Source organism: Castor canadensis, chromosome 5 (assembly GCF_047511655.1).
Source record: "Castor canadensis chromosome 5, mCasCan1.hap1v2, whole genome shotgun sequence".
Lineage (NCBI taxonomy): Eukaryota > Metazoa > Chordata > Mammalia > Rodentia > Castoridae > Castor > Castor canadensis.
This window is the reverse complement of record NC_133390.1, coordinates 151,227,769-151,299,857: the sequence shown is the minus strand read 5'-3', so window position 1 is coordinate 151,299,857 and position 72,089 is coordinate 151,227,769.

The following is a 72,089-nucleotide window of genomic DNA, read 5'->3' as shown; positions in this document are numbered from 1 at the left end:
CCTAAAGCTACAAGTGATGAAGTGGTTCCCATGTTGGACAATGCATGTCTAGAGTAAGACTGCACTAACTATGTCTGTTAGGACAAGACGGTAAATATTTTAGGCTTTGTTGGTCATATGGTTTCTGTCAAAGCTATCCATCCCAGCCAAAACAGCAACAAACAATGTGTTGTGAATGTGTGTATCTGGGTTCAATAAAACTTTATTTACAATAGACATTGAGGCAGATTTGGTCCTCTGACTATAGTTTGCCAACTCCTACTGTAGAGAAACCTTTGTTTCCTTATGTGGAAAATGGAATTTCTGATTAAAGTTTACTAAATTTATTTTTTATTTAAAAATATTTAATTGACAAACAAAATTGTGTTTATTCATGGCATACAATGTGATGATCTGATATATGTATCCCTTACATAATAATTACTATGATCAAATTAATTAGCCCATCCATCATCAATCAGGCTGTACATTAGATCCCCAGAATTTACTAATAACTGAAAAGTTATGCCTTTTCACCAACCTCTCCTCACTTCTCCCACCCCCAAGTCTCTGCCAACCACCATCCTATTCTCTATGCAAGGAGAAACTGTCAGGGAGATTTTACATATGAGGGTGTTTGTCTTTCTGTGACTGACTTATTTCACTTGGCATGATGGAGACCATGTTGTTACAAATGGCAGAATTTCCTTCTCTTTTTTTGGTGGGACTGGGGTTTGAACTTAGGGCTTTGTGCTTACAAGGCAGGTGCTCTACCACTTGAGCCATGCCTCCAACCCTTTCTGCTCTGGTTATTTTGGAGACAAAGTCTCACTTTTTGCCTGGACCATGAGACTCCTATTTGTGCTTTACACTATACCTGGGATGACAGACATGCAATACCACACTCAATGTTTTTCTATTGAGATGGGATCTCACAAACTTTCTTGTACAGGCTGGTGTGGAACCTCAATCTTCCTCATCTCAGCCTCCCACAGGCATAAGCCAGCAGTGCTCAGCTGATTTCCTTCTTATTTTTATGGGTAAATAATGTTCATCTAAATGTACACACATGCATATGTTACATTTTCTTTATACATTCATCTGCTAATAGGCACTGGTCTAGAAATATAGGCAAAATATATTGTAGGAAAAAAAAGAATTCACTGTATTTAAACTTTCCTTCTAACTTCCTCGTAGAAAATAAAGCATGCTACTATTTCTAATGTCAGGGACTCTGAGTCTTGAAAGGTAAAAGTTCCGGGGATTGAACCCAGGGCCTTGCACATGCTAGGCAAGTGTTGTACCCCAAGATCTATTGTTTTTGAGACTGGGTCTCACTGCTATTTTGCCTGGCAAACCTTGAACTTGTAATCTTCCTGCCTTGGCTTCCCAAGTAGCTGGGATTACAGGAATGTACCACCATGCCTGGCTCTCCAACTCATGCTCTTAATGGCTGTGTTGTCTAAATGTGGCATCTCAGGGCAAACCCACCATCTTCTTTCTCTCTTCTTTAATGAATTTTGGTGTGACCCCAGATTCCCTCCACCTCACACCCACACCTCTACTACAGGCTCCCTGTGTTCCTGTGTTCCAACCACTAAAGTCCAAATACATTGGCACTGGTCACCCCTGATTTACCACCATCCCAGGCCCTAGAACCTCCTCACCCTTCTCTACCTGCAGAACCTTGCTTATTTTCAAAGTTGCAACTCCAGACATTTCTCTTCTGAGGAGACTTCGGGTCTTCCAACAACCAAGCCAGAATTCATTTCTCTTTCTCTATTTCTCCACAGTATTTTAGTGGCTCTTCTAGCACTAATTAATTTTTACCTTCTTTCAAAATTCCACGTGGACCAGTCACCCCATCAGAGCTCCCAAGACAGCAGCATCAAGGTATTGCTCATCTCGTACCCCAGGCTTGTTACGGGGGAGGAAGTGCTTATGAATCAGAGCAAAATGATGATGATGGTTTGTCTTGAGTTGAGTGCTGTTCCCAGAAGCAGACTCTGGGAGGAGGATCACATGTGAGTGATTAATTAAGGACGTTCTTCTGCAGAAGCCAGAAAGAAGCAGAGGACGCTGGACGGGGAAGTGGAAAACACCAAGTAAGAGTGGAATTCAAGCCAAGCCTCAGTCTCAGCCTGATCCCCTGAGCCCTAGAGAGCATATTACACCCATAGTTGTCCCATCCCCAGGACAAAGGAGTTGGGCCCTCATACTTTGGACTCCTGTCAGTCACTGGCTGGTAGTAACTTCAGGAGTTCATACTCCAGGCACTCTCAGCTCTCTAGAGGCAAAGTGGCTCTGGTGGCTTGGGGGGTAAGTCTGCTGAAGAAGTGACACAGGTGCGTGCAATTGGAGGTAAAGGGATGCTGAAGCCAGGGGAGGGGCACTCAGAAATGGAAGGGATTTCAGGAGATGTCTGGATCGCACACCAACAGTTTTCAGCCTGGGGCACCTATCACGATCGGTCACAGAGCTGAATGGAGTTGGATGGGGAACACTTGGCTAGAAACCTGTCCTGGCTTTCTAACCACCATCCTGCTTTCTAAACTGTTTCCTGATGGCCATTGATGGTTACTGTGCCCATCTACTCTCCAAGGATCCAGTGCCCACAGGGTGGCTCAGCACCAATATGGTAAATTTAACTGAAGATGTACTCTGGGATGCTCTCCTGCTGTTACCCTCTGGTCTAGGGGTTAGAACCATCTTTGGACAGCCTGGCTTTGGAGGGTTGCTTTTGTGGTAGGACACTGTGAGCACAGGGATGGGGAGGGGGGAGACTTGACTGCTTTGCCTCAAGCTGGCATTTGATTTGGCTTTTTCATTATGATTTTGATCTGCCAGTTGCCCATGAATGTCATAGGCAAAGACATCTTCCCACGACAGGAAGATATGAGAGTCTGAGTTCTCAACATGGCATCCAACACTAGGAAATATGCCCACCTCGGTGGGAACTAGGCAGGCTTCAAATGGGGAGAGGCTCTCTAAAAGAGAAAGAAAAGAATCTCGTGTGCATCCACTTGGTATTTGTGAGAGATCTTCTGCTTCCTCCCCCACCCCTGCATTGGTGCAGTTCACTCTCCCAGAATCCTACACGCTGAGGAAGCTGTCTGAGGTCCTGATCATATCTGGGTGCCCTGAACCCACAATCAAGCTGCACCTGCTGCATCTATGAGACCTGAACAGCCAAGAGGCCAATACGAGCCCAGATCTCTCACTGTGGTATGTGTTCAACCCCAAGGCCTCCTGAGAGCAGTGCCTTTCCCACATCACAGAGCCAGAACTTTCTTCTAGATGCTCTGAGTCACTTATCAGCCAGGTGAGACTTGTGGAGGGAAGATGGAGAGCAGACCACTGCACACACCAATGATGTGTTGTGGCCCCTGCTGCCACCGAAGGGATGTGTGTGTATACATTGTGGTTGTCCTTAAGCCTCAGTTCAAATTCTGAGCTCATTTTTCAGCCAGAGCATGATGTTTGGCAAATTGTCTCAATTCCAGAGAGCATGGACCCTGCCAGTGTGGAAGTGAGGACATTAGCTGGAGGATGAGCTGCTGAGAGCTGCTTTGTCTGAGACTACTTGTATGTTGCTCATCTGCTCTGTGCAAGGGTTGCCAGGAACCCAGCACGCTGGGGAGATTCACCAGGCGGTGGAGAGTCATTAACAGAATGTGGGAAGAGATGAGACTCAGGGCCTGGGGACAGCGTGAGACAGACAGGAGCCTGCAGCCCTTGGAACTTCCACTCCAGCCTGCAGGGTGGTAAACAGTCTGATCCCTGCACACTGGACTCACATGTGTATAAAGGGAGACTGGGGGGCCACAGCTGAGCCCTCAAGGGACATTGTAGGAGAGCAGACAGGCCTCTTGGGAGGCCCCCCAGAACACTGGCCTCCTCTGGAGGCAGAACCTGAGGCTTCCAGACATCAGAACTGTGTACAGTTGCCTGGACAGTAGTGGGCCTCCACCTGGCCTACCCTGTCCCAGCATGCTCAGCTATTGGGAGCAGGTGTTCTTTTTTTTTTTTTCATTTTTCTTTTATTATTCATATGTGCATACAAGGCTTGGTTCATTTCTCCCCCCTGCCCCCACCCCCTCCCTTACCACCCACTCCACCCCCTCCCGCTCCCCCCCTCAATACCCAGCAGAAACTATTTTGCCCTTATTTCTAATTTTGTTGTAGAGAGAGTATAAGCAATAATAGGAAGGAACAAGGGGTTTTGCTGGTTGAGATAAGGATAGCTATACAGGGCATTGACTCACATTGATTTCTGTGCGTGGGTGTTACCTTCTAGGTTAATTCTTTTTGATCTAACCTTTTCTCTAGTTCCTGGTCCCCTTTTCCTATTGGCCTCAGTTGCTTTAAGGTATCTGCTTTAGTTTCTCTGCATTAAGGGCAACAAATGCTAGCTAGTTTTTTAGGTGTCTTACCTATCTTCACCCCTCCCTTGTGTGCTCTCGCTTTTATCATGTGCTCATAGTCCAATCCCCTTGTTGTGTTTGCCCTTGATCTAATGTCCACATATGAGGGAGAACATACGATTTTTGGTCTTTTGGGCCAGGCTAACCTCACTCAGAATGATGTTCTCCAATTCCATCCATTTACCAGCGAATGATAACATTTCGTTCTTCTTCATGGCTGCATAAAATTCCATTGTGTATAGATACCACATTTTCTTAATCCATTCGTCAGTGCTGGGGCATCTTGGCTGTTTCCATAACTTGGCTATTGTGAATAGTGCCGCAATAAACATGGATGTGCAGGTGCCTCTGGAGTAACAGTCTTTTGGGTATATCCCCAAGAGTGGTATTGCTGGATCAAATGGTAGATCGATGTCCAGCTTTTTAAGTAGCCTCCAAATTTTTTTCCAGAGTGGTTGTACTAGTCTACATTCCCACCAGCAGTGTAAGAGGGTTCCTTTTTCCCCGCATCCTCGCCAACACCTGTTGTTGGTGGTGTTGCTGATGATGGCTATTCTAACAGGGGTGAGGTGGAATCTTAGTGTGGTTTTAATTTGCATTTCCTTTATTGCTAGAGATGGTGAGCATTTTTTCATGTGTTTTCTGGCCATTTGAATTTCTTCTTTTGAGAAAGTTCTGTTTAGTTCACATGCCCATTTCTTTATTGGTTCATTAGTTTTGGGAGAATTTAGTTTTTTAAGTTCCCTGTATATTCTGGTTATCAGTCCTTTGTCTGATGTATAATTGGCAAATATTTTCTCCCACTCTGTGGGTGTTCTCTTCAGTTTAGAGACCATTTCTTTTGATGTACAGAAGCTTTTTAGTTTTATGAGGTCCCATTTATCTATGCTATCTCTTAGTTGCTGTGCTGCTGGGGTTTCATTGAGAAAGTTCTTACCTATACCTACTAACTCCAGAGTATTTCCTACTCTTTCTTGTATCAACTTAAGAGTTTGGGGTCTGATATTAAGATCCTTGATCCATTTTGAGTTAATCTTGGTATAGGGTGATATACATGGATCTAGTTTTAGTTTTTTGCAGACTGCTAACCAGTTTTCCCAGCAGTTTTTGTTGAAGAGGCTGCTATTTCTCCATCGTATATTTTTAGCTCCTTTGTCAAAGATAAGTTGCTCATAGTTGTGTGGCTTCATATCTGGATCCTCTATTCTGTTCCACTGGTCTTCATGTCTGTTTTTGTGCCAGTACCATGCTGTTTTTATTGTTATTGCTTTGTAATATAGTTTGAAGTCAGGTATTGTGATACCTCCTGCATTGTTCTTTTGACTGAGTATTGTCTTGGCTATTCGTGGCCTCTTGTGTTTCCATATAAATTTAACAGTAGATTTTTCAATCTCTTTAATGAATGTCATTGGAATTTTGATAGGAATTGCATTAAACATGTAGATTACTTTGGGGAGTATCGACATTTTTACTATGTTGAGTCTACCAATCCATGAGCATGGGAGATCTCTCCACTTTCTATAGTCTTCCTCAATCTCTTTCTTCAGAAGTGTATAGTTTTCCTTGTAGAGGTCTTTCACATCTTTTGTTAGGTTTACACCTAGGTATTTGATTTTGTTTGAGGCTATTGTAAATGGAATTGTTTTCATACATTCTTTTTCTGTTTGCTCATTGTTAGTGTATAGAAATGCTAATGATTTTTCTATGTTGATTTTATATCCGGGAGCAGGTGTTCTTTACCTGCCAAGTCTGTCTGGGGGAAAAACAAGTGAAGCAAGAAGGCAGAGGGTTTTAGCTGGCATGATGTCCTGGACGTTTAGGAGAAGGCATTACTTTGCATTATTTTGTTGTACTGAGTAGCAGTTGCTACAGATTTCAAACTCAGCTTCAGGCTCACTGAATTTAACTCTACTTACAGGAAAAGCCATAAAAAGTATATATAACCTACCCTTAACATTTAAACATTTCCTTGCTTAAAAATGAAGGCATATTTTATATGCAGCAAAAATCCACCCTTTCTGCATATAGTTACTGTCATTGTAACCATCACCACAGTTCAGACATAAAATGAATCCATAACCCCTTGAAATTTCCCAGAACTGTTCCTTTGTCGGCAGGGCTGGCTCCATTTTGCTCTTTGCTAAATGCAGGGGAAAAGGCCATGAAAGGTATTGAAGTATAAAGCTTTTTTATTTCTTCAGCGATTTTTTTCTGACTTGTGGTGTTTTTATTTGACATTTAATGTTTGAAGTAAAAAAGAAATTTAAATTTTACATCAGCATAAATTTTACCATTTATCTTTATATTGTGCAAAGTCTCTTTTGAATGCGGATATAAGAGCATTTAACTGGTACGTAGAATTGTGACTCAGTTTGTATTTTATGGCTGGCATATGCACGCATAGTTCATTCTTACTGGAACAATGCTAAGCTCCAAAAAACTACCTTAGTTTTATTTCACTTTCTGATCCATGTACTTTTTCTTTTTTCTTTTTTTTTTTTTTGTGATACTAGGGTTTGAGCTCAGGGCTCTGTGTTTGCTAGGCAGTCACTCTACCACTTGAGTCCACCTACAACCTTTTTTGCTTCAGTATTTTTCAGGCAGGGTCTCACTTGTTTCCAGGGCAACCCTCCTACATATGGTCTTCTGCATAGCTAGGATCAAGGGTGCATGCCATCACATCTAGCTTATTAACTGAGATGGGGTCTTGTTAACTTTTTCCCCTGGCTGGCCTTGAGCTACTATCCTCCTGGTCTCTGCCTTCTGAATAGCTGTGATTACAGGTGTATGTACTTTCTACCCTAACAACACTTTACAGAGCCAGTGGGTTTTGTCATGCTCTCCTTGTATTTGCTTGAGTTCTCTCTGTAACCCCAGACATCATGGGTCCAGAATTCTGTGAACAACTCCACATGAGTGGGCAGCAAGGCACGGTGGTGGGTAAGACTTGTGTGTGCAACTTCTGTGTTTGTGTGCATACTCTAGTGACTCATTGCTCTTGGCTTACAAAACACAGGTTTAAAGATAAAATTATTAGAAGTTTCAAGACAGAAACAACAGCATTAATCTGAGTGCACAGGGTCCAGGACTCTCACTCATTAAGTCTATAGCCAACTCCCTCCTTTCCTTTACCTATAGTCTCTGAGAACCATTGATCTTTTGTCTGCCTTTCTGTCCTTCTTTCCTCTTTCTCTCTCCCTCCTTCTCTTCCTTCCTTCCTTCTTTTTGGAACTGTGGGATCTGAACTCAGGGCCTCTTGCTTGCTAGGTAGGAGCTCTACTACTTGAGCCACACCCCCAGTCCTTTTTTTAACTTTAGTTGTTTTTCAAGTATCACCTCGTGCTTTCACCCAGGGCCAGCCTCAGACCTCAATCTTCCTAGCTGTGCTTCCCATAGCTGGGATCAGAGCCACATGCTACCATGCCCAGCTTGTTGGTTGAGATGTGTCTCAGTAACTTTTTCCTGGGGCTGGTCTGAAATTGCCATCCTTCTGATCTCTGCCTGCTAAATAGCTAGGACTATAGGTATGTACCAATGTGCCCGGTTCCTCCCTCCCTCCCTTTCTTCTTCCTTTCCTTCTTTCTTTTTCTTTTTTTAAAGACAGGGTCTTGCTAAGTAGCCCAGGCTGTCTTTGAACTTACGATCTTCCTGCTTCAACCTCCTCGGTGGTGGGATTACAGGTATGCTCATCCAGCTGTTTTCTGCTTTTTCAAGAACATAATATTAATGGAACCACACACCATCCTTCCACATATTCTAATGCATTTCAAATTCATCTTTGTTTGTGCTCAGTACCGGAGTGTGTAGATGTACCACAACTTACTAAGGACTCCTTTATCTTAAAACCAAGGGGCATTTCTGTTCTTTGAATTTTCAGGTTAACCAGGTTTTTTTTTTTTTGGGGGCGGGGAACAGATCTTGATCACAATTTTCTTCTACCCCCTTTCAGTTTCTTTGGGCATAAGCCCTCTCTCTCCCCCTTTATGCAGTGAGAATGGTGAGAAGGAAAATAACAACAAATGAAGTAAACAGTGACCTGCAACCTGAGGAAGGTCTGGGAAGGAACTGAGAAAATCATGTGACCAATAGGAATAAGGTGTCATGTGTGAGAGGGTTACCTTGGGCTGCAAGCCTCAGGGAACACTGACTTCTTTCATAATTAATTGAGTTTATTTTCTGAGACTAAATCCATAGATCTGAAACCACTCTTCAGGGATTATTCCACTCCAGCCCTGTGCTTTTACAAAAACTCTGAATATTGGACCCAGACCTGTCACTGCCCTGATGCCAGGAGGCAGGGTTCAGAAGTTCTAATCATCTCCTTCAAGACTGGCTCTCAGACTGGAGACGTGGCTCAAGTGGTAGAGCACCTGCCTAGCAAGTGAAAGCTCCTGAGTTCAAACCCCAGCTCCACCAAAAAAAAAAAAAAAAGACTGGCTCTCCCTGCCTTGCCATCACCTGAAGGGTGACCCACTCAGAGCAGGGAACAGAAGGGGACTCAGCAGCTCATTGAATAAGACTCAGTGGTTGATGATGCACAATGGTAAGGCCGCCATGCTGGCCTTTGGGATTTAAAGATGTAGCTGAGTCTGTCGGGGCCCGGTGCCTGACCCCAGTCCATTAACACTCACCTCTGCCTCTGTCCACGGTCTTCCTCTCGAAGGTTCCTGTGAGTCTCCTTCTGGTAGAGTGTGCTTGACTCATGGGCGGGACTGGTCACATGCTAGGAATGGTGGACATCTCTGGTGTGGCTGGGGCAATCTCCCAGATTCCTAGCTAGACTGAGCTTGTATGCCCAGAGTGGTGACCTTCGCGCCCCTGGGACTAGCTCTCGTCCTTCTGCTTCACTTCCCCTCCCCTACCAGCACTTCCTGGGATTGCCCTGCAAACAAACTGTTTGTCCTAGGATGCTTTATCTCAGGGGGAGCCCAGGGTAGCAGAAGTGGTGAAGCCCCATGTGTTGTTCGAGGTGTTGTGGCATTCAGAGTTTTCTATGTCTAACTGCCTCTGCTCGGGTAGCATCTCAGATACTTCTCCTTTGGGACTTACCTCACAGAAGACACACTGAACTCTTAGGAATTTTAGGACATGCCTAAAAAGTTTGGTTTATTGGTATTTTCCTGCCCTGGGTAGAGGATGGGTGGAGTTTTGAGTGTGGGTGTCTACCTAAGCACTCTCTAGGTCTTTTAATCTTTGTGGTTGTATTTATTTAATTACTTTTTCGGTAGTACTGGGATTTGAACTCAAGGACTCATACTTGCTAGGCAGGTGCTCTACCACTTGAGTCACTCCACCAGCCCTTTTTTGTGATGTTTTTTTGAGATAGGGCCTCATGAACTGTTTGCCTGGGCTGGTTTTGAACCGAAATCCTTCTGATCTCTGCCTCCTGAGTAGCTAGGATAACAGGCGTGAGCCACCAGTGCCCAGCTAATCTATGTGGTTTTAAATTTCATTTTACTAAAAGTCAACTTGGGGAAGGGAAGAAAAGCTGTAGTAAGAGGAGGCCCCAGTGTGGTTCCCATCTCTATACATCTCCCTGCAGTTCACTCATGATCTGTTAATTATCTGCTTCATGATGGCAAAGCACATTTTTGTCTTTGGCTCCTCTTCTGTCTGCTGACTGGCCCCTGTGGTACCCACATTCTTTGTGACATCCTCCTTATTCTTGTGCTGGCAGCTTCACTTCTCCTATGCCAGTGATGTACTCGGGTTCCTGGGCTGAAACTTAATTTTTCAGAGAACAAGCTGTAAACAATGAGCTAAGGAGAGCTGCTTCACTGTACGGAACTCTGCCCATGCAACAGTGTGAGGGGACTTCCTCTCCCCCTGCCACCCCATTCTGAATAACACTATGCTCAGGGGCAAGCGTGACTCATGGTAAGGTCTCCTGGGTTCCAATCCTAGGGTACCATCTTTAGCTATGTAACCATGTCTGTTTCCCACTCTATAAAAGGGGTAAAAAAATTAGCATCTATTGGAATTTTTAATTCTTTTGAATAACATAATTAAATACATATATTATACAGTGGAGAAGACACAGTGGCTCACACCTGTAATCCTAGCTACTTGGGAAGCTGAGATCAAGAGGACTGTGGTTTGAGGTCAGCCTGGGAAAATAGTTCAAGAGATCCCTATCTCCAAAACAACCAGAGAAAAATGGACTGGAGGTGTGGCTCAAGTTGTAGAGTGCTTGCTTTGCAAGCATGAAGCCCTGAGTTCAAATTCAAGTCCCATCAAAAAAATAAGTGCACAATGAACAAATTTTCAGAAGCTGAATGTGCCCTGGTAACAGCATTAAGGTCTAGAATCAGAGCATTCCTCAGACTCTTCATCCCCCACCCCTGCCACAGTAGGGTTGCTGTGAGGATAAATGCGCTAATATTTGTGAAAAAAAAAAAGACCCTTAGAACAGTGCCTGGCATACAGTAATCATTTTATCACAATCTGTTTCAAAAATAAATTAATTAGGAGAGAGCTGTCGGCTTCACGAAGCTCAGCCGTGGCCTCGTGAGAGTAAAAGTACAACTCTCAAGCAAGTTAGGGTCCTCTCTTTCCATTGTCTGCAGCCAACAGGATGAGTGAAGAGGCTTCAAAGTAATCAATTATTTCCTGGTGTCTGAGGACCAGGTGGTGCATTGTACAGCAAATAGTTTGCATGGAATGTCAATGATTTTGTTTAGATGGAAAAAGAAATAAGCAATCAAGACTGTCACCACTTAGCAAAGGACCAGATGTGGCATGCCTGGCAGCCAGGGCCGTCCATGAGGCACTGCGGCACAGGCCTGGTCCTGGGGTTCTGGGGCCACGGGGGAGAGAGGTCCTGGATGTGACTCCCTGTTTGGGCTGAGGAACATTCACTTCAGCCAAAGTGAACCGAAGCCAGACTGGAAGAATGAATAACTGGTTAACCTCAACAATGTTTTACAACTTATGAAACAGGAAATGGCTATGTCATTGATGGTGACTTAGTGCACTTTTATTCAACCTCAGAATACATCTCTGCTCCTTCTCACAGTACTGAGGTTCAAACTCAAGGCGTCAGGACTTGCTAAGCAGGCACTCTACCTCTTCATCCATGGCTCTAGTCCTTTTTGTTTTAGTCACTTTTTTTTCAGATAGGATCTCAAGTTTTTGTGCAAGCTGGCCTCAGCCCATGATCCTCCTATCTATACCTCTAATGTAACTGGAATCATAGGTGCATACCACCATGCTTTGTTTATATGTCGAAATGGGGTCTTGCTAACTTTTTGCCTGGGGTGGTCTCAAACCCCAATCCTCCCAATCTCTACCCCCAGAATAGCTGGAATTATAAGTGTGAGCCACTTCTCTTGTTTTTGTGATACAAAGGACAGAGACACAAGGAGAAAGACATTAGACAATCAAATTTAAGAATTTAGAAGGAGAAAAATGATAATTGTCAAAATAACTTTTGGAACACATTAAATTCTGAAAAAATGGTAATGGTAGGTATTCTGTCCTATCACTGTTCGGAAACATCAATTAGTATGGAAAACAAAAGATGGAAGTAAGAAGATGAATGAGGGTGAAGCCATGACCTGATGAGGTGGACTGGGGACATAGGCAGCTCCTAGAGTTGTTGGCACATCACATTTTGCTGGAAGACACTCCACTGTCATATCTTGGAGGGAAAAGTCCTATCTAGCAATGGCGACAAGCAAGAGCGTAATGAAACTCACCAAACACTGTTTGGAAAAGGGGGAGGCGGGAAAGGAGGAATGAGAACATAATGGAGTGTACTTGCTCAAAGTACACTAAGCATGGGTGGAATTACCATAAGGAAACCCCTCTTATTATTAATGTATGCTAATTTAAAAACATAAAACTCAGAAATAATTTCATGAAAATTAGGGCAGTTACCTTACACGGCCCTTGAGACATTCTGGTTTCAGATCTTAGGCAAAGGAACAGTGGCTACTGTGGGCAGGAGAGAGGTTTAGTGAAGTCCTTATTGATTTGAAGAAGAAAATTCCCAGGCTGTTTCTTCTATAGCTACATTCTTAGTTTCTAAGTTAGAAAAAAAACATTAAAACATTTGGTTGATAAACTTGCAAAATTCCACAATATGAACTCTTTGTAGAGTCCACTGATTTTCCCAGGTTTCTGCTATAATGTATTCAGTTTGGGTTAGAGTGAGTTTTTTTGTTTTTGTGATTTTACATTTTAGGTTTCCCCTAAAAGATAAATAGGTCAAAATATTGTGTACTAAAATATGAAAACAGTGGATGAACACAACCAAAATGACAGGTTGATGAACATGGATCACATCCTATCTACAGTCATGTCACCATCCAGTGTTCTGTCGGTGTTCTGTCACAGTGAACGTGGCACTGTATTGGTGAAGCACACTGACAAGTCGCTTAAATGCACCTGGGCCTTCCTCTAGAAAGAGCTACACAGCCATGTGCAGGTTACCAAAGTGGTGGACTAAAGATGACAGTAATTCAATTCTCTTCCCATTGAGAGGTGGCTGCCCTTCATTCTGAGTGGGTCAAAAAGAACGCAATGAAGTTCTGTTCTGGCACTACGAAGACTAAGTAATAAGAAAACATGTGGCTGGTGAAGTGACTCAAGTGATAGAGTACCTGCCTAGCAAGTGCAAGACCCTGAATTCAAACCCAGTACCACCAAGAAGAAAAAGCTTATATCTTCTACCCAGCATTCTTTTTTTTTCTTTTATTATTCATATGTGCATACAAGGCTTGGTTCATTTCTCCCCCCTGCCCCCACCCCCTCCCTTACCACCCACTCCGCCCCTCCCTCTCCCCACCTCAATACCCAGCAGAAACTATTTTGCCCCCATTTCTAATTTTGTTGTAGAGAGAGTATAAGCAATAATAGGAAGGAACAAGGGGTTTTGCTGGTTGAGATAAGGATAGCTATACAGGGCATTGACTCACATTGATTTCCTGTGCGTGGGTGTTACCTTCTAGGTTAATTCTTTTTGATCTAACCTTTTCTCTAGTACCTGTTCCCCTTTTCCTATTGGCCTCAGTTGCTTTAAGGTATCTGCTTTAGTTTCTCTGCGTTAAGGGCAACAAATGCTAACTAATTTTTTAGGTGTCTTACCTATCTTCACCCCTCCCTTGTGTGCTCTCGCTTTTATCATGTGCTCAAAGTCCAATCCCCTTGTTGTGTTTGCCCTTGATCTAATGTCCACATATGAGGGAGAACATACGATTTTTGGTCTTTTGGGCCAGGCTAACCTCACTCAGAATGATGTTCTCCAATTCCATCCATTTACCAGCGAATGATAACATTTCGTTCTTCTTCATGGCTGCATAAAATTCCATTGTGTATAGATACCACATTTTCTTAATCCATTCGTCAGTGCTGGGGCATCTTGGCTGTTTCCATAACTTGGCTATTGTGAATAGTGCCGCAATAAACATGGATGTGCAGGTGCCTCTGGAGTAACAGTCTTTTGGGTAAATCCCCAAGAGTGGTATTGCTGGATCAAATGGTAGATCGATGTCCAGCTTTTTAAGTAACCTCCAAATTTTTTTCCAGAGTGGTTGTACTAGTCTACATTCCTACCAACAGTGTAAGAGGGTTCCAATTTCCCCGCATCCTCGCCAACACCTGTTGTTGGTGGTGTTGCTGATGATGGCTATTCTAACAGGGATGAGGTGGAATCTTAGTGTGGTTTTAATTTGCATTTCCTTTATTGCTAGAGATGGTGAGCATTTTTTCATGTGTTTTCTGGCCATTTGAATTTCTTCTTTTGAGAAAGTTCTGTTTAGTTCATGTGCCCATTTCTTTATTGGTTCATTAGTTTTGGGAGAATTTAGTTTTTTAAGTTCCCTGTATATTGTGGTTATCAGCACTTTGTCTGATGTATAGTTGGCAAATATTTTCTCCCACTCTGTGGGTGTTCTCTTCAGTTTAGAGACCATTTCTTTTGATGAACAGAAGCTTTTTAGTTTTATGAGGTCCCATTTATCTATGCTATCTCTTAGTTGCTGTGCTGCTGGGGTTTCATTGAGAAAGTTCTTACCTATACCTACTAACTCCAGAGTATTTCCTACTCTTTCTTGTATCAACTTAAGAGTTTGGGGTCTGATATTAAGATCCTTGATCCATTTTGAGTTAATCTTGGTATAGGGTGATATACATGGATCTAGTTTTAGTTTTTTGCAGACTGCTAACCAGTTTTCCCAGCAGTTTTTGTTGAAGAGGCTGCTATTTCTCCATCGTATATTTTTAGCTCCTTTGTCAAAGATAAGTTGCTCATAGTTGTGTGGCTTCATATCTGGATCCTCTATTCTGTTCCACTGGTCTTCATGTCTGTTTTTGTGCCAGTACCATGCTGTTTTTATTGTTATTGCTTTGTAATATAGTTTGAAGTCAGGTATTGTGATACCTCCTGCATTGTTCTTTTGACTGAGTATTGTCTTGGCTATTCGTGGCCTCTTGTGTTTCCATATAAATTTAACAGTAGATTTTTCAATCTCTTTAATGAATGTCATTGGAATTTTGATGGGAATTGCATTAAACATGTAGATTACTTTGGGGAGTATCGACATTTTTACTATGTTGAGTCTACCAATCCATGAGCATGGGAGATCTCTCCACTTTCTATAGTCTTCCTCAATCTCTTTCTTCAGAAGTGTATAGTTTTCCTTGTAGAGGTCTTTCACATCTTTTGTTAGGTTTACACCTAGGTATTTGATTTTGTTTGAGGCTATTGTAAATGGAATTGTTTTCATACATTCTTTTTCCGTTTGCTCATTGTTAGTGTATAGAAATGCTAATGATTTTTCTATTGATTTTATATCCTGCTACCTTGCTATAGCTATTGATGATGTCTAGAAGCTTCTGAGTAGAGTTTTTTGGGTCTTTAAGGTATAGGATCATGTCGTCTGCAAATAGGGATATTTTGACAGTTTCTTTACCTATTTGTATTCCTTTTATTCCTTCTTCTTGCCTAATTGCTCTGGCTAGGAATTCCAGTACTATGTTGAATAGGAGTGGAGATAGTGGGCATCCTTGTCTGGTTCCTGATTTTAGAGGGAATGGTTTCAGATTTTCTCTGTTAAGTATAATGCTGGCTGTAGGTTTGTCATATATAGCTTTTATAATGTTGAGGAACTTTCCTTCTATTCCTAGTTTTCTTAGAGCTTTTATCATGAAATGATGTTGGATCGTATCAAATTCTTTTTCTGCATCTATTGAGATTATCACGTGGTTTTTGTCTTTGCTTCTGTTAATGTGGTTTATTACGTTTATTGATTTTCATATGTTGAACCACCCCTGCATCCCTGGGATGAAGCCTACTTGGTCGTGGTGAATGATCTTTTTGATGTGTTGCTGAATTCGGTTTGACATTATTTTGTTGAGGATTTTTGCATCAATGTTCATTAAGGAGATTGGCCTATAGTTCTCGTTTTTGGAGGTGTCTTTGCCTGGTTTTGGGATAAGTGTAATACTGGCTTCATAAAATGTGTTAGGCAGTTTTCCTTCCCTTTCTATTTCGTGGAACAGTTTAAGGAGGGTTGGTATCAGTTCTTCTTTAAAGGTCTGATAGAATTCAGCAGAGAATCCATCAGGTCCTGGACTTTTCTTTTTGGGGAGACTCTTGATTGCTGCTTCAATTTCATTTTGTGTTATAGGTCTATTCAGGTGATTAATTTCCTCTTGGTTCAGTTTTGGATGATCATATGTACCTAGAAATCTGTCCATTTCTTTTAGATTTTCAAATTTATTGGAATATAGGTTCTCAAAGTAGTCTCTGATGTTTTCCTGGACTTCCATGGTGTTTGTTGTTATCTCCCCATTTGCATTCTTAATTCTACTAATTTGGGTTTTTTCTCTCCTCATTTTAGTCAGGTTTGCCAGGGGTCTATCGATCTTGTTTATTGTTTCAAAGAACCAACTTTTTGTTTCATTAATTCTTTGTGTGGTTTTTTTTGTTTCTATTTCGTTGATTTCAGCTCTTATTTTTATTATTTCTCTCCTTCTATTTGTTTTGGGATTTGCTTGTTCTTGTTTTTCTAGGAGTTTGAGATGTATCATTAGGTCATTGATTTGGGATCTTTCAGTCTTTTTAATATATGCACTCATGGCTATAAACTTTCCTCTCAAGACTGCCTTAGCTGTGTCCCATAGGTTCCGGTAGGTTGTGTTTTCATTTTCATTGACTTCCAGGAACTTTTTAATTTCCTCTTTTATTGCATTGATGATCCTCTCTTCATTAAGTAATGAGTTATTTAGTTTCCAGCTGTTTGCATGTTTTTTGACTTTACTTTTGTTGTTGAGTTCTACTTTTACTGCATTGTGATCAGATAGTATGCACGGTATTATTTCTGTTTTCTTATATTTGCTGAGGCTTGCTTTGTGCCCTAGGATATGATCTATTTTGGAGAAGGTTCCATGGGCTGCTGAGAAGAATGTATATTGTGTAGAGGTTGGATGAAATGTTCTGTAGACATCTACTAGGTCCACTTGATCTATTGCATATTTTAGATCTTGGATTTCTTTATTGAGTTTTTGTTTGGATGACCTATCTATTGATGATAATGGAGTGTTAAAGTCTCCCACAACCACTGTGTTGGCGTTTATATATGCTTTTAGGTCTTTCAGGGTATGTTTGATGAAATTGGGTGCATTGACATTGGGTGCATACAGATTGATGATTATTATTTCCTTTTGGTCTATTTCCACTTTTATTAGTATGGAATGTCCTTCTTTATCTCGTTTGATCAATGTAGGTTTGAAGTCTACTTTGTCAGAGATAAGTATTGCTACTCCTGCTTGTTTTCGGGGGCCATTGGCTTGGTAAATCTTCTTCCAGCCTTTCATCCTAAGCATATGCTTATTTCTGTCAGTGAGATGAGTCTCCTGTAAGCAACAAATTGTTGGATCTTCTTTTTTAATCCATTTTGTCAAACGGTGTCTTTTGATGGGTGAATTAAGTCCATTAACATTAAGCATTAGTACTGATAGGTATGTGGTGATTCCTGCCATTTAGTTGTCTTAGTTGTTTGAAGGTTTGATTGTGTGTACCTAACTTGATGTTACTCTCTACTGTCTTGCTTTTTCTTATCCTGTGGTTTGGTGTTGCCTGCCTTTTCATGGTTAAGTTGGGTGTCACTTTCTGTGTGCAGGATCCCTTGCAGAATCTTTTGTAATGGTGGCTTTGTGGTCACATATTGTCTACCCAGCATTCTTGAACCACTCATTCTTAGATCCAGTTGCCATGTAGTGATAAAGCTCAAAGACACGTGTAGAAAAGCCCATGTGGAAAGGACCCGAAGCCCCAAGACACCGAGTCTGAGCTTCCAGCTGACATGAATACCAACTTGCCAACTATTCGAGTGAGCCATCTTGAAAGTGGTTTCAGCTCCAGCTGATAGCACATTAAGCAGAGAGAAGCGGTGCCCTCCCAGTGCTGTTCAAATTGCAGGTTCACAAGCAAAGTGACTGTTACTGTTTTAAACCACTAGATTTTTGTTTGTTTCATTTCTAAATATAGCAACAGATAACTAGAACATCACCCAACAAGGTCTGGCCCACATGTATTGGAATTCAGTTGTCATGACTGGCCTTTGACTGGACTGGGGCGAGGGAGTGCCTCTGGCTTAGCCTTCATTTACATGGAACTCAATAGCTGTTTAGGTCTGTTTAATTCTGTGGAAACAGGTCCGTTTTATTAAGCAGCTGAGACAAGCTGGAGGTAAGTAGGTGATTAGGCTGAACAGCATCTCCATCTTTTGGATCAGAAGGAAGAGGGCTCTCTCTATTTGCCTCTGTGTCTGAGTTAGCTTTGTCAAGGATTATATAGGTGACGAGCAGTGTGTGTGTGTGTGTGTGTGTGTAGGGGTCCTCACTGAAGTTTCTTAACAGCTTTGTCTCTATTCTCTGGACAGGGAAAGCTGCTCATCCAGATCCTTATGGTTGCCAGGAGCACTTAGTGTTTTCGAGTGAGGTAAAGGGCTGATGGCAGCCATTACTATTTTCATTGCTGAATCCTGGGAAGTCTGAAGGTATATCTTGGAAGTTCTGTAGATAAGTGAATTGCTTAGGACAGAATCCATCTCCTATGTTTGCATTCATAGAGTTACCCCTAAAGATATCGTCATCATTACTAAATTTAATTGTGACTTTTTCTGTCCCACCTGGGTCTGAGTTCTGTACTGTGCAGAGTGGAACCTTACTGCATTGGGACCAAGCAGGGAGATGCTGGCTTTGGGGTGGGATAGCAACTTCTGTGGTGCTGTCTGTGTGTGGAAAAGCTGCCTTTGGAGTTGCTCATTCCCCCAACTGTCAATGACAATTCCTCCATTCTGGGGAGGCAGGGGTTCATCACTGAGCTCATGATTGTCTTCAACCTGTTTCTTTCAAATGGAAGAAATCTGTTGGACTCTTTAAAGGAGCACAGGACTGTGAAGAGCAGAGGGATAGTTTCTGAGGTGCTAGAACTGGTTAAAGTCTTGGTCTGGGAAGTAGTTACACAAGTGTAACTTGTAAAGAAACTGTACCTCAATAAAACAGTTAACAAGAGACATAGTACTTGAGGAAACTCGTGTACATAAATAGTTCAACACAGATATTGAGTAATACCTTCTAGACACACATCCCAACAATCCGAAACTATTTTGCTTCATTCTGGAAGGTAAATATGTCTTCCTTTGCTTAAGTCCTCCTGCTCTAAAGGGACTGGTGCTTTTCAGGTTAAAAGCACATAAACATGAATATTGGACTAGTGCCTAGGTGCTTGGAGGAAGCAAACTGAAAATGCAGCCCTGCTAAGTAACACACATTTGGAACAAATACAGAACCGTTTAAGTCATATTACCTATAATTACAACCTAGGGTGGGTGGGCAGGTTAATACATAGCAATTTCATTAGGGGCTGAACATTCTAAGCAGGTGTCAGGGTATCAAGCATACCTCACCTGAAAAGCCTCTGATAGTTTAAAAAACTCCCTTCTCCTGGCCACCCAGCCCATTGTAGCTCTTGGAGCTGCTTCTCACTCAGACTGAACTCATTTTAGAGAAACTCCAGGGCATGATCTCTTATTCAGAAAGCATTGTTAACCTTCTAATACCAGCTTGTTGCACATTTCAGCTTAGTACCTATTTGTGGTGTTAATCTTTCTCTGCTTTCTTGAAATTAGGGTAATTTTCTCCCCATGTCATCATCAATCTCCTTTATATATATATACATATAAAAATATATATATACATATAAAAAATGTATATATTAGGAACTTATTTTCAATGTCAATCTTCACCAAGTGCCAGTAAGATAACAAAAGCAACAGTCATGAACAAAAATCTAATAGTGAGAAATTGCCAGAACTTTGGACCAACTGTGGCTTTTTTTGCATATGGACATAGCTTTATTTTATTTTCTTTCACACTTTATTATAGCCATAAATAATAGGCTATAATAAATGATTCAGCCCATCATGGTGGCTGTTCTTTTCCCTGTACAATGGGTGCTTAGGGGGAATGTTCTCAGTAAAGAGGTTGAAAAGAGGAAAACAATGGAACAATATCTGCAGCCACGCATCCCATAATTCACTGTGGTCTTAACAAAACAGCTCTCAAGGTACCTACCATAACTTCATTGATTTTAGGGTATTTTACTATCTATTGGTTTAGCACTCAGTTTGGTACTGGTGGTTAACCAACTATGCTAATAAGATGAAAATCACACTGTGTTTTTCAAGCTGAGCTAGTTCATATGCAAACTGATGCAGCAGCAGAAGCATGGGTTCTAGATAGATCTGGGTTTGAACTCCAGGCCCTGCTACTGACTGTGATCTAGGATTGGCTAATTAATTTCTGTCATGTTATGAATCCTAAAATATGAATGATATTACCTGGTTCTTAGGTTTGTTGAAGGACATCAAATGAGATGGTGTATATACATGCCTGCATTATGATACTACCTGGGAGTCTGGGTATCTCTGTTGCTGAAATATTGTCCGTCGAAACCAAGCGACACTCAGAGAAGTAGGAGAACTTGGACTTTATTTGACGCAGGCAGTCCCAGATGAGCTCACACTCAAAATTCTGGGTCCCGAGCAGGGAAATTACTGGGTTCCTATAGAGCAGTGCAGGGAATTGGGTTACAGTGAATGTGCTGGTTGCTAATAGGTGGGCTCACATTGGGGGTTAGGTATCTGGGCTGTTTAGGAGGGAGCAGTGGGAGACCTGTGTCAGGAAGTCTGTTTACAGAAGGAGAGAAAGAAAGGCAGGAATGGTGGTTATCTCCATGTGGGGCCTTTTATCTTGGCCCTGGACCTATTTTATGGCTTAACTAGCAACTTCTCATGTCCTTATAACCTGCTTTAGGGTGATCTTCCTGTTCACCTCCTAAGTGTGAGGAATCCAGACTCTTGGCCAGTTGAGCAAAGAATCAGACAAAATGTACCAAAGTAGCAAGTAAAGTGTAAATTTATTGAAATCAGAAATACACTCCCATAGATGGGATAGGACCTAAGCGAATAATCTCAAAACCCCATCCCTTGTTTGTAATTTATGGTTGAAGCTGAAGGGAGGGTCTTTTTTAGGATTGACAGTTTTGATTGACAGAAGGATTTATATAACATGTTTTTGATGGCACATGTCCATACCCATAATGTCCTCTCCTATAATTATATGCATGAGATGTAGTAATACGTATGAAGCTTTAAGTAGGGGAATGCCTCATCTGAAGACGTGTTCCCCAGCCTTCTGCATGTGCTAGTTCTGGGACTTTTCCCTCTGTGCAAACATCCTTCTTTTTGATGCAACAGCCACTGAGCTGACCACAAAAAGGGGGTTCCAGAGATGTTCCCAACCAGATGCTTCCTGAAGGGGACATGGGGGCACGTCCTAAGGCAGAATTCGGATTAGCATTCATTTACCTCTTCTTGGTCAATGTATACTTCCCTGTCCTGCTGACTCAATAGATATGCTTTGGCTTTCTAAAAAATTGTTTACAAAAACTTCAAACAGCATTTTGCCTACTTCTGGCCAGTTGTCTTAACCAAATTGAATCCCTAGCACCCATCTAGTTAATTCCAAACAGATTACCTAGAGGGTAAAAAATCAGCAAGAATATAGAAGACCTATGCACTATAATAGTTAAGTAGATCTTGTAAATATCTAACTCAGTGCTAATAACGGAGAATACACATTTTCCATTGTACATGGAATGTTCATGAAGATTGACTATATCTCAGGCCACAAGAAAACTTTGATAAATTTTAAGAATTAAATTATGATCGAGAGGCTATAAATGTATTACAAGATCAGGAAATACAAAAGACCTACTTGGAAATATAAAAACTCAATTTTAAACAAACTGCTGGGTAAAGGAAGAAATACTAAATGAAATTGTAGAGTTTCTTGAAAATTACAAGCAGTAAACAGAAGAAAAAGTATACCTAAATGATCATATCAATAAAAATTAAAGACCCAGTGCCAGTGGCTCACACCAGCTACTGGTAATCCCAGCTACTCATGTAAGAAAAATGATCTTTTCTATCAAAGTATTTGTTACCCTCTTAGATTACTTAAAAATTCCTCAGGTTGCCGTTTTAAGTGACTTGCATGTTTAAAGGGTCCTTGCTTCCTCTTCCGGATTCCTGTACAACTTCATTGCCCACCAAACTGCATGCCCTAACCCATCCCCCAGGCCTTTTAGCCAATCAGGAAAGACTGTGAACCTTTGACCTGGACAAATCCCAGGTGAGGGACAGGTACAACTGTGTCAGGGATATAAGGAGGAGCTATAGTCAGCCATTTTGTGCCTGTGTGCTTGCTTAGCAGGAGTGAGTACATGCTTGTACCCTCTTGATCAAGAGAAATTGCTTTGTCAAGATTTTCTGTCACTTGTGTGTCTGTTTTTAGCACCGGAGGGTTATCAATTCCAACACACAGGAGATAGAAATCAAGAAGCTCTAAGTTCAAAGCTAGGCCAGGCAAATAGTTTGTGAGACCCTATCTAAAAAATACCCAACATCAAAAAAAAAAGGACTGGCAAAGTGGCTCAAGTGGTAAGAGTGCCTGCCTAGACAAATTGAAAATAAATGAATTTAATAACAAAGTTTAGAAACAAAAAGAGAACAATAAAAAAGCCAGAAAAAAATCAGAATGAAGAAGTTATTATGGATGAAAGCAGAAATGAATAAGAAAAACTGGTTCTCTGGGGAAAATTTGATAGAATAGACCAATTGCTAGATAACCTGATCAGTTAAAAAAATGCACCAAATTAGAAATGTAAAAGGGAAAATACCGACACAGAGGAACTTTAAAAAAAATCATCAGAGATGTGCAGACACATTTGACAATCTTGATGAAATGAATACATTTCTAGAAAAATACAATTCACCAATTGGCTCGAATTACAAAATCATACAATTTTTGTAATAGGAAGTTACATAGAAAAAGTTATTGAAATAAATTGCAGAGATTCCCTGGACACCTGAGGAAAAAAAATCTTCCCCTGAAGCATTATCCATAAGGACTGAGAAAATGCTATCATAGCAAATTAAACAAGAAAAACTGAGGATACTGCATTTAAAATCCAAGAAACAGTTTTTTTTTGATGGATGGCTTATCCTGGAATAAGCATGAGACAAGACCAGAATTAATCCATACTCTGATAAACACCAATGTCTGCAAAGACTTCAGCAAATGAAAACCAAGGCCAGCAGTTACTTAACAGCTGGCAGCAAGGCTGTGACAAGACAGGCCACACCCTCATCACGTCCAAACACACTACAATTGCCCATAGTATTCAACTTCCAGCTAACATGAAAGATTACTGGTTCTTTACCAATGACAACTCAGTCCCTCTTTAGTCCACACACCTGCTAGGTAAAAATTCCCAAGATATTCAATCACTGGATTGTCCCTGGTCCCTGACAAAATCAGGTCCAGAACTGGCTCCTGCTTTCTTAAACCTTCCTTATAAGCCTCCTAGTACACATCCAGTCTAAATCCTGTAAGTTCCTCCTTTGCTGCAGAAACCTATTTTATCTTTGCCTATAGAAATATGCCCCTGTTAGTCTTGATATGCTCCTGTTAGTGTTTGATATGCCCTGTTAGTCTCTGAGCATTCCAGGAATGCTCATTCTCATTCCAGGAATTAAAGTCTAATAGAAACAAAGTAATTAAAAAAGAGACAATCTGCATGGCAGAGATCTTAATATACCATACCTCCACAAGTCTTTCTTTTCCTCCTGGCCTTATTCACATCTCTTCATTGCCTGGAGACTCAATGCCATTTCACTTCCTCTCTTGTCTTCTACCTTTTTCCATTTCTTTATTATGTAGACTAACCTAGCCTCTCCCCCAGCAAGAATGACTTCCCTAGGATGAGGGACAAGAGACGGGGAATCAAGTCAGGTGCCAATTTCAGTGCTCTCTTTGGTGGGTTAGAGGAGTACAGAAGACAAGAAATCTACCATGCTGGTAGTTTTTGTTCTATCACCAGTAGAGGTTGACAGTTTATAAGCAGGTTCTCCTTCATTGATTCATCCCAGCCTCTCAACAACTGGAAAGAAGTGTTAAGCAGTTATGATTCAATGATTACTATTAAAAAGAAAAACCCCAAACTTAGAAAGCTAAATCTATGCAGGCAGTAAGTTATCAGGCTCCAATTCAGAGCCTCTTGTTCTAATTAGGCCTCCCTCTAGTGCATTGCCCATACTGCAGCAGTGATATTACAAAACCACCATCTTTCTTGATGTACTCCTGCCATGGGTTAGACTAGTGCTAGGTGCTTGCTATCAGCACTTCTCAAACTGTGATAGGCACAGTGATCACCTTGGTATCTTGCTAGATTGCAGATTCTGGTTCAGCATGCCTGGGTGGGGCAGAGGGGTCTACACTTAAACAAAGGAAGTTCTTGGTTAATACCAATGCTGCAGGGCCACAGTCCACACTCAGAGTTGCAAGATTACCAGATGGCAGTGTTTCTCAACCAGACTGCATGATGGGTGGCGGGTGGGGAGTGGGAGGTTGTTTGGATTTCAAGCCATGTACTCCTCAGTACACCCCATACTACTCTTGCCAGTATCCCTGATAGTGAGACCCAGGCGGCTCCCAGGTGAGGTTGAAGCTGAGAAATACTGCTCTGTGGGTTAGGTAGTAATGCCCTCATTTTTTACAGCTAAAAACCTTAAATTTAGAGAGAAAAATCACCTTGCTCAAACCCCTTCATGTAGTCAGTGCTGGAGGCCGATTTTAAGCCCAGGGATAGCTGGCTCCAGTGTCATTGTCCTAATCATTTATCTCTGTGGTGTGCCCTGGAGAGGACACAGGTTTATGATCTACTTTGGTATAGGTGAGCAAAATAGACCTGCCCACACTAAGCCACTAGAAAACAGTCTGAGCCCATAGATGCTCCAGCATGAAGATTCTCAATATGGTTTAGTCATCCTGAAGGTGACTCTTGCACCCTCGGACCTGGCACATGTCCTGGAATGGACTATACCTCTTTGGTTCTCTGGCCTTCTTATATATACTTATCAGTAAGAGTATTTCTCACTCCCATTGAGGTTTTAAGTGTAAGTGAAAGCCAGGTGCATTAAACCAGTGTAATTAGCTCTGAAATGCTAGTGATTGAGGAAGTGGATTTCCAGAGAGACAGAAAGGGAGACTCTCCAAGGCTTTATCAAACTGGAATTGTGAAGCTGGGAGCTGGACAGCAGCCAAATGTCTACCCCTTTCTGATGGGAAGCAAAGGATTCCCTAAGGGCTGAACTTGCTGGCGATCATGTGCCTGTTCTCCCATTTGGGAATTCTTTAATTATGGCTTAACTGTGAGGGCAGATAACAAGCTAATCAAAAGGGGAAGTGAAGCCCACAAATCCTGTGCCTAATGAGTACCACTGGGGTGAGCAGGTGAGATGGCGCCGTCAAAACCACCCATGCTGGCTTACCACCAATTTTGAACAAAAGAGCCAATAGAGAAATCCCAAGGCAGAAGTGTTTTAAAATCAGTGACTGCACAATCTTTCTACACCAGTCACCTCCTTTGATCTTCTTTGCCACATCACCAAATCATTATTCTAGAAACTGAGACCACAAAGTCCCTTCCCACCAGGAATGCCACCTGGGTTCAAAGCCAAACCAGTTGGCTAAGCATGGCAGGGAGAAGAAGAGATTTTAAAAGAGGCCTTCTAGCCCATGGGTTGCTTCCAAGAGAACACAGAAGTGTGTTATTCACACATGAGGATTAAACTTTTGATTTATGCTTTAATGCAGGAATTTGGGGTATTATAAAACTAAATCTTGTTATGAGTTTGGGTTATGAACTATGTAAGTTGAGGAAAAAGCACAAGGGCTATAATGAACATAGCTGGATTTGTCAGACTTTCTCCCCCTCACCATGAAATCTTTGTTGCTTTCTGACATTAAGTACTGGCTGAAAACTTTTCCAATACTTGCTATATCTCTACAGTTTTGCTTCTCTTCAAAGATGGAGGATTGAAGTCTTGTCTCAAATGTCACCTTTGTGTGTCTTCTCTGGTTGTGCCTCTTCTGTGAATAAGTTAGTTTGTAATTAACTTGGATAATGATATGCTATCAAGTTGATCAATCACCCATATGGCCTCTCTCTCTTTTTCTCTCTCTCTCTGTAGATGTCCAACAGTGACAAAAATCTTTTCTTGTGTCAGGTTCTCTTTCTTCTACACTTCTTTAAAAAACCTCTTTCCTATTGTTGGGTCTTTCCAGTTCTTTAGCTTCTAGTGGACTCTAATGTGAGTTGGAGCCACCTTACCTTGGCCAGGTCAACTCAAAGTCTCTAAACAGACAGAAAAGGGTGGGGGTACAGAGCCCTGCTCTAGGGATTGTGTGGAAGTCCAGAGAGGTGGATTTATCTGAGTTTCTCTGGCAACCTAGTTACTAGAACTCAATTAAATTGAAAATCCAGCAGGAGTGGCTCAAATGTCCCCATTGCTCTTATTTGTTGTGTATAGTTTTATTATTGCTTCTGAACTGGGGGTAGTTCAAGAAGAGTGGGAGCTGGTAGAATAAAATGACAAATTACAAGCTAGGGGTTACATCCACTCCACGTAAAAACCTTTCCCCAAACTAAAACTCAGCTGTAGCTCACATTGCTGCAGGTAATTTCTCGTTGGAAACCTTCAGCAGATCTATAGACAGATTAATGTCCCATCTCCCAACTGCTTAGTAAGAAAAGTCCCTATGTCAAATCAGTATTTCCTAATGTGTAAGTATTTCCTCCTGGCTGGCAAGAGAAGAGGCTTTGGACAAGAGGGTGGTCTCACCATACATGGAATGTCTTTTTATTTTACAGAGCCATTACACTGCTCTCTCATTTCTGATCCAGTGGCTGCCAGCCTAGCTACACAACTGAACTCAACTGGTGAGCTTGTTGAAATGCTGGTGACCAGATTGTACCCTAGACCTTCTGTAACTGAATGTTTCTGATGGCACCTGACATCAGAAGTTATTTGGTGACAATTGTTTGACATTTGGCTGCACATTTAGAATTTTTTGGGAGGCTTTTAAAAAATACTAATGCCTGTTCTCATCCTCATAAACTCTGATTAATGAAGGATATGAGGTACATCTTGACCATTAGGGATTTAAAAACTTTCCCAAGTGAATTTAATGCACAGCAGGTTGAGACCCATGCTTTAACCATTTTATTCTTCCAATTTTTCCAGCCTGGTTGGTCTAGTCACACAAATTTTTTTTTCATAATGTCTGACTACACTATTTATAGGCAATATGTACTTTTTAGGCAGAAAAGTTGTAATTCATCATTTTATTCCATCAGCTCCCATTCTTCTTGAGCTGCCCCCAGTTCAGAAGCAATAATAAAACTATACACAACAAATAAGAGCAATGGGGACATTTGAGCCACTCCTGCTGGATTTTCAGTTTAATTGAGTTCTAGTAACTAGGTTGCCAGAGAAACTCAGATAATGCAACTTCTCTGGACTTCTGCAAAAGAACTCTACAACTCTTGCAAACACTTATGGTAAGAATCTATCTTATACATGGGATCACATGGTTAGTGATGGAATAGCAGCCCAAAGACCAGAAACTAGATGTACTGTAAACTCACTTTCCCATCTCCATATCCAGGCAAAGATGAAAGAATGTTTAAAATCAGGGGCTAATAAAAATAATCTTAGAACATTTAAATGGTTATGATTGTTTAAACGATCATTGGAAGTAGAGGGTGAGATGAGAAATCCATTCCTAAGAAGCAATTATTGTTTCTACATAACAATTTGTTATTGTCATATCCATGGTGAGAGATAATATGTTTAAGGAAAACATTGATCTAGAAAGATTACAGAGCCAATATAGTGAGATACTTATATGTATAATACAAAATACTCAAGGATGCATATGTATGTAGAAAAATATACTGAGGAATGGGTGTGTCTATGTCTCTACATGCTATGAAGATAGGGTCAATAAGAAAGGGTGCTTTAAATTTGAAATAATGGATTAGAGCTCAGATTTCTGACTCTTAGATTTTGTAATTTTCTCAGACAATCCTGTGTATCCTCATTCTTTTTTCATCATTATTAGAAAGATTTACTTATAGCCAGGTGCCAGTGGCTCATGTCTATAAACCTAACCACCTGGGAGGCTGAGAACTGAAGGGTTGTGATTCAAGGCCTGTTCGTGAGACCCCATCTTCAAAATAACCAGAGCAAAATGGACTGTAAGTCTGGCTCAAGCAGTGGAGAGCCTGCTCTGCAAGTGCAGAGCCCTGAGTTCAAATCCCAGTTCCCACAAAAAAATTTACATACTCTTGAAACAAGATACCAGTTATGTGGTAAACAAGACAGATAAAGTATGATTTCTGCCTTGATACTTCCTAGACCAAGAGTCGTTTTGAGAAGCTACACAGCTTCTCAAAATGTGTTCATTGTGATTGAAAGGATTTGGTAGGGGAGCTGCCAAAACTTGTGCTAAAATAGATAATTTGGCTTCCTTTCCTTCACTGCCATTGACGACTCATGAGTGAGTGTGCTGATTAAATGGCTAAAAGGCAGGCAGTAGAAAAAAGGATGGTTACAAAGTCATGGAGAATCCTAAGGGATCAATTATATCTGCTGTGTAATTGCCAGTTGACTGTAGACTACAAGGAGGGAATCCCATATGCCCTGTAAGTCTTTAAACAGGACATGAGTTCAGTTTGGGAACCAAGCTATTTAGATAGCTACACGGTGGTCAAGCCAATTAAAGCATAGGGTGTGAGACTTCTCCTGGGTTTGTGTCTCTAACTTGGCTTATTGCCAGGAATAACACAGGAAAGAGGATGGCTACTCCATATCCCAGTACTCCAACTATGCTGGACACACACTATGTAGGACAGTCTTTTTTGCCAGTGCTGGGGTTTGTACTCAGGGCCTTGAGTGCATGCTAGGCAGGCATTCTACGACTTGAGCCACCAAGTGCCTCCAGTACTTAGGGCATCTTTACAAGTGTCTATTGCTGCATGAATCAGTAGTCAAGGGAGAGATGAGTAAAGTCTGAACTGAGATAGCTCTATGAAGCCACGTCCACAGTTCTGTCATTCACAGACAAATCCCAGCACCTAACACAACAGACACTTCATAAATACATGACTTATTAGTGTTCACTAGATACCAGTGATCACCCCCTTGCTCATCCATCCCTCTAGTCAGGCTCAGGGTTGATTGTAAATTTGAGGACAATTGTACCCATTAATTCCAGCAGGGATGGAATTAATGCTGTCCCTAAATAACCATATGGCCTTAGTCAAGCCATTTGAACTTTCTGTGCTTAAAGACACTTGCATACTGAACACTTGCACGTACTCTTCTTTCTGATGTTCACCTTTCAAAGGTGTTTTAACAATAGACTGGGTTAAAGAAATATGAAAGCACCCAAGGACATTCATCTTTGTATCCATGGAGTCTTGTTCATAGCAGGTCTTTGTGTTTTTAACAATGAACAAGGTGACCTCAAAATCCGGTGCACACCCTGTACAGTACTAGGCTTGGGTTTTTTCCTTGGAGTCAGACTTAAGGTGAGATGAACATGCTCAAATTTTGATTTCTATAGTTTCCACACCTCTTCTGTGGTCTGATTAAGGATACCAACTCACTGTTACGTCCCCACCTTCCCATACCTCTAACATATAAAACAATCTTATTCCTGTGCCTTTGTCCAGCCCTTCTCCCCTCACCTTCCTTCTCTTTCCATCATAAATGAACTACACATGTTCTTCAAGCCTTGCATGAAAATCTCTCCCTCCTTAGAATGTCAGGGCTACTTTATATAACTAATGATCACCTAGTGTGTGAATGCCTTGTCGACCCAATTAGATTGTAAACTTCATAAGAACAAATACTTCTTACCCTTCTTTTGATCTTGGTCAGTAAGTAGGCTTAGAGCTGGAAGTGTGGCTCAAGTGGTAGAGCATCTGCCTTGCAAGTGTAAAGTTCTGAGTTCAAACCCCAGTACTGCAAAAAAATTTATATACTCAGATATGTGGAAATTATAAAAACCTCAGTTTCTAATGTATATTTACCAGAATAATTAAAAAACATCTAAGATAATTTTTCATAGGCAACTTTGTAGACAAGAAGTAATAGTGACTTGTATTATAATTCCCAAAGTAAATCCTAAGGTAGGGAAAGAGCTAACATGCTGGCAAAGAGAAATCAAGGAGCTGGATGGTTGAACACTCATGCATCTCTTTTTCCTTATTATTTTTTTAAATTTAGGATTCATTAAAGCTACAAGGGGTTTCACATGAAAATTCCATATATGCAGTGTATTTTGAGCAAGTTCACCCCGTCTATTATATTCTTTTCCCTCTTAAAGACAGTATTTTGTGGGTTTCTTTATGTTATTGCCATACATATGTAAGTAACATATTTTGATCCTCCTCACCCCAATACCCTTTCCATTTCCCCTCCCTCTCCCACTGAAACCCTCCTCAGTATCCCTTTTGCACTCGTTTCCCATTATTATTGTTATTTATAACATTTTAGACCTAGATTCTGCATATGAGTGAAAATGTGCAGTATTTGGCTTTTTTGAGCATGGCTTGTTTCACTCAATATGACGGTCTCCATTTCCATCTATGTTCCTGCAAACAACATAATTTCATTCTTCTTTGCGACTGAACAATACTACATTGTATATATGTACCACATTTCAACCCATCAGTTGCTAGGTACCCAGGCTGATTTCACTTGGCTATTGTAAATAACTTTGTGGTACACCTGGGTATCCTTCTTTTATGTTGGTTTACACTCCTTTGGATATACACCCAGGAGTGGTATGGCAGGGTCATAAGGTAGGTCTGTTTTTTGATGAACCTCTATACTTAATTCCATAGTGGCTGGACTAATTTACATTCCCACCAATAGTGTTTGAGAAATCCTTCCACCACAAGGCTATGGATATGGTCCTCCACAGTCATCAGAGCCTTGATGATCACCGGCATACTTGGAGAGAATCCTGAAAGGTGCTGGCCTCACATGTGGTGCTGAAATGTTAATTTTGAATTTGAGTTAACCAGGAATTCTGGAAATGCTAAGTAGCCTAAAAAAATGGGAGCATCCTTTTTAGGGTGTCCCACCACCTCACAGACTTTACAGTCCAAAACAAAACTCACTTGCCTTCAGACATCCTGTTCTCTCTCTAATATTCCCTAAGGCCTGGAAGCCCTACTTTCTAAAAAGTTTAATTTTCTTTCTTTTTTTGCAGTACTGGGGATTGAACCCAGGTCCTCGTGAATGCCGGGCAAGTGCTCTACTATTTGAACCATGCCCCCATCCCTTTTGTTTGTGTTTTGTTTTTGAGATAGGGTCTTTCTCACTTTGCCTGGGCTGGCCTTGAACTCGTGATCCTCCTGTTTTTGCCTCCCAAGTAGCTGGAATTACAATCCACCACACCTATCTTCCTAAATAGCTTTAAGACCATTCCCATCACTACTGTAATAATTTCCTAACTGGCATCTCTCAAATGTCTTGTTACTCAATGGCTGCTGTTAACAACTCCCATCTGTGATATGTAATAGAGTGGCAGAAGATATACTTTACCCTTGGAAGTTAAACTATAAATCTCAATCCATAATGGATGAGAATGATATATATAAAAAGCTCCTTACAGATAAAATCATCCCAGGGCCCCAAACAGCAAGAGTAAACAAAGCCTGTCTATGTACGTCAGATTAAGTTCAGGCAGAGAAAAGATCATATTCTTGGCTAAAGAAATTCTATAGGCAGGGCTGGTGGCTCAAGCCTGTATTCCTAGCTATTCAGAGGGCAGATATCAGGAGGATCACAATTTGAAGCCAGTCCTGGGTAAATAGTTTGCAAGACCCTATCTAGAAAATATCTGACTCAAAAAGGGCTGGTGGAGTGGCTCAAATGGTAGAGCACCTGCCTAGCAAGCATGAGGCCCTGAGGCCCTAAGTTCAAACCCCAGTACTGCCAAAAACTAAATGTATAAATAAATAAAATAAGTACTATAATGAACATGATGGCTACAGTGAGCCATCAGTAGATGACAGGAAGATGAGCTTGCAACAAGGAAGAACCTCAGTGATCATTCGAACACTGCTCAGGGAGCCTGTCTGCTTCTTGTCACAGATGGAACTGTTACATATCTGGGAGGTGCTGGTTGCTCTTAGTCAGTTCCTCCAACCTGCTGTGGTCTTGGCAGGCTGACCTGAATGGACTGCATCCAGGGGCTTCCTTCCCTTCTGGCTTTGCACTGGATTTAGTTCATGGAGAACCCAGAAAAGAGAGTGAGATTGGGTTGCTGATTCCTTTGGCTCCCTTCCGTAATGACTTTTCTGACTTAAGGCCACAGCTTCTGTTTTGTGACTTCTACATCGCTTTGCCTCTGACTCCATTTACCATCTCTTTTCCTTTTCTCTTTCCTCTTGGCCTAGAGGTAATAATGGTGGCACTGCACTGTCCTCATGTTATCCAGTTTAAGTGTGCCATCTGTTTCTTGCTGAGCCCTGGATCAGGGATTGGTATCATTCAGCGTTCAAATCTAGTTCCCTTGCTCCAGTCACATCCTTACCCAGCATTATTCTGCTTAGAAATTGGCTTAACATGTAAATCTGCTTACAGGGTGAGAACGAACTGGTCATGTTGACACAAGAATTCTATTCTGCCTGACATTTAGTTTTCTCATTGTTAATTAAGAAGCTTGCATTCTGTTTTATGCCTTCTCATTAAATTACTTTTATTAGAGCACATTAGCCTGCCTGAGATTAATGAATTTGAAGTCTGGGGTGCTATTACTCTTGCAGGTCTCCAGTGACCATCTGCTCCCACCTGCCACCCTCCTCTCCCAAGCTACTTGGTACTTCTGGCCATGGGCTTACTTTTTTGTGTGTTTTATGAAATTTTTTGGCAGTGCTAGGGATTGAGCTCAGGGCTTCACACTTTCTAGACAACTGCTCTACCACTTGAGCCATGCCCCCAGTCCTTTTAGCTTTAGATAGTTTTTCAGATAGGGTCTTGTACTTTTACCCTGGTAGCCTCAAACCATGATCCTCCTACCTCTACTTCCTGAGTAGCTGGGATTACAGGACAAACAATGCTCAAACTTGTTTTATGTTTTTATCATCATTTTTTTTTGGTACTGGGAGTAGAATTTAGGGCCTCATAGTTGCTAGGCAGGCCCTCTACCTCCTGAACCACTCCACCATCCTTGTTTTATGTTTTTTTAAAGACAAGGACTTTATTTATTTTTAATTTTTATTTATTTATTTTTCCTTTTATTATTCATATGTGCATACAAGGCTTGGGTCATTTCTCCTCCCTGCCCCCAACCCCTCCCTTACCACCCACTCCGCCCCCTCCCTCTCCCCCTCACCCTCTCGCTACCAGGCAGAAACTATTTTGCCCTTATCTCTAATTTTGTTAAAGAGAGTGTATAAGCAATAATAGGAAGGACCAAGGGTTTTTGCTAGTTGAGATAAGGATAGCTATACAGGGAGTTGACTCACATTGATTTCCTGTGCATGTGTGTTACCTTCCAGGTTAATTCTTTTTTTAAATTTTTTTATTCATATATCTTTAATTGTATCTACACAACTATCAGAGATTAATGATTTCCTCAATCTGGCTCTTCTTTTGTGTGTGTGTGTGTGTGTGTGTGTGTGTGTGTGTGTGTGGTTTCTTTTACTATTCATATGTGCATACAATGCTTGGGTCATTTCTCCTCCCTGCCCCCACCCCCTCCCTTACCACCCACTCCCCCCCCTCCCTCTCCCCCCCATCCCCTCAATACCCATCAGAAACTATTTTGCCCTTATTTCTAATTTTGTTGTAGAGAGAGTATAAGCAATAATAGGAAGGAACAAGGGTTTTTGCTGGTTGAGATAAGGATAGCTATACAGGGCATTGACTCACATTGATTTCCTGTGCGTGTGTGTTACCTTCTAGGTTAATTCTTTTTCATCTAACGTTTTCTCTAGTTCCTGGTCCCCTTCTCCTATTGGCCTCAGCTGCTTTTAAGGTATCTGCTTTAGTTTCTCTGCATTGAGGGCAACAAATGCTAGCTAATTTTTAGGTGTCTTAGCTATCCTCATATCTCCCTTGTGTGCACTCGCTTTTATCTTGTGATCAAAGTTCAATCCCGTTGTTGTGTTTGCCCTTGATCTAATGTCCACATATGAGAGAGAACATACGATTTTTGGTCTTTTGGGACAGGCTAACCTCACTCAGAATAATGTTCTCCAATTCCATCCATTTACCAGCGAATGATAACATTTCATTCTTCTTTATGGCTGCATAAAATTTCATTGTGTATAGATACCACATTTTCTTGATCCATTCGTCAGTGCTGGGGCATCTTGGCTGTTTCCATAACTTGGCTATTGTGAATAGTGCCACAATAAACATGGGTGTTCAGGAGCCTCTGGAGAAACCTGTGTCACAGTCTTTTGGGTATATCCCCAAGAGTGGTATTGCTGGATCAAATGGTACATCAATGTTTAGCTTTTTAAGTAGCCTCCAAATTTTTTTCCAGAGTGGTTGTACTAGTTTACATTCTCACCAACAGTGTAAGAGGGTTCCTTTTTCCCCGCATCCTCGCCAACACCTGTTGTTGGTGGTGTTGCTGATGATGGCTATTCTAACAGGGGTGAGGTGGAATCTTAGTGTGGTTTTAATTTGCATTTCCTTTATTGCTAGTGATGGTGAGCATTTTTTCATGTGTTTTTTGGCCATTTGAATTTCATCTTTTGAGAAAGTTCTGTTTAGTTCACAACCCATTTCTTTATTGGTTCATTACTTTTGGGAGAATTTAGTTTTTTAAGTTCCCTATGTTTTCTGGTTACCAGTCCTTTATCTGATGTGTAGCTGGCAAATATTTTCTCCCACTCTGTGGGTGTTCTCTTCAGTTTAGAGAGCATTTCTTTTGATGAACAGAAGTTTTTAGTTTTATAAAGTCCAATTTATCTATGCTATCTCTTAGTTGCTCTGCTGCTGGGGTTCCGTTGAGAAAATTCTTACCTATACCTACTAACTCCAGAGTATTTCCTACTCTTTCCTGTATCAACTTTAGAGTTTGTGGTCTGATATTAAGATCCTTGATCCATTTTGAGTTAATATTGGTATACGGTGATATACATGGATCTAGTTTCAGTTTTTTGCAGACTGCTAACCAGTTTTCCCAGCAGTTTTTGTTGAAGAGGCTGCTATTTCTCCATCGTATATTTTTAGCTCCTTTGTCAAAGACAAGTTGGTTATAGTTGTGTGGCTTCATATCTGGGTCTTCTATTCTGTTCCACTGGTCTTCATGTCTGTTTTTGTGCTAGTACCATGCTGTTTTTATTGTTATTGCTTTGTAATATAGTTTGATGTCAGGTATCGTGACACCTCCAGTATTGTTCTTTTGACTGAGTATTGCCTTGGCTATTCGTGGCCTCTTGTGTTTCCACATAAATTTAATGGTAGATATTTCAATCTCTTTAATGAATGTCATTGGAATTTTGATGGGAATTGCATTAAACACATAGATTACTTTTGGGAGTATAGACATTTTTACTATGTTGATTCTACCAATCCATGAGCATGGGAGATCTCTCCACTTTCTATAGTCTTCCTCAATCTCTTTCTTCAGAAGTTTGTAGTTTTCCTTGTAGAGGTCTTTCACATCTTTTGTTAGGTTTACACCTAGTATTTGATTTTTTTTGAGGCCATTGTAAATGGAATTGTTTTCATACATTCTTTTTCCGTTTGCTCATTGTTAGTGTATAGAAATGCTAATGATTTTTCTATGTTGATTTTATATCCTGCTACCTTGCTATAGCTATTGATGATGTCTAGAAGCTTCTGAGTAGAGGTTTTTGGGTCTTTAAGGTATAGGATCTTGTCGTCTGCAAATAGGGATATTTTGACAGTACTTTACCTATTTGTATTCCTTTTATTCCTTCTTCTTGCCTAATTGCTCTGGCTAGGAATTCTAGTACTATGTTGAATAGGAGTGGAGATAGTGGGCATCCTTGTCTAGTCCCTGATTTTAGAGGGAATGGTTTCAGATTTTCTCCATTAAGTATAATGCTGACTGTAGGTTTTTCATATATAACTTTTATAATGTTGAGGTATTTTCCTTCTATTCCTAGTTTTCTTAGAGCTTTTATCATGAAATGGTGTTGGATCTTATCAAAGGCTTTTTCTGCATCTATTGAGATGATCAAGCAGTTTTTGTCTTTGCTTCTGTTAATGTGGTTTATTATGTTTATTGATTTTCATATGTTGAACCACCCCTGCCCTGGGATGAAGCTTACTTGGTCGTGGTGAATGATCTTTTTGATGTGTTGTTGAATTCAGTTTGCCATTATTTTGTTGAGGATTTTTGCATCAATGTTCATTAAGGAGATTGGCCTATAGTTCTCCTTTTTGTAATACTGGCCTCATAAAATGTGTTAGGCAGTTTTCCTTCCCTTTCTATTTCGTGGAACAGTTTAAGGAGGGTTGGTATCAGTTCTTCTTTAAAGGTCTGATAGAATTCAGCAGAGAATCCATCAGGTCCTGGACTTTTCTTTTTGGGGAGACTCTTGATTGCTGATTCAATTTCATTTGTGTTATAGATCTCTTCAGGTGATTAATTTCCTCTTGATTCAGTTTTGGATGATCATATGTATCTAGAAATCTGTCCATTTCTTTAAGATTTTCAAATTCATTTGAATATAGGTTCTTGAAGTAGTCTCTGATGATTTCCTGGACTTCCATGGTGTTTGTTGTTATCTCCCCTTTAGCATTCCTGATTCTACTAATTTAGGTTTGTTCTCTCCTCATTTTAGTCAGGTTTGCCAGGGGTCTATCGATCTTGTTTATTGTTTCAAAGAACCAACTTTTTGTTTCATTAATTCTTTGTATGGTTTTTTTGGTTTCTATTTCATTGATTTCAGCTCCTATTTTTATTATTTCTCTCCTTCTATTTGTTTTGAGATTTGCTTGTTCTCGTTTTTCTAGGAGTTTGAGATGTATCATTAGGTCGTTGATTTGGGATCTTTCAGTCTTTTTAATATATGCACTCATGGCTATAAACTTTCCTCTCAGGACTGCCTTTGCTGTGTCCCTTAGGTTCCGGTAAGTTGTGTTTTCATTTTCATTGACTTCCAGGAACTTCTTAATTTCCTCTTTTATTTCATCAATGACCCATTGTTCATTAAGTTTTGAGTTATTCAGTTTCTAGCTGTTTGCATGTTTTTTGTCTTTACTTTTGTTGTTTAGTTCTAGTTTTATTGTATTGTGATCAGATAGAATGCATGGTATAATTTCTATTTTCTTATATTTGCTGAGGCTTGCTTTGTGCCCTAGGATATGATCTATTTTGGAGAAGGTTCCATGGGCTGCTAAGAAGAATGTATATTGTGTAGAAGTTGGATGAAATGTTCTGTAGACATCAAGTAGGTCCATTCGATCTATTGTATATTTTAGATCTTGGATTTCTTTATTGATTTTTTGTTTAGATGACCTATCTATTGCTGATAATGGGGTGTTAAAGTCTCCCACAACCACTGTGTTGGAGTTAATTGGAGCTTTTAGGTCTTTCAAGGTATGTTTGATGAAATTGGGTGTGTTGACATTGGGTACATATGGGTTGATAATTATTATTTCCTTTTGGTCTATTTCCCCTTTTATTAGTATGGAATGTCCTACTTTATCTCGTTTGATCAATGTAGGTTTGAAGTCTACTTTGTCAGAGATAAGTATTGCTACTCCTGCCTGTTTTTGGGGGCCATTGGCTTGGTAAATCTTCTTCCAGCCTTTCATCCTTAGCCTATGCTTATTTCTGTCGTTGAGATGGGTCTCCTGTAAGCAACAAATTGTTGGATCTTCCTTTTTAATCCATTTTGTCAAATGGTGCCTTTTGATGGGTGAATTAAGTCCGCTAACATTAAGTGTTAGTACTGATAGGTATGTGGTGATTCCTGTCATTTATTTGTCTTAGTTGTTTGAAGGTTTGATTGTGTGTACCTAAGTTGAGGTTACTCTCTACTTTCTTGGTTTTTCTTTTCCTGTTGTTTGGTGCTGCCTGTCCTTTCATGGTTATGTTGGGTTTCACTTTCTGTGTGTAGAATCCCTTGAAGAATCTTTTGTAGTGGTGGCTTTGTGGTCACATATTGTTTTAGTTTCTGCTTATCATGGAAGACTTTTATTGCTCCATCTATTTTGAATGATAGTTTTGCTGGGTAGAGTATCCTGGGGTTGAAGTTATTTTCATTCAGTGCCTGGAAGATCTCACCCCACGCTCTTCTTGCTTTTAATGTTTCTGTTGAGAAGTGTGCTGTGATTTTGATGGGTTTACCTTTATATGTTATTTGTTTTTTCTCTCTTGCAGCCTTCAATATTCTTTCCCTAGTTTCTGAACTTGTTGTTTTAATGATGATATGTTGTGGGGTAGTTCTATTTTGTTCTGGTCTGTTTGGTGCTCTGGAGGCCTCTTGCATCTGTATAGGACTATCTTTCTCTAGATTTGGGAAATTTTCTGTTATTATTTTGTTGAATGTATTATGCATTCCCTTTGCTTGCACCTCTCCTCCTTCTTTGATGCCCATGATCCTCAAGTTTGGTCTTTTGATGGAGTCGGTGAGTTCTTGCATTTTCTTTTCACAGGTCTTGAGTTGTTTAATTAATAGTTCTTCAGTTTTTCCTTTAATTACCATTTCATCTTCAAGTTCTGAGATTCTGTCTTCTGTTTGTTCTATTCTCCTGGATTGGCCTTTCATTTTGTTTTGCAATTCTGTTTCGTTCTTTTTTCTGAGGTTTTCCATATCCTGGGTCATTTCCTCTTTAATGTTATACACGGACTTTAAAAAAAGCTACATAGCTCAGGCTAGCCTAGAACACACAATGTAGCCCAGGCTGGTCTTAAACTTGAAACCTTCCTCTCATTCTCCCAAGTGCTAGAATATCAGGCAAGTGTCACCATGCCTGGTCAAGGACTCCTGTCTCCTGGAACTCATATTTCCTCAACCAAGTCATCCCTCTATACCTCTAGGATTTTATCCAAGCTGTTTTCTCTCTCTCTAGAATCTACTCTTTCAAGGCACTGTTTAAGGAACACTTCCTCTATGGAATCATCTTTTTCTTTTCCAGAAAGCATTCTGTTTAGTAAATATTTATTGAGTACTTTTTTATCAGAAACTCTGAGCTATCCATGGGACATGACATGGCTTAGAGAGTTCATACTTTTTAATTTCATATGTGAGATGCAGTGATGAAAAAAAGAATCCTGTCTAGTCTGGAAGCAAAGGGGTGGGGGGGAAGAGGGAGGGGGAAGAAGGCAGGGAAGAGAAATGGCCCAAACAATGTATGTACATATGAATAAGTGAATAAATTAAAAAAACAGAAAAAAAAAACCCTGTCTAAGTGACATGGTAGGACAAAAGCCTGCATAGGATGCCATAGAGACGTTAAGATGGGGAATGGGAGGGCAGGTGTCAGGGAAGAAGTCTCCCTATAAGCAATGGCATGTAACTTCGGTTATGAGTGAATAACACTGGCAAAGATGATAAAGAATAAAGGGCTTCTGGGCTTTCAGGGCAAATTGTCTTGGATCTGCCAAGCTTGCCACCTTTGTGAGGTTACTTCTGTGTGGATAACCACGTTCAGGGCATTGACCATCCAGCTGTGGCCCCAAGTGATTGGAGCAGGACTGGGTACCAAATCAGGTGGCAGCCACTATGTGAGTTGGCCAGTGACCTAGGAGGGACCTGGAATGAGGGCAGCCTTGTGATATAAATGAGCCAAGATGCTTTCTGTGTTTGGCCTCTGGATTGTTTATTTCTTAACAACAGGCTGAGAATAGAGGCTGGAGGTGGGGCTCAAGTGGCAGAGAACTTCCCTAGCAAATGTAAAGCCCTGAGTTCAAACCCCAGTACTGCCAAGCAAGTTTTTAAAAATAAGAAAGACCTCATAAAAAAAGCCCACAGGCACCAAACTAAAACATTTTCATCTAAGTGTTATAAAAATAGCCCAAATACGCACATTTTTAACCATGTAGAGTCTACCAGCTTTGCAGACCCCATAAAACTACACCCAGCATCTGCGAGCCATTGACAAGGCAGGGCCTGTGGTTATAAGACTCCCCAAGCCATTCCTGTGCCCTAGAGTAACTCTCCACTGTGCTGCTGAGCAAAACCACTTAGATGCCTAAGCTTCTCTCCAATCCTTCTTTCCCTTTCCCTGGGGAGTTCTCTCACCCTCCTCCCCTGTTAGAAATATGACAGGGTCATTCTGTGAGGGACTTTCCTCTCTCAACCTGTCCAAGCACTGACCAATAAATCCTGTGTGTTACTGCCTCTTGTGATTATATCTTTTCCCCTGATGAGCCTCCAAATCCCTTGAAACCCCTGTGAGCTTGCACTAGATGCTCTGGATGCAGGCTCTTTGGGACATCTTTAATCCACAGGAGAAGAAAAATGAACAATTAGCAGCAGGGAGCAGCAGAAGAAAGGTGTGCAGAGAAAAGGGAGACCCAGAGCTGTGAAGCAGTAAGAAGGAAGCAGAGTGCTAAGCCAGTTGTAGTAAAAGACAAAGGACAAATTGGGCTAGAGCCACTGCAATGGTGAAAAAACAGGGTAGGAAGCCAAGGTTACATACAGCCAGCTAGGAAGAAAATAGTAGGGGAGTATCCAAGTAACCTCATGCAAATGACATCCAAGGGAGAAACCCAGTGGATAGCTGATTCCATGCATCTGGGCTTTAGATCCTAAGTCACATCTCAGCAGCATCCATTATCATTCAGATTCATCCTTGTATTGTTGAGTCCATGCCCCACTTGGAGAAGTTCCTTATTTTTAAGCCTTCCTCTATGTGCTCTGGATGCTTGGATGGACAACAACATTTTTAATGTCAACGGCTTGTCACAACATTACTCTCCCTTTTGGACTTAAAAGTGGGCTCTCCCTTTCCCTAACAGCTTTCTCAATGAAGGCTGAGTTTTTACTTATTTTCCTTCTCACACAGCATAATTTCTTCAAAGTCAAGAAGTAAGGCTGGGAGTATTTTTTTTTTCTTTTTCAGTACTGGGTTTGAACTCAGGGCCTTGTACTTGCTAAGCAGGCTCTCTACCAGCCCCATTTTGTATTGGATATTTTCAAAATAGGGTCTCACAAACTATTTGCCTGGAGCAGACTGGCTTCGAACTGCCCTCTTCCTAATCTCTGCCTTCTGAGTAGCTAGGATTACAGGTATGAGCTGCTGGCCCCTGGCAATGTTGGGAGTTCTTGATTCCCACTTCCACATTATGAGCATTTCTTCTGGGAAGCACCTGTTCCTTTGAGGATTACTCCCTTTGTCTTCTCTCTCCTCTTCCTCATTGTAATTCACCAACATCCTCATCACTTCCTCTCATTCACCAAAGAAGCTGGTTCACAGTCTTCTTCTCCCTGCAACACTTGCTTCACTCTGAATGATTTCCATTTCCATATGGATTGATCGTTAGCCACTCTGAACCCTTATTTCCTTGACTTAATCATCTCCAAAAACTTCTCCATTTCAATTCAGGCATTCATTCCTAAGTTCAGACCCTGCATCATGACTTCTGAACTGGCAACTTCAAGCATCCCATTCTCCATCCACCACCTTTGGAAACCTTTCCCCTTTTGCTCTTCACACTTTATCATTATCTCTAGCTATGGCATTGTTATTAAAATCACAGGCTTTGGAACTAGGATGCCAGGTTACTTTTTGTGGAGAAGATGCTGATATCTTAATTCAAAAAATGAATCCGGAGTTCATCTTGGAGGTTGGAAAAGGAGAGTGTGGGCACTGCAGGGACATAGACATCACCAGTGGGTGGCTCCCACCATAGCTATGGAAGAAAGGCAGGAGAAATACTGGAATCGTCTATCATATAACTCCCTCGCCTTTTATTGTCTGACTGCAATGTTTTTTGGCTCAACCATATAGCACTTCATTACATACTCTTTAATTTTTCACATCTGTCTGTCTGGAGCCAGGAATGTGGTCATGAAAAGCCCCTTGGGTCTATATTCAAATAAGTGGATTTCAGACACAACTTACATCCTGTAACTTCACTTGAAAGTGTAAATAACAGTCCTGACCTCATTGAGTTTTTATAACAAAGAATGAGATAATGGATTTGATATGCTTTAAAATGTTTTAAGAATATAAGTTATAGTATCTCCCAATTATATTTGAGAACAGGAATTATATAGTCTTTGTGTGATTCATCAAGCATGTCCTCAAAGAATATTTGTTGAATGAATTAATGAACGGAAAGGTGAGTGAAAGGATGATTGAATCAATAAATGTCTTTAGGCAAATTTTTATGCAAATTTAGTCTCCAGCATTTTGATCTCTAGCCCACAAAGAGAATTGGCTGTTTGATCAGGTTAACACTTGTTAATATTCATTCATTGCTTTACCTATTTGGTACGTATCTACAAATATATGTGCTCCTTTTTGCTACCTCATTCAAAACTCACAGTGTAAAGATATTGTTTTGAACCCCATCCTACAGATGAGGAATCTGAAGCACAGAGAAGTTAAGTAACTTCTCCAAGTTCACACAGATAAGAAGTTATAAAGTTTGGAATATAAACAGAGCTCCTAGATAAACACAGGATCAACATTGAGGGGAGCTCCCCAAAAGTAGGAAAAGGGAAAAAAAAAGGCCATTTCCAATTGGTAGTTTAGCATCAGTTTTGCTATTGGAGTGTTTTCCCAGGAAACAGGCTCTGAGACAAGGATTTGTTGCTGGAGGATCAACACCTAGGGAGTGAGGTGGGCAGGGTGGAGAAGTTGGGTGGTGATGCATTTGTAATAAAGGTCTCAGCCAACTTCAGTGGGAGCTGTGAACCTGGTGCCACCCTTCCTTGTGAGTCAGGATGAAGAGGCAAGTTTTACACCTCTGCATACACTAGTCATTGGGTTCTGATGTCTGGGAGGAAGTGTCACCTCAGGTAAGGCAGCTTCCCTGCGAGGGTCTCAGAGGCTGGAGGAATCAAATGCCTTCATTCTGAAGGTGGATCTGAGCAGCAAATCACAGCACCAGCACTGTTATTAATGCGTATTGACCAGTCCAGGATAGACAGATTTAGATAGAAATGGAAGCGTGGAAAAAAGCAAACCCCCAGAGATAGGGCTGGCAGTACCCTTTCCCAGGATCCTCTTCCAGGGATGGCTGCAGGGAGCATTCCAGCGGAGTGCTAGGAAGTGTTCTTGTTATTCAGACTAAACTCTGTTCTTGGTGCAAGCTCCTAAGGGGGCATTTGGACTTCCTGTGCAGATTAGCAGTGACATTCTGCCCTGAGAGGCAGCCTTTGTGGACATGAGCTCCATTCCCAAATCCCGTATCTTCTGGGACAATGAGAAGATAAGATTCCCGAGCTGGCAGCCTTACAGCCACTCCAAGAAAATGGACCTTAGTGGAGTACTGTCTGAGAAGCCAACCAGCTTGTCTCATGCCTATATTACAGAATTGGTTATTCTTAGTGCCTCTGCACCCTGCGGTGGAACCAACTAGGCAGGTACCAGGGCCTATAGGGAATTCTTGGGGAAAAGGGATACAGCCAAAGAAAGATATATCCAAGCAATGACCTCAGCAATGCATAGGAGCTGGAATATCCCTGAGTAGACAAGTCTTACGGTGGCTGAAGTCAGCTTGGAAGTCAAGTGCATCACTGTGGGACTGGCATGAAAAAGGTAGAGGAGCTTGAGTTTTTAATGAGGAACAGTAGCTGCATTTATATTAAGGGAATGAACTAATCTCACTTTGTGTCCTACAGACAGTCTGGTTCAAAACAAAACACAAAATCCAGCCAAGCTAAGTCAAACAAAGTGATGTCATTGCAAGATGTCTGGGGAAGCTTACAAAGTTCAGCAGCAAAAAGGCCACACCCCATGAGTACAGAGCAAAGGGACACGAAATGCTCCTAGAATGTCATTGGAGGAGGAAGGGGCTCCATAAACTCACCAAGTCTATTTCTTCATAAGTGATTTGAGCTTGGTGCTTCTTGTTAATACCTGTGGGAGCATGGTGAAGCAAAAGCAGAATGAGTCCGTGGATGTTCCATGATTCTTTACTAAAGCACGGTTTTATACGCACTTATGAGAGAGTCGTGAATGTTTTTTGTTGGATCTCTGGAGAGCAAATTAGGATATCAAAGTGTAACACAAAGCAGAAAAAAAGTTTAACTGAAAGATGAAAACTTTAGATGCATTAGTGCTATGGCAACCAGCCACATCACTCCAATTATTCCCTAATTGGGTCCATAAATAATTTATAACCCACCATTTGTGTCTGGGGTAAAGGTTTCTAACTGCAAATGCTTAAGTAGCTGTTACAGGGACCTAATGATTTCCAATTCAGAACTCCTGAAGGCTGTGATCCCACAGCCCTTCTTGTAATTTGTAGGGATTACTCAAGTGCGGAGAGGAGCTGTCTTGAGTGTCTATTGGTACAGACTGCGAGAGAAGCAATGAGCTCATCTCTCTCTGCTGTTAACCTTGACACTGGCTTTCAATTAAGGTTAAAAGCCAAAGTCATAGCCAGGCATGGCTTTCTTTGGTAGATGCTTGCAATCCCAGCACTCAGAAGGCTAACGTGGGAATATCTAGAGTTAGTGGTCCACCTGGGCTACATAGCAAGATCACATCTCAAAAACAAAAATAAACAATCAAAAAGAGGCAAGGCTACAAACACCAAGAATATAAGCAGACACAAATTGTCCCATGTCCCTAGGACTTCTCTCATTTCTTTGTTAGAAACTAAAGGTCTTTTTTCTCTCTCTGGCATTCTGCCCTAGTTGTTTCAGAGTTTGAATGCTGCATGTTGATTTTTACCGCTCCTCTGGGTCTTCTTATTTTTCTTCTTAACTTTTTAGTGGAAGTATAATAATGTACATATTGTACAATGTATAAAGTGTACACATCTTAAGCATAAACTCAATAAATGTCTTCGCAAATGGGTTCACTCATATGGCCACCACATAGGACATTCTAGTTCTCCAAAGGCTCCCATGTTCTGTCCAGAGTGCTTTGCTTCTTGTGAGTTAGCTGCAGAACATGACTTGATTACCAGGGAATTCATGTACTATTCACTGTGCAGATGTGAAAAAATGAAAAGCAATAATGAGCCCACTGTTTTAAAACTCAAATGCCCCAGAAGGTGTTTGACAGTGAAAAGTGTGTGGGTCCAGCCATAGGGAAAGATATTGCTTGCTTCCTGATCAAAGCATGAAGGTTTACACAGACCCTTCTCCAGTGTCCCCATCCAGGGGAGCCATGGCAACTCTATCCAGGAGCTCATCTCACCTCAATGTTCTGTAATTCTTGGAGGCACTTGCATGACCACACAGGACAAGTGGCAGCCTGGATGTTTGCTTTAGTCAAGGGACAACTGGAGGACATCTGCCACCAGTCTTTCTGGAGAAGGGGAGCTTAGGCTCTTGCAAACGTCCTACCTTGCCAAGATTTACACCTCAAGGTTTTAGTCTTAGCAGTGCGCATGACTCCAGGATTGTACCTGACAAATGGGAACCCCATTTTTCTCTTTCATACACAGCTTTTAACCCCCTAGGGGATGTCTCAATAATAGCTAACACTTACTGTACTTTTAGTGTTAGCTACTGTAATGAGCACTTCTCATAGATAAACTCTTTAATCTGTAAGCTGCATTAACCAAAATCTGTCTTAGAAATGGCTGAACAAAGGGAAAGGCACAGCTAGTGAATGATGGCGCCAGTCTCTTGACCCTTGCATCCTGCTACAGGACCTTGGAGCTGCCCCAGCCCTCTTCATTGCTCTCCAGACAGAGCTACTGGGGATCACCATTCACACCACACAGCATAGGGACAGGCCTTCAGGCTAGGAGAAGAAGCACAATTCACCCAAGCTATGTTTTAATTAAATTCCAGAACCATGCCTGCAAATCAGCACTCCATAAATCGGATCCTCATTTCCTAGAAGCTCCAAGTTATAAATTGGAGCTATGTTTCTGGAAATCTACTTTATTTCACAAAAATATAAAAAATTGATCATGAAACAAAAACGAAGCACATACACATATTTACAAAATTTATTAAGTGGAAAAGCAAAAAAGTAAATGTTATAAATATTAGATTAGATGGACTTTTCTACAAAGGCTTGACTGATTAGGATATTTTTAAGGATGAGTTAAATGAGATCTAGATTGGAAATGCCTTCCTTATTTTTGAGTAAAATTTCTCTTAAGCAAAAGAAGGCATTATTCATTGTTCCAAGGACTTTGGGACTGAGATAAAAATCAGTGGCATCTTTCCCAAAATTTTTCATGGTGTGAAGACAGCTGAATCTTTGAACAGTGTTGCTGCTGCATTGATAATTTCTTCTGTTCTGCTTGAATCTTTCACAAGGTCATAAACGTGGGTTTGGCCATTTATAGTAAGGATGTCACAATGAGAAAGAATGCAATGATGGAGGTGGCAATTATTTGGTGGGGAGTTAGGGATCAACCTGATTCTCTGATTGGTCATCATGTGGACACATTCAAGGAGCCTTTGCGGGTAGCCCATAGGTCCTCATGCCCTTTAAGGCTGTCCAGTGCAGTGAGAGGGGCAGGAACTCAGGCAATAGGAGGATCTCAGGGGGATGGATACACATACAGGGATGGGGTGGAATGACGAAGAGAAATTGGAGGAGTGACTTCTCTCTCTCTTTCTCTCTCTTTTTTTTGGTGGTACCAGGGTTTGAACTCAGGACCTCATATTTGCTAGGCAGCCTCTCTACCACTTGAACCAGCTCTTTTTTGTGTTAGGTATTTCCAGGAGAGGGTCTTGGACTATTTACCCTGGCTGGCTTCGAACCACGATCCTCCTGATCTCTGCCTACTGAGTATCTAGGATTACAGGCATAAGCTACTGGAGTCCAGAGAGGAATAACTTCTAGCAATTGGTGATCTCATTTTCTCATGGCCAACTTATGATAGTTAATTTTATGTGTAAATTTGACTGGACCATAAGGTGCCCAGATAATATGTCTCAAACACTATTCTGAATATTTTTTGGAGGGTTTTTTGGATGGGCTTAACATCTACATCAATAAGACTGAATAAAGCAAATTACCCTTCCTAATGTGAGTGGGTCTCACTCAATCATCTGAAGGCCTCATTGAACAAAAGGGCTGAGCCTCTCAGGAATAAGAGGGGCTCTTCCTGCCTAACCAACCCTGAGCTGAGGCATTGTTTTTTCCTGCTTGGGGACTGAAGTGAAAGTATTGGTGCTTCTTAGGTCTCAAGTCTGCTGACTTTCAGATTCAGACCAGTACTACACGATCAGCTCTCCTAGGTCTCTAGCTTGTTGATTGCAGATCTTAAAATTTGTCAGCCTCAATAATTGCATAAGCCAACTCCTTAAAAGTAATCTTTTTCCATAAGTGTATCCATTCTGTTAGTTCTATTTTTCTGGAGGACCATGACTAATACATTGCTACAAGTAATCAGAATGGAAAAACAAGCATCTCAAGGGATTGAGAGAATCCCTTCTTGGAGGATCTTGTTATGGGAAGACCCTGAATCAGCAGGTCTGAGGTGGGACCTGAGAATCTGCATCTCCCATGTCATGCCAGCTGCACTGGCCTGTGGACCATACAAGAGTAGCAAGTGCTGACCAATCATTGATCCTGGAGCCATTTACTCTGCATAGCCTTTGCCCTGGACAATGCTTTTCTGAATTCCTACCAGAAACACTTAGCCCAGGATCATCAATACTTTCAGTCGTGGTCACTTTATATTTGCTCATATTAATTAGTCAATTTTATGCTTTCTTTCAGTCAAAATAGAATATGGCTTCTAAAAAGAGCTCTTCTGAAGTCCTCAGACATCTGCTATAGTGTGCTCTTTCTCCAAACATTCCCCCCAGTCCCTTATCCCCAAATCTCCCTCTCATCACTTTCATTCTTTGCTGCTCTTTGACTGCAAGGTTTTTTATGACTCATAAAAGGCTGTGTGTCAATTTGCCTCTTCTCCCCTTATTAATAAAAAAGTGATCCATGCTGGTGGTTTTGGGTCATTTTGAATGACAGGAAATTTGAAAGAAATGAATGAGGTACACAGTGTGTAGTTCAGTTGAAATTCTAGGGTTTGAAAAACATGCTCATGAGAAATAAACAAGTCAACATTATTGGGCATCGGAAGAGTAATCACAAGCTGGCAGTTGGCTGATGTGGGACTCCAGCATGAACAGACAGACCCAGGATCTGATTTCTCCTTACGGAAACCCAAGGGGACAGCCACAGGCAGCACTCACCTGCCCTTCCCCCTCCCTGGACTGAAGACCACCTCTGATATTTGTGGGACTCAGGGAAAAGATACAAATAGAGGCCTTCAAACCATTTGTCTAAATATTTAAAGTGATAAGTCAAGGTAAGAAACTAAATAAATGTTCGCCCTTATGCCATAAGGCATATATCATTATAGTCATCTGGAAGTCCAAATTCAATATCAGAAGCCTTCATTTCTTGGATTTAGAATTTGGTGGTACTAAGACCATTGACATGTTGTCTGTTGTTACTGCCTTTTGTTCTTCTCTTCCACCCTACATATGTTCCTCACCAAGAGGGACATTGCTCCCATGTGTATGGCCACCCAGCCAGCAGTCTCAGCTCCTTCCACACAGGCTACTCTTCTAGCCTAGGGAGTGCACACACAGGTATCATCTCCCCCCTGGGAAGATGACCCCAGGAAGTAGGTCCCTCCCTAAGGACCAGGTGGTGCTGGAAGGGTGAAAAGAAGGAGATGTCTACATCTTCAGGCTGAGTCATTATGTAGTGAGACATCATTAAGGATTCTGTGCTGTGATGTTGACTCTCCTGAGACAGACATCCCACAGACCTTCCTCTGTGTGTGGGGTCTGCTTGGTGGCTATGCCCAGCCTGTTGGGCAAAATCCATGCATGGATTCTGGGGTTTACTCTGATAGCCCTGGCAATTAGCTCTTTAGAGAAATCACTTGCATTTCCGTGGCACAGATCACAGTGCAAAGGGGGGCCGGAGTCTTCCCTGTAATTTGGTTATTTTCTGTTGGAGAGAAGCACCACCAAGTGCAGGCTTCGGCAGGGGCTGATGGCTTAATTGCCACGTGCATCTTGTGGGGAGCACTTACTGGCATTTACTATGCTCCACTCCTGGCATTGGGAAGCAGCTGACACCTGGAGGGAGAGAAGGGAGTTGAAAGGATTGGTGGCTGATACCCAACAGTGAAGGAGTTGGAGTCATTGCTCTGTTGCTCACATTTTTCTGTTGCTCGTTATTTTTAAGGATCATGTGATCTGATGACATTTTGGCCACAAAGAACTGTACCTTAATTGTTCAAATTTAGTATTTGCAGTACCCAGGGCAGTGCTGGCCCAGGTCAGGAGCTCAGCAATGTCTGGTTAGGACTGCAGCGTCTGTATCTGAGTTGGCTCTTTGTGGATGGCTTGCATGACATTCCTAATCCAAACATTCTATCCTTTCCCCCCCACTTCGCCCTCCTGGTAGGTTGTATAACTGGTCAGCAAATACTCTCTCTGCCCTCCCTGTGGGAGAATTGCACATTCACACCCTTGCTGGCTTTCTGCAGCTCAGCCATGTGACTTGCTTTGACCAATGAGAGGTGAGTAAACACAACCCAAGGAAGCAGCTTGAAATATGTTTCTAGGGCTGGGCTCTCTCCTTACCTTTTCTGCCTTCACATTAAAATAAATAAATAAATAAATAAATAAAAGCCTGTCCTGTGTACATGCAGCTTCTCTAGAGTGATTCCAGAATAAAGTGACCAACAGCAGCCATGCTCAGTGAATCTCAGTGAGATCACAGGCCTCAAGAGACCTACAGAGTTGTGAGGAAAATATTTGTTGTTGTCGTTGTAAGCTGTCAAGGTTTTGAGATTGGTATGCAGCTATACCTGACTGGCATAGGAATGGGGCCTAGGGCCTGGAGACACACACACACACATACATACACACACACACCCCTTATGGAGCTGAGGGACATGCTCTTCCCAGAAGGAATGCAATTGTTACAAAATCTCATTACCCTCTCCTCACCAAGACAAGACAGAAAATCATACAGCACACCTACAGCCCAGAGGAACTTTATCTCGGTTTATTGTCTCTTCTCTGGGCTCATTCATTTCTCCTAGAAATCACTTACTATACCTGAAACATTCTTACAGCCTTCTCCCAAATACACACACCTTCCTCTCTCCTATAAACAGTGCAATAGTTTGTATCTGGCGTGTCTCCCAAAGGCCCATTTGTTAAAGACTTGGTCACCAGCCCGTGGCACTGTTGGGAGGTGGGGCCTAATGGAAGGAAGTTAGGTCATTGAAGGGGACATTGTGACCTTGGTCCTTTCCTCTCTCTCTCTGCTTCTTGGCTTCTGTGTGGTAAACAGAGGCCTCTTCTATAATGATGTACTGTGCCACCACAGGCCCAGAGTGACAGGGCCAAACAACCATGGACCAAAACCTCTGAAGCCATAAGCCAAAATAAATTTTTCCTCTTTATAAGGTGATCGTCTCAGATATTTTGTTAATGACTGGCACAGTGTTGAAGCCTCAACCATCTGACCCTTCTTTAGGTTTCACATTTATGTGGCTCCCACATACATGTGCCCATTAACAAATTTGTGTGCTTTTTCTCCATTTGATCTGTCTGCTGTTGGTTTATTTCAGCAGACTGAGAGACTCAAACCTTCAGCAGGGGAAGGAGAACTTCCCTTGGCCCCACAGGCAAACACTTGGAAAACAACCACACATTCATGAGTTAATACGTTGTTTGTCTCTGTTTGGGAGCCCTGTCCTCTGTCCTTCATAAGAATCCATTTAATGAAAACAAAATGATCTGTCTAGAAATTTTAAGAGGTCACACCTCATTCGCCTCCATTATTAACCCCATTTTGTTGATTTTTGCTTATTTCCTTCTGGAACATTTGAAACATCTGGTGGTGAAGTTATTTGTTGCAACAGGAGATGCTATTTATAGCTTTAACAACTTCAGAAACTGCTTTCCACTCTGATTTTTTCATTCTTCTGAATGACAGAAGCACCAAACCAATTCTTCTGGAGGCAGGTAATTTCATATTGAAAATTAAAAATTCATCTCACCAAAATAAACCCCTTCCATCACTAAAGATGGAGTACCTATTGGAGATTTATGGTTCTATTTTTCAACTTACCCCTAGCAAAATTTTATTTCACCTGTAGTGTGGTGAGATAACAAAGGCACTGTCATGGTCTGTGAGTTTCCTTCCTTCATGGCCACAGAGCTTTAAAGGGGTGGTGGAAATAATGTCTGTTTTCCTGCCATATGGGCTGAGCTGGAAAATGTTGAAAGAGCCATACTTTGTAAGTTGCCCGGTTGAGCAACTGGCTGTATTAAGGACATAGGACAGTGGGAGGTGGGGCTGCATTGTGACCAGCAGCAGGTTCTTCTTCTGTGCACAGTGAGCCATTCCTCAAGCATGGGGGGAAGGTCTCTCCAAATGCACACTGTCTTTCCTAACCACTTGAGCCCTACTAAATTCCTCCAGCCATGTTTCTCTCTCATTATTAAATTCTTTTAACTCTTTGATTCACTAATCATGGGTTTCTCAAGCAGAAAGGATTTGAGAAAATAAAGTTTTGTTTATTTGTTTTAGTACTGGAGTTTAGACTCAGGGTTTGGAGTCATGTTCCCAGCCCTTTTAGCTTCGGTTTGTTTTTCATTTAGGGTCATCTGCTTTTGCCCAGGTCAGCCTCAGACTGTGATGCTCCTACCTTTACCTTCCAAGTGGCTGAACTTATAGGCATGAGCCACCACACTTAGCCTGAAAAATACCACACATGCTAGATGGAGAGCTCCTAATAAACAAACTTCCAACATTCCTTTTTGTGTCTATATAATTCTATTTTGATTCAGCTAACAGAATATAATCAAAGCACTCAAAAGTAATACCCAAATATTCAATTTCTCCCCTGGTGTTTCTCAAACACCATAAAAAAGGGTCCAAGTCCTCAGAAGCACTCTTCCAGCCACTTTCTCTCCACTGCCAGCTGCCCCTTGGTACTCCAAAGCTGCTGACACCTTTCTGTAACAACTCTCTCAGAAATGGCTCCCCACCTCCCATTTTCACTCTCACAATACCCTTATCTCTTCCCCTTCTTGCCCATTCCTCCCCCAAATCCAGTCTGGCAAACCCTTGGAGGGTGAGGTATAGGGTAGAAAAATAATTTTTTGATCCTCATAAATTTTTGGTTGGAAGAGACCCCTATAAGAAAAGACGGATTAACAAAAGAGAAACCAATAGAAATTTATTAGCATGTATACTTCATATACACAGGGAGATACTCAGGGAATGAATAATTGTCAAAGAGATGGCTTTGAATTCCCCCTTATATAGCATTTTCAACAGAAATGGTGACTTGTCAGAAAAGTGACAAGACAAAGGGACTTTGAGTCTGTACCAATGGCAAATTGTAGAAAGGCAAATAGATGGGAGTAAAGTCTAGTTAGGAAAGCTTGTTAATGTAGATTTCTCTGGTTACATTTCCAAACTGATAAGAGTCTAAAGTCATCTTTTGTGGTTAACTTGTACTCTCTCAGGTAAGGGTGGGGTTGGGGGATACCTTTTGTCTGTAAATCTGTCCTGCTTTTAGTCAAAGAGAGGGATGGCAGAGCTTTCCTCCATCTACTTCTTAATTGCCTGCAGCTAAATAGCCCTTATACAAAAATACATATATTTTGGATGGAATATTCTGCTCTCCCACAGGAAGAAGAAGACACTTAGCAGCCCAAGCCAGAATTCCAGTTAGTAGCCAAGCAGGGAGAAGCTGGGATGCTCCCATATCAATATTGAAATCTGCCCCAATTGTAACAACATCCAAACCCTAGAAGGAAGTTCAATAAGTAAAGGTCACATGAATGAGTGGTCCAGTGAATCAGTGAGTGGCTCTGATTCTAACCCCTCAATTCCAAATGAAGCCCAGAGAAGTTGGGGGATTTGCCCAAAGTCTCCCCAAGTTAGTGACTGAGTTAGGACAGGAACCCAGTCTCTACATACAGGCTCCTTCCATCATGGATCACTCTGAGCTGTTATAAACTGTTTCCTACAGATGCTGGGGAAATTCACAATGTATTCAGATCTGTGAACTTCTAATAAGGGGAAGAAATGCTGTGAGTATTTATAACCCAAACAACAGTTGAAAACCAGAGTTGTCCTTGGAAAACTGGGATATGTGGTCACGCTATGTGTAATTTTTGGCTTACTGGACAGTGTTATGGCTAAATTGTGTCACCCCAAAAATCCACATGTTCAAGCCTTATAGTCAGTACTCAGAATCTGGTTATAGCTGGAGATAGAACTTTTAAAAAGGTGCCTAAGTTAAAAGACAACCATAAGGGTGGGCTCTGGTCCAATCTGACTGTTGTCCTTATGAGAAGAGGACATTTGAACACATAGAGAGACACTGGAAACATACAGACATACACGCGCATACACACACATACACAGAGAAATGACCACATGAGGATGGTAAGAAGGCCATCTATATGTCAAAAAGATTGGCCTTGTGAGAAACCAACCTTTCCAGTCTGTAGCATTTTGTTATGGCAGCCTGAGAAGATTAATACAGACTAATGTGAGACTCTGAAGACAGAACTATACTGACACTTCCTTTGTGCTCCTTACAGCATGGAGGGAGAGTTGTTGAGCACCACATTGTATGTACTGGAGAAAGTCCTGCACATTGGCTCCTGAAGAGAGCTCAAACATGTCACATGTTTGCAATCAGAATATGTGTATCACAGGAGTGTTGTTAATATTAACACAATGGATAGCAGGAGTAATCATCTTTTGAAACCCCTAAACTCTTTGGCGTTAAATAGCACACAATCTGAGGGGAAGAGAGGGAGAGTCAGAGAAGAGAGTGGAGGTAGGAGAAGGAGCTGGAGAGGAGAAGTGGGAATAGAGAAAGTAGCATGGAAAATGAAGGCAGGGACATGGCCGGAAAAGGGAAGAGGAAGAATGGATATCCAGAGAGAGGACAGGGAGGAGGTCTTGAGTAAGAGGGAGAAAGGAAGGGTGAAACACGGATGGCCCTGTGTGATAGATAGCAGGATAGTGGCTCAGGAAAGCCCCTCAAAACCCTGTGGGTGTCAGCAGGTTTATTAAAAGTCTTTGCACTTGGGTGTGGTAGGGAATATCTGTAATCCCAGCACTCAGGAGGCTGAGGCAGGAGAATCTTGAGTTCAAGGCTACCCTGGACTACATAGTAAGACCCTGTCTCAAAAAAAAAAGTCTCTACACTCACTAAAACCTAACTTCAAGTAAACATAATGAGAAAAAAATGTAATACAAAAGAATTGGCTTTATCACCTGATTCTACAAAAGGGTGGGTAATTGGCATCCATTGTTTTTGTTTGACCTTTCCCCTCCCTCCTGTGGACAAAATACTTGGATTTTCCATGGGGAAGCCCAATCCCCAGACTCAGTCCTTTGGTTCAGGCAGAGACAACCATGCATCCTAGTTCTATGGTGGCCACATGACCCAGGCCTAGCCAACTGGAACATTCTGGTCTCCCAGCCTTGTGAAGGGGTGGGGCAAGACAGTTGCTCATTATGTCTTTGCTCTCTCTTTTCTCCTGTCTTTCCCCAACTCTTTTTCCTTCTCTTCTGTCTTTGCCCCTTCCTTCCTTCCTTCCTTCCCTCCTTCCTTCCTTCCTTTCCTTCCTTCTTTCCTCCCTCCCTCCCTCCCTCCCTTCCTTTCTCCCTCCCATCTCAGGGTCCTACTTTGTATCTTTGTTAGATTTTCTATCCCTCAGCTCATTATTATCACCTTTAATACATGAATCTTGCAAATAATTATCAAGGGACATGGGGACTCTTCCATCAGTGAGGCAGGGGAGGAAAATTACTCCCAATGAATATAAAGACTTTAGACAGATACTGGATTTAGTTCCATACCCCTCAATCTGTAAAACAACTCTCAGGTCCTCCTGAGAGAAGGGACAGTGACATTATATGTTCACTGCTGCTCATTTTGCCTCCTCTAGGGCACAGTCTCTAGCAGCTTACATGGCTATTTTATGGCTCCAACTAGAATCTCTCTTTTGCTTGTTCCTGGGACAAGCAGCCCCAACTCCTTACTCTCCTCCATTTCAGCCTCTCCTTCAGCCAGGCTGACCTATGGTGGTCTTCAGGTATCTCGGGTGGATGTCAGACTGTTTGCAGCTTTGACTAGAACATGTTTGGGAGAACGAGTCTCATTAGCTTGCACTGGTGTACCTGTGATGATCTAAAGCCAGATGCTGGGTGTGGTGTGGTGGAGGGGAGAAGAGAAGGAAGCAGGGCATCCTCTTCTACAGCTGAGGGGATGGGCCCTGGAACTGACTTGGGGACTACAATGTTTAAATCTTATAGGTGAAGTAAGGCAGAGAATGAGAAACTTAGAGCTGCAAAGGACTGGAGAGACCCAGCTGCCTAGTCCTCTCCTTTGACCCTTGTGGATATGAAAACTAAGACCATAAAGGGAGTGTACAGTGTCAAGTAGAGTCCATTAGTGACAGAGCTAAGCCTTCTGATTTGAGCTACAGTCTCTTTCTAGAGCACTCAGGCTTCTCATTTCTGCTGAAAAACTCCATGCCAGTTGAATTCCTTTCATTCACACTTAGCAATGTCACATTTGCTACTTCTTTGAAAAGAGTTTGCCAGCCCAAGAAATAGTTCACTAACTCCTTTCCGCAACACAGAGAGAATTCCTGGTGGCTCTGGATTGCATCAACTTGGCTTACCTGGAGCTAATGGGGTTCCCCAGAATTCCCTTCCCACATCAGTCCAAGAGAGCATTGACTGCAGGAAACATCCTGGGTGAGATTTGGAAGGTGAAGGTGAAGGGGTGGCTACATTCCCTGTGTTTTCAACAGGTCAATTAGTGGGTTGTGGCTGCTCCTGTGTGGTGCTGCCCAATTCCTCCTTCAGCTTCTCTGCCTCTGTATGTGCAGATCTAGGACAGTGGACACCAGTTTCCCACGTAGGACATCTGTTTTAGTCCACTTTCTGTTGCTAAAATGCACTACCACAGACTGGGTAAGTTATAAAGAAAACAGGTTTATTTTGGCACATGGTTCTGGCCCTACGTCAAGGGTTTGCAAATGGTTTTGGCCTTTTTGATGGCAGAGTACTGAGGCAGTGCAGGACACTACATGGCAAGAGACAGGGAGTGTGAGAAAAACCCAGCTAAATTGGCTTTAATAGCTGACCCACTCCATTAGTTGCAGGAATGGATTAATCCATTCCTGAGGACAAAGCCCTAGTGAGCTCCTAAATGTCCCATCTGGTCCCACCTCTTAATAGATCATAATTAGGATTAAATTTCAGCATGAGTTTCAGAGGGGACAACCATACTCAAACCATAGAAGCACACTGTCGTTGAAGTGAAGGACTGGGGCAGTGAAAGAGCAAGGGGTTGGTGGGGTGGTGCTCTTTCTGGAGCTCTAGTAGACAATCTACTTATTGCCTTTCCAGGCTCCAAACGCCACTTGTGTTTATTATCAAAGCAAATTACTCCAATCTCTGATTCTTTCATCATATCTTTGACTCTCTCACCCCCCCTCCCTCCTTTATAAGAACCACTGTGATTATATTGGGCCCACTCACATGATCCAGGACAACCTGTCCATCTGCAGATCCTTAACTTACCATATGTGCAATGGCCCCTTCGCCAAGTAAGGTAACATAGTCACAGATTCCAGGGATTAGGTAATGGACATCTTTGTGGGTCATTATCCTTTCTACCACAATGACATAAATTCTGGTGGTCATGACACAGGAAGCCATGGTCATCCAAAGACATGCACTCTTGCTTCTATAGCCCATAGCTGGACCATGGACCACACATACTCAAAACGTGTTTCTCTGAGTGTCAAGTGAGATACCAGCCTTAAGCTATGCAGGCACACTGGCGATCATAATGATAGCCATAAGGTCAGCACGTGTAGTTGCTCCGAGCCTTCTATGCATCCTTAAGAGTTCAGGGTACTTCCCTCTGGAAAAGGTGTCTGTATCAAGTAGGGTCTGACATCTCCCTCAAAAGGATGATGGCAATCACTTTACTGAAGCTACCTAGGAAAGGAAATATCTCCACTGTACACTAAGGACTTTGCCATGAACAATCTTTGAAAAGTCATAACAGTATAAATGATAACTATAATTTAAAATAAAATATCTATATTTTGAGAAAAAGGGGTTGAGAGATTCATAAAACTAACAACTCATCTAGCAACACAGGAAGCTGATAGTGTTTAAAACAGATAAATCCTAAAACTGTGGCCTAGGCACGTTATTTGAACAAATGCAGAAAGCATTTTTCTGGCTAGAAAAAAAGATGATAAAAGCTGAAAGTAGGTGTTTCTGGAGAGCACGACAGAGGTAGGTGACTGTGGGTTTTTTTTTTTTTTTATCATAAGCATCCTAGGATATATTCATCTAAAGCCAGGCTTTTAAAAATAAAGTCCAAATCTATTCTTAGCATAGAATTGTGGAAATATGATGACTAGAAATTGGACAGATCATTTAAGAGCTTCCCTAGTATGATTTCAATTTGATTGCAAAAATAAGAGAAGGAAAAAACCTAACCATTTACTGTAATACACAGAGACTGAAATTATATGTGGATGAATGTCTAAGACTTTATTTCCCCTGCAATTCAAACTCAGCACAATGAAGCAATTAAGTCCAGTTTTAAAAGTAAACAATAAGCATATCACTCCATTTGCTTCCACCTTCATATAGACATAATTAGTAAGAAAAACATTAAGCTAATCTTTCTGTCCTGTAATGGATACATATATTTTCAAGACTCTGCATATGCTAGGCAAATACACACTCACCTCCTAATAGGGAGAACTAAACTATAACTAATCCTGTTAACTGGCCAGGTCTCATCTCCTGGCATGGATGAGACCAATGTCCTGCCTTTCATTATCCTAAAGGACATGGGGTTACCTGAAGCAAGGCAGCAGTCTCTATATGAGTATGTGAAACGAGCGTCTACAGAGACCCCAAATAAATGCCTAAATTCCCAGCCTGGCATTCCCAACTCCACTGTGAGCTAAAGTCCAGAATCTAGGAAGCCCCAAGTAATGTGACAGTAAATTAATCTGGAAGGATGAACTTGTTATAACTCACTAACTCATTTCTGGCATTCATTTAACTCTTAGAGATAGCTGGTTCCTGTGGAATGGGACAACAGAAAGAGGTTTGCTTTGTTTTCAGAAAGGGCCTGGGTGTAAGAAACTGATGTAAGTAGAGTTGTGCAGCATCGTATTCCTGGGTTTTTATGGATGTCAGCTTTGCCTGTATCACTGGGGAAATGGGAGAATCAGATAAGCTAAGAAAACAGAAATCAATAGTGGGCAGAAAGTAGGTGAAAGAGAGGCTTCAATGACCCAGTGTGGTCTCCTGAAATGTCCACTTTTCATTCAAATACTTTGACATATGAGTCAGCTGTGTTAATAGCGTAGCCCAAACTGGCCATCATAAGATGAGTTGAGTAAGGCATGGGGCTGTGACTGAAGGGAGAAATGTTAACGAGAGCTCTCTCCCATAACTTCCAGTGAGGTGCAGCTATGGAAAGAATCGCTGGTCTGTACAGACATCACTATTCATTTAGAAGTCAAAAGCTCTCGCAGGCAAAGGGCTCCTCATCTACAAAAACTTCCATTAAAAAGCTTTTCAGATGTTCCTAAAATATTCTCCCATAGCCCTTTCATCATAGTTGACAGCAACATTTGTCACTTGGTCTTATAATGATGAGTTCATATACTTGTTTAATCCCATCAAACTACGAAACCCCTAAGGGATTATGTTCCCTCATGTGAGCACTGGGCATTTCTCATTGAGCACTTTTTGAAATAAATGAAAGGGCTCCTACAAAGTATTGAAGTCCTTAAGACCATTAAATATTAGAAGATTGACCTGGGTGTGCTGTGCTCATCTTTCTCCTGTTTCCTTTGGAGAATACATGTTCTCTGTCTCACCTCCAGGGATGACCTCACATGTAGCACTGCCTGAGACAGGGGATCAAATCTGTCAGTTCTGGGTCTTATTGTGCAGGACCATTTGATTCATGCACTAACTTACGTCCTCTGTCTTAGTGATGAAGTAGTATTTGGTGTCTGTCTTTGACTCCTTTTCATATTTCTCAATGGATTTAGAAGTAAAGCAACAATGAAATATCATGGTTTAAAATTAACTGAATAACATATTTGTATCTATAAAACTTGAATATTGACCTACTGTTTGATCCAGTTGTATTATTGGTTTTTATCATGAGAAAAGGGGGAGTGCAGAGATTTCTTGGGTGGGTCAAACAGAAAGAGATCCAATATTATCAAATATTAATAAAGGTGAAACAAACTAGATCAATCAGGTACCATGCTGCTATGGTTTGAACGTGTCATCCAAAGTTCATGTGCTAGAAACTTAATCCTCAAATTTATGTTAGTGGTATTTGTAAGTAGGATCTTTGGTAGATAATTAGGACTAGATGAGGTCATGGGTGTAGGGTCCCAATGGTGACATTAGTGACTTTATAAGAAGAGGAAGGAGCCGGACACCAGTGGCTCATGCCTTTCATCCTAGCTACTCAGGAGGCAGAGATCAGTGCAATTAGTTCATGAGACCCTACCTTGAAAAAAAACTATCCCAAAAAAGGGCTGGTGGAGTGGCTCAAGGTATAAGTCCTGAGTTCAAACCCCAGTGTGGCAAAAAAAGAAAACAAAAACCAAACAAACAAAACAAAACAATAAGAAGGGGAACCTGCACTAAAATACTTGCTCTGGCTTGCCATGTGATGCCCCATTACGTTATGAAGTAGTAACAAGCCCTCAGCAGATGCCAGAGGCATACTTTTAGACTTCCCAGGCCCCAGAACCATCAGAAATAAACCTATTCTTTATGAGTCACCCAGTCTCTGATATTTTGTTACAGCAACAGAAAATGGATTAAAACACATATAATATCTCACTAGATCCTAACAAGTATAATCTGAAGTTTACAGAAATCAAGTCATTTGCCAAAGGTCACACGGCTGGATATGGGAAGAGAAGAAACATGAAGCAAGGCTTCCTCAACTTCAAATCTCTCAGAGCTGTGATTCTAGAAGGCCTTCACTTGGATCACGCATTCACTCTAGTCCACAATCTCCATGGAGGGCGACCCAAGGAGAAAGGGCTGAAGATCACGTTTGTCTCCACACCTTTTGTAGGAAAGGGCAAAGATGTATTAGCAAGCAAATTAGGGGAGCTTTTATTTTGGCTTTCAGTTCACTTTAGAACCCCTAAAATCATAAAGCTCATAGATCTCCCAGCCCATTGAATCAAATCAAAATTACTCACAAGCACATAAAAAAAATTAAGCAGTGATATGCCACTGGTGTGTACTCTGGGAAAAAATTTTGTAACGTTCACATATGTAGCTGTTAACAATTTCCACTGTGTGACTACTTCCGGCATGACCAATCTCAAACTACCAGTTTAAAAACTCTTGAGCATGAAGTTGGAAAAAAGATGCAGAGAATTGGGTCTTTCCAGCTGGTAGGAGCTTAAGCAACTCTATAAAAGGCAAATTTTAGGGGAAAATATAAGAAAGGAGTCTCTTCCCATTAATCTGAACTGGAGAATTGGTCTTACAGTCAACAATTATCTGTTTTTCTATACTATGTACCTTTATTTCATTCAGTTTGTATCTTCAAAGAGCTCATTTCTACAAAAGCTGTCATGGAGAATGGAAAAGTCACAGGAAACATGGTCAGTGCCTATGATAGTTGATTGTCAACTTGGTTGGATTGAGAAGCACCTAGGAGATTACTAAAGCACACCTCTAGGTGTGGTGTGGAGGGAGTTTCCAGAGAGGATTATCTAAAGTGGGAAGGCCCTCTCTGTACGTGGATGGCACCATCCCATAGGCTAAGGGCCCAGAAGCTAGCACAGACATTCTCCTTTCTCTTTTTCTTGACAGCCATCCTGTGAACTGCTCTGCTCTGCCGTGCCTCCCTACCACGATGAACTGAAATCTCTGAAACCATGAGCCAAAAAAACCCTTTACTACTTAAATATTTTCTCACAGAGATGAAAAATCTGATTAACACAATGCCTTATATATATTCAATCTCATACCTGAACCCCCCTGGTCCTCACAGCAACCCTGTCAGGTGAGAAGAAAGTGGATTGATCAGCGTTTTATGGATGAGGATACTAGAGATTGGTATCATCTGCCTAAGGTCACACAGAGTAGGGGCAGAACAGCCTTCAACCTGTTTCCCTTCCCGAGTGCAGGTACTTTCATGTGCAAACCTATCACTTCTAACTAGGGAGCAAGTGAGGGCAATGCTACTGCTGATTCCTAAACTTGGGTGCCTCGGGGCAGTCCTTGCTCTTCTCTTTTCATAGCCTCTCTAACGCTACTTTAAAATAGAGGCTTGTAGTGTTTGAAATTGGGTTTGCCTCCATATTCTTGCAATACTCCATTATAAAGAATGATTTTTCCTGTTCTCATAGGTCAAGTTCTGTCTCCTGTCCATAGTATATTTTCAGTAGAAAGAATGCAAAAATTCCACACTGCTAGTCTACTATGTAAATGCAGGGAAGGGTGAACCAAACTTGGCTTAAGAAGCACTGACATTGATTATTTTCTCCCACGTGATACACCTCAGACTCAGATAAACTACCCTCATGTGACTAGCAGGGACTTATGGAAAAACACTTGAGTTTCTATTAAACAGACTTCATGGAGCCAAAGGAAAATTGGACATCTCATTGCACCTTGAAACAGGAACTGCGAGTCCTAAAAAGTGCAGTATCACATTTAGTAATCATAGTGTGAAGCTTAATAATAAATTACTCCATCGTGTACTTGTAAAAATAACGAGCTATTGGGGCAAATTTTGAGGAAATACAAATGCCAAAGTATAATTAGCTAATCGTGTGTACTTGTTCTACTTCTAATTATCCTGGTCTTTTCTGAGTTCTCGGAAGAATACAACACTCCAATTTATCTTAAACTCTTTTAAACAAAAGCCATTTGAGACATAATCGTTGATGCAAGTGCTTTTTGGTCTATAGAATATCCAAAGTCATTTTAGTTGCATTCTGAGTGATATTCTCCTTAGTTTTTTGTTTTGTTTTCTTTGGCAAGTCTGTTTTCAACATAATTGGAGAGAAGACACAATGTTGTAAGCGCTGAGTTTGTTCTCAAAAATGCCCTTCTGACTTGATTCTTTTTATAGGGTAGAAAGAAGGGTCATCTTGTTACTAGGTCTCTCTGGTATGAGTAGAAATCCTTTACTTATTGCTACAAAAGGTGTGGCTTTTGTGGTAGGTGGTAGCAGCTTTGCTCCAGAAACTCCTGTGGTCCTATTTCTGAGAATCAGCCTCCAAACTGAACAGCTCCCTATTATTTGTGTCTAGGGCTTGACCTTTGACACAGACTTCTTTTCATGAGACCTGGAGCAAATCATTCTAACTATTTTAGAATCTACTTTAAATCTCTCACTTACCAAGAGGGAAAGAAATCATCCCAGGATGTTTGCAGATTTTAAAAAATAGGGCTGTTGGAAGAAAGGTGCTGTGAAAATTAGCAGTGAAGTGAGAAGTGGTTTGAAGGAGGTAAACTGCAGAACAGCTGTGATTCCAACGCAGTGCTGGCTGATGAAAGTCTTTGAGGTGTTTTACTGGAACAAAACTATATTAGGAAGTCCTGACTCCATCTACAGCTGAGACACCCAAAGTCAGTAGCACCTCTGGGTGTTTGGTTTGTTTTCTGAATATTTCTCCTTGCTATCTCTGCAAGTGAATATATTATAAAAATTAAACATTTTCTGTCTCAGCTTCCACAAAGAAATTTTATAAAACAAAAAAGAAAAAGAAAAGCAATTTCTGGTTTGCCTGTGGTTCTGTTGGTTTTGTAGAATCAGAGTAGAGAGAGATAATTTTATTGGTAAATGCTGTACTAGAAATATCCCAAATAGCATGAAAATTCTCCATTTCAAAGGACAACAGTGGTTCATCCTTAACCAGCACACTGTGCCCCTCAACTGCCATCTGAGCGCTCCAGGAGCATCCAGTGCCCATGCCGCTGAAGGTCCCAGACCCAAGAGAAGCCCGAGAATCTGTTGGGGCCCTAGTGTATACCCAAGCCTGTCCCTATCTCCCCACTGATTCCCAGTCCTCTCCTACTGAGCTCTCCAGTTACAGGGAAGAAAACAAACATTATTCTCTGCCACCAACTCCCAGTGTTCACTCCCAGCCCTAACAGCCCCAGCCTGTCAGTTAGCACAGCAAGGAGCTATTTGCAAGTGCAATTTGTTATAAAAACATCCTGGATTCCTCCTCTGTCCCACACCTCAGGATTCTTATTTAATCACCCTGTTTTCTTTCCAGATGAAGAGTCATTAGCCTGGCGCTGGTGGCTCCCGCCTGTAATCTTAGCTACTCAGATGAAGAGTCACCGTTGCATTACTTCCACCTTTCATTTTTGCAAGACAGATTTATGTGCTCTTGGTTATTCAGCAATCCCACTTTCGCCGGGCACTGGTGGTTCACACCTGTAATCCTAGCTATTCAGGAAGCAGCTATCAGGAGAATCGAAGTTCAAAGCCAGCCTGGGCAAATAGTTCGAGAGACCCTATCTCAAAAAACTCTTCACAAAAATAAGGCTGGTGGAGTGGCTCACGGTGAAGGCCCTGAGTTCAAGCCCTAATACCACAAAAAAAACAAAAAAATACCCCACTATCAAGCTGGGTGCCAGTGGCTCATGCCTGTCGTCCTAGCTATTTAGGAGGCTGACATCAGGGTGATCATAGTTCAGCCCAAATAGTTGGAGAGATCCCATCTCCAAAATAACCAGAGCAAAACAGACTGGAGATGTAGCTCAAGTGGTAGAGTGCCTGCTTGTCAAGCATGAAGTCCTGAGTTCAAACCTCAGCCCCACCAAAAATAAATAAGCAATCCCACTATCGATGTAGTACTGTGATACTTACCATTTTACTAATATACTGACCACCTTGCCTGAGGCCTCATGTTAGTGCTCTGATCTCATGGTTGAAAAAACTGAGACTTGGAACTTCCAGGAAAGCAGATCACCAGCAGTCATGACAAAAGCCATCCCACACAGCATCGGCACTCTCAGCTTCATGTTGCTCCAGGTCTCACTTTTTGCAGGTGCTAACTCCTTTATAGCCCATAATATTTTTGACTAATGAGCTGGGTCTTACAGCTTCTTCTATCCCAAGGTATCCATCTGTGTAGCAAGAGAAGAAAAGCTAGAGGTTGGTAAGTGGAGGCTTTTTTGCCTGCTGACTTAGGCCCTTACAGGACCAAGAAGTCTGTGAGGAGGTTCCCAGAGGAAATGGACCTCAACTCAACTTGTGGCCCCTGTGAGACCTTGTCTTACGATCACAAAAAAGAATTTCAGATTGAGACACAGGCAGAGGTTTATATAGCAAGGCAAAATAGAAAGACACACTCCAATGGGTAGAGAGTGGGTGTTAAGAGATATGCACCCTGCCCTTCTAATGCTGGGGATATTTATGCTGGAAAAATGGATTGGGGGTTGGCTTAAACATTCCTTAGGATAAGTGCTCCCCTTTGTTCTGGGAACATGGAACATCCCCATGATTCCTGCAGCTGCAGCATTTTGACACTATCAGTTGAGCCTGAAGACACTTGGCCTGACAGACTGACTGTCTTGGGGTCCTGACAGCATAGACATATACTTGCTGTAACTTTTTAAATGACCAGTCTCTAGATCAAAGGAGATAAGGAGGACATTGTGCCAGGCAGTTTTCTCAACATGGACATTCTTCTTGAAAATAAGATTGCTTCATTCCCAGAGGACATTAGCCATTTGGGACAAAGTCCCAGGGAGGGAGAGAGAGCTGCCTTTTTACCAAGCTGCAGCTCAGTGGGAGAGGTGTGTGAAAAAGAAAATGCATGTGTGGTCTTAATCAAATTATTTATTAATACAATGTTTGTCTTATTTCCTGGCTGCTGGTTCCCATGCCTCAATGTCAGTAATCTAGTCTACCTTAAGGGGAACCCTTTCCAGATGCCTCAGACACAGCTTTTCAGACACAGAGGGTGACATCTTCTGAGGGTGACAGCAGCAGTGATAGGAAAAAGGGGGTGGGGTGAAGTTCTGAGGTGCTGACAGACCATGAATAACTGTGCTGGGTAGACTCTTTCCCCAGGGCAACCTTATGAGCTGGGTATCACGCCCATTTTCCAGATGGGAGATGAAAGCTCCACAAAGTGAAATAATCTACCAAACCCAAGAGCCAGGATTTGCACCCCTGTCTGCTTTTCCAACCTCACCTTCTCTTGTGCCACCTGCCATCTTACTTCAGGGACCCGAGGGAAACAAGAGCCTTGTGTTAGTGAAGGTTCTCCAGAGAAGCAGAACCAAGAGGAGACAGATGGGCAGATGTGAGATCTATTATAGGAATGGCTCATGGAATTATGGGGGCTGCAAAATTTTGGGTTTTTTTTCCTTTTTATTGTTTTTACATTTACTTACATGTGTATACATTGTTTGGGCCACCTCTCCCTCCTGCCACCCTCTCCCACCTCCTGCTTCTGGGCAGAGCCTGTTCCACACTCTGTTGAAGAGAAAACATAAGAGATAATAAAACATAGCGTTTTTGCTAGTTTGAGATAAAGATAGCTATACAGTGAGACTCCTAGCATTGCTTCCATGCACGTATTGCAACCCACTTTGGTTCATCTCTACCAGAACTCTTCACTACTTCTTGGTCCCCTTCCCATAGTGGCCTCTGCCAGTTTAAGATTACTATATTTGCTCCTCTATAGTGAGCACATCAACCACAGTCAAGTTTTAGGTTTCCTCCCCTTTCCCTATTCCTCCCATGCTCATTCTCCCCTTAGTGTGTGACCCATGTCCAATAGCAATGCTGCATTTGTTTTGGTTCTATAAAATGCCTTCTGAGCCTGGCTAACTTTGATAAAGATGATGTTCTCCAGTTCCATCCGTTTACTTGTGAATGACAAAATCTCATTCTTCCTTGTGGCTGAATAAAATTCCATTGTGTATAAATACCACATTTTCTTAATCCATTTGTTGGTAGTGAGGCATTTTGGCTGTTTCTATAGCTTGGCTATTGTGAATAGTGCTGCAATAAACATGGGTATGCAGGTGCCCTTGGAATAACCTGAGTCGTACTCCTTTGAGTATATCCCTAGAAGTGGTATTGCTGGATCATATGGCAGGTCTATGTTTAGTTTAAGAAGCCTCCATATTGTTTTTCACAGTGGTTGTACTAGCTTGCTTTCCCACCAACAGTGTATGAGGGTTCCTTTTCCCCCTGCATTCTCACCAACATTTGTTGTTGGTGGTGTTCTTGATGTTAGCTATTCTAACAGGATCGAGGTAGAATCTTAGTGTGGTTTTGATTTGCGTTTCCTTTATGGCCAGGGATGGTGAGGATTTTTTCATGTGTTTTTTGGCCATTTGGATTTCTTCCTTTGAAAAATTTCTGTTTAGTTCAGTTGCTCACTTCTTTATTGGTTTATTGATTTTGGGGGAGTTTAGTTTTTTGAGCTCCCTGTATATTCTGGTTATCAGTCCTTTGTCTGATTCATAGCTAGCAAAGATTTTCTCCCACTCTGTGGGTGGTCTCTTCAGTTTAGAGACCGTTTCTTTTGTTGTGCAGAAGCTTTTTAATTTCATGTAGTCCCATTTGTCCATCGGGCTGCAAAGTTTTGCCATCTGCCAGTGGCAGGCTAGGTGAGGAGGACAGCCGATTGTATAATTCAGTTCAAGACCTAAGGGCTGATGATGTAAGTCCCAAAGTCCAAAGGCCCAGGAGTGCAGATGGATACTTTGACTCAAATCACCTTTCCTCTACCTTTTTGTTGTATTCAGGTCCTCAGTGGATTAGGTAATGCCTAACACATTGGTGAGGGCAGATTCTTCATTCACTCTATCAATTTAAATGCTAATCTCTTCTGGAAACACCCTCACATGTACACTCAGAAAAACATGTTTTACAGGTTCTCTGGGTATCTATTAGCCCAGTCAAATGGACATACATAGTTAACCATCAGAAGCCCCTTGTGCAGGGCCTCTGGTCTACTCCTTGGGCACTTCTAATGCTATCTGAAGGACAAAGGACTAAGATTTTGGCTAGAATCGAAGATTCTAAATTCTGTTCCCATTCTCTGAGCCACACAAGAACATTCTCTGACTCCTGCCCGGGGTCCTTGGCCCTTTTCACCACTCAGCTCAGGTATCCAAGGCTTTGATGGGGCAGTAGAGAAGGCTGTGTATTCAAACCCCTGAAAGAGGATGTCTTTAGTTTTTCTTAGGTGGAATTATACAAAGGATTCCTCCCATTCCAAATTATTCTATATCCATAACTCCAATTTAAAACACAAACAGAAGTTACTGTCTGCCACTTGGCTGGTACATACAGATGAACCATCTGTTGGGCAGTTTGCCCAAGCCTTGTCTTGCTGCTGGCAGCCTATAATTATCTACAATGGGCCTCTCTAATGTGAGAGTGGGTCTTGCTGGAGGCCAGAGTAACAGAGTAGGAATTAGGCTGTGCCTCTTTCCTCGATATTCAAGATGCCTTCAGAGACTTCTCGACTTCCTGACACTTGCTGGCTACAAAAGCTCTTCCCTGTTCTGCAATTGTATTTACAAACATCAGATAAAGGTAGAAGAAGTTGTGGAACTTGGGGAAGAGTCCCTGGCAGCTAGCTGGGGAAGAGGACAGCTCACCTTGTGTGGCCTGTGATGGTGCATCGTTATCATAGTCGTGTGAGCTAAGGAGAGCCAGATGGTTATTCCCACTTACCAGAACAGAGAGTTGACACAAGTTACCGAAAGTAAAAAGAACCAAGATTAGAAGGAAATTCCATGAGACTCTCCCTGTCTTATCTTGGCCTCTACCCAGCTGAGAATATATACAATGATATACTGTTCTTCAAGAAAACAGACTGGGTAGAGAATTACTGCTCTCACCGGGATGCCCTTGAAGTGCTGGAGGCAGAAGGCTTCAACTTAGTTCTCTTTCTGGGCCTTGCCAGGCACCCCTCCACACTGCTGTTCCCATCTCACCCCTGCTGACTCACCAGTCGTGGAACAATCCAGAGAAGTGCAAGGAGTTCACTCCACATTTCTGATGTGGGATGATGTCATGGTGGTCACATTCTCCATGGGTGTGGGCTGCAGAGCATCAAATACATGGCTTAACAACCCACTGTCTATCACACCCTCCTCCATCCATGTTCTCATCTTCACCACAGCTGCCAACTTACTGCCACAAGAAATAAAAATGAAAGAGAGGTGAACTTTACCTCCTTGCCTTCCAGCATTTTCCCTGTGAACAAAGTGGAAGAGGAACAACAGTCAAAGTAAAAGACCATGACAAGATCTGATGACATGACAAAATTAGGCCCCAGGAAATCCAATACCAATCACATAAATCCCCTTCTGTACTCAACACAGGGGGATTGAAAAATGAAGCCAGGGCTGGAGTCTGGAGTTTCCTTCCCAAATCACACTACCAGGACCCAGTGCAGCCCCAGGAGTGGGGTTCATGTTTCTTCGAGAATTGTAGAATTTAAGTGTGATTTATTGTCCTCTCTGGCCTTGCTTGCTATGCTTCATCAAGTTCATTTTTTTCCATTAGGTTTAGAAATTGATGACTTTCCCTTGCAGGAGGTACATGTTAATTTTGCTCTAGTTAAGTTTCTTGAGGCAAGCAGTTGATGTCACCCTCTTGGACTGAAAGTTGCATTGATACTATGGAAAAGACTTTTGCTAGACTAAGTTCTCCTCAGTCAAATGTGTCCTGAGAGAGTGTGTTAGGCTAAGCAACTCCTTTGAACTATTGTTTTGTCGTAATCTAAATTTCTTAGCATTCTAAGAGTAACCAATGGTGAGAGGTTGGAGTCCTCCTCGTAGGAAAAAAGCCTTTCTTTCCTGTTTCTTTTGTGTGTGTGTGTGTGTGTGTGGCACCGGAGTTTGAAGTCAGGACCTCACACTTGCTAGGCAGGTACTCTACCACTTGAGCCACTCCACCAGTCCTCTCTCCCATTTCTTTTTTATGAGAGGTTAGTACCTTGGACGTAATGTTCACTTTCATTGAAAAACATCTCTTGATAAGTGGAAATCATTTTTCAGGCAAAGGCTCTAAGTTCAATAATATTTTTCAACACTGTCAAATTCTAGTATGGAGAGAATTTTTACTGACATGGTAACTTTTTTGCAAGTTTAATGAGTTTAAAAAAAATCAATTAGTGATTTTGTATTATAGGACATGTAATAGTCAACAGTGTCTTATTTGAATTTATGCTAGAAAAAATAAACTTGTCTAAAACAAGTAATTATTTGTGATAGCTGCCACCAGTTTTGAACCATTATGCTACTAATAACTGCATATAGCAAGTCAATCAAGTCAGTTATTGGGAATGTCTTCAGCTGGTAGGATTGGTGTGTGCAGCACAAGTTTAAAGCTCCAAGTACAGGACTCACACATCCCAAGTTCAAGTCTTTATTCACTGCTTAATAATAGTCCAAGCTTAGATAATTCACTAGAAGACAGTTTCATCATCTTTAAAATGGCATTTTGGCTGGGTATGATGGCTCACATCTATAAATCAGGAGAATCGCAGTTTGAGGCCAGCATTTGCAAAAAGTTAGTGAGACTCCATCTTAACAAAAGGAGGAACAGGTAGGAGGATAGTGGTCTGAGACTGACCTGGGAAACAAATGTAAGACGTTATCTAAACAATAAGCTAAAGTAAATAGGGCTAGAGATACGGTTCAAGTTGTAGAGTGCTTGCCTGGCAAGCACAAGGCTTTGAGTTCAAATCCCAGTATTGCCCCCCAAAAGTCATATTAATAATAAATTCCTCATAGAGTTGTGAGGATGTAGCATGTTTGTAGAGCTAAGGAAATTATCATGATGCTGAAACATGTTTCCAATTACACTTATTATACTTCTCAAACAGTAGAGAGCATATGTGGAGAATGAGAAGTTTCCTGAGAAACTTCAGGAAATTAAAACTGTTGCTATCACTGAGGCCAATAGGAAAAGGGGACCAGGATCTAGAGAAAAGGTTAGATCAAGAAGAATTAACCTAGAAGGTAACACACATGCACAGGAAATTAATGTGAGTCAACTCCCTCTATAGCTATCCTTATCTCAACCAGCAAAAACCCTTATTCCTTCCTATTATTGCTTATACTCTCTTCAACAAAATTAGAGATAAGGGCAAAATAGTTTCTGCTGGGTATCGAGGGAGTGGGTGGTAAGGGAGGGGGTGGGGGCAGGAGGGAGAAATGAACCAATCCTTGTATGCACATATGAATAATAAAAGAAAAATAAAAAAAAAAAGAAGAATTAACCTAGAAGGTAACACACATGCACAGGAAATCAATGTGAGTCAACTCCCTCTATAGCTATCCTTATCTCAACCAGCAAAAACCCTTGTTCCTTCCTATTATTGCTTATACTCTCTCTTCAACAAAATTAGAGATAAGGGCAAAATAGTTTCTGCTGGGTATCGAGGGAGTGGGTGGTAAGGGAGGGGGTGGGGGCAGGGGGGAGAAATGACCCAAGCCTTGTATGCACATTTGAATAATAAAACAATAAAAATAAATAAATAAAAATAAAACTGTTGCTATCAAAAAGGCAAGTCAATGCTAATAATAATCTTGCTATATAATCCCATAGCCTTGAATTTGCATCTAGCCTATAGCCCAAATTACTTCATTTGATTTCTTGAAAACAGACTTTTGGAACAGTTTTAGACTTACAGAAAAATGAGAGGACTGTACAGTTCCCATATTACTGAATCCAGTTCCTGGATGGCTACCACCTAGCATTATGGTGACACATTTGTTGCAATGAATGAACGATATTGATACGTAAGTATTAGTTACTGTCTATGCTTTACTCCAATTTCCTTTAATTTTTACCTAATGTCCTTTTTCTGTTATAGGATTCCATTCAGAACACCTTATTACATTTATTCTCCTCAGACTCCTCTCAGCTATGACAGAATCTCAGACTTTCTTTTTTTTCTGATCTTGATAATTTGCAGTGTACCGGTCAAATGTGTCATGAGCTGTCCCTCTGTGGGAATTTGTCTGCTGTTTTTGTCACGATTAGACTAAGGGTGTACGTTTGGGGGAGGAACATCTGTGGAGGTAAGTGCCATCAGGGGAACACACTGCCTATATTACCTTTCACTGCTGATGCTGACTTTGCTCATCGGCTGAGGAAGTGTTTATCAGATTTCTTTAGTATAAAGCCCCTCTGCCCCCAGCCTCTTTATCACATCGTGCTCTTTGGAAGGAAGACACAATGTAAAGGCTACACTTAGGTAGGGAGAATTTTTCCCTCGAGAGCAGAGACTCTACATAAATTACTTGGATGTTTACTTGGGAGATTTGCCTCATCTTCCCCACTTATTAATTTATTCAACAATGTATTTATATAAGTATCAACCTATGGCTGTTTATTTATGCCTTTAGTTACAACCCAGCACTAATTTATTTATCTTGTTGGTCACATTAGTCCAGCTTTGGCATTGGGAGCTCTCTTCATTGCTACTGTGTCCTTTTGACATACATGCTCAATGCTTTTCTTTTTTTTAATAGCACTTCCTTACTTCTAGGCATCACAAGATGCTCCCGTCACTTTGCCTATTTCCAGGTCTAGCTTGTACATTTCCTAGAGTCAGCCATTTTTCCAGAGGCTTTGTTTCCTTTTACTGGAGATGGTCCCAGGAACTGAGATCTGAGAGGTAGGTATGCTATCTGCTACTGGGTGTCACTTCCCTTAGGTACTTTCACTTGACAGAACAAGGAAATGTATGTGCGTGCTAACCTGTGGAGATGCACATATCTGTAAATATTTCTATACATGACATGCTCTACCTTTGTTAAGTGAAACCTGAGTTGACATTGATGTCTCCAATTGTAATGCATTACTACACGGTTCATTCTATCTTCCTAATTCCTCTGTAAAGTTTTACTCCAAATGGGAGAAATCTGGCTCCCACTATCTGTCACCCATTCACTGAATCATTCAATTGCAACCTGTATGAATGGCAGTATTGTGATTCTTGACCCCCACCCCCATGGCAAATAAGTTTATGCAGTGCTTATTTCTTCTTTTATTTGTTAGCACATTATAATTGTACCAGGGGTACATTTTGAC